The sequence below is a fragment of the Mirounga angustirostris genome, unplaced genomic scaffold (genome assembly GCF_029215605.1).
Source record: "Mirounga angustirostris isolate CCGP_5_RB_7025 unplaced genomic scaffold, mMirAng1.0.hap1 SCAF_15, whole genome shotgun sequence".
NCBI lineage: Eukaryota > Metazoa > Chordata > Mammalia > Carnivora > Phocidae > Mirounga > Mirounga angustirostris.
In genome coordinates, this window is record NW_026991723.1 from 58,572,299 (window position 1) to 58,644,387 (window position 72,089).

Here is a 72,089-nt window from a genome sequence, read left to right on the forward strand (position 1 = left end):
ATAAAATCAGTAATATTTATTTTATTTGTAAAAATGACTTACTGTTAGAAGCAGACCAGCCCACAAACACACACTTGAAAGCAGTGTGTGCTGGTAAACCAACTCTCTGGGGGAAAAAGAAAAGCCCTGAGAGGTAGCATTTGCCCGTTGCGGAGGGGAGGTATAGGTACTCCCACTATGGTCAATTTCCAGCTCCCACTGTGATGTCCCTGAGCGCTGGGAAGACGTGCGCACAACTGCTCTCGGGAGCCCGTGCGAGCCCGCGCGCTAACTCGCTGCTGCTCCCAACACCGCAACCGCTGCGGGCAAGCCCGATGGCATTCCATTCGGGAACCGTCCACCTTAATTTTCCAGCGCATGCTTCAGCATCTTCTACGCTTGCTTCCGATTTGACATCAGTGGATTCCTTTGAACGAGTGACATCTTTATGTTGATCTTTAAGGTTTTTTTGTTTGGTTTGTTTGTTTGTTTGTTGTTTTGTTTTTCTATCCTAAAATTTTTTTATTTTTATTTTTTCAGAGTAAAATATAAAATAATACAACAATCAGTCCCCGAATTGATCAAGTAAATCTTTTTTATTTTTTAAAAGATTTTACTTATTTATTTGAGAGAGAGAGAGAAGGAGAGACAGTGAGAGAGTACAGGCAGGGAAGAGAGGGAGAAGCAGGCTCCCCACTGAGCAGGGAGCCCGACGCGGGGCTCGATCCCAGGACCCTGGGATCATGACCTGAGCAGAAGGCAGACACTTAGGACTGAGCCACCCAGGCGCCCCAAGTAAATCTTTTTTAAACACTTAAGTATAGTTGACATTTTTATATTAGTTTCAGGAGTACAACATAGGGAATCCACAATTGTCTGCATTACAAAATGCACACCACAATGTGTCGTCACCATTGGTCACCACACAGTCATTGCAATATTATTGACTATATTGCCTGTACTGTATTTTTCATCCCTGTGGCTTATTCGTTTTATAACTGGAAGTTTGTACTCTTAATCCCCTTCACCTAGTTTGCCCATCCCCCCACTCAATCGTGAGGTTTTAATTTTCATGGGAGAATACTTTCCCTAGGTTTCTAGATTTCTCAACTTATTTTAATTAGGATTTGGGCTTTGGAAAAACATAACATTTCTGAGAAATGCAGCAATTCTTGCATGGAAACACTAACGAGATGATCAGAGTTAAAAATTCCATTTGCTTGAATGATCACCATTTCACTGGATACATTTTTGTGGGTCCTCATTTTGCCCACTGGTCATTGATCTTATTTTAGGGGATTTTAATTGTGGAGTCCTATACAATTTGATGTCAAGTTTAGTGATTTTCCAGAGAGGCTGGCCACTAGGGTTGGATCAGTAATCACTTGACCTTGTGTCTGATCCTGAGCACATGTCATACAAATTGTTGTCAACACAGCTAGTTGTCCCCCAATCTTAGTGTCCCCCTTCTTCCTTATTATTAGAAAAGTGACAACAACAACACAGCCTCCGTTGGATCTAGGAATGACCAATGGAAGTGGTGTGCAACACCTGGGGAAAGTCTTGAGGTAGAGCGTGGTGTACTTTGCCTTTCCGATTTCCCTCTGGCCAGAGAGTGGCTGTAATGTCTGGAGCTACCCAAGTCACATTAGACCATAAACTGACCTTGGACTGGAACAACAAGGTAGAAGGGGCGTAGGTTTCTGATATTGTGGGGGCACCATACCTCACCCACTTCTAGGCTCGCACACCAAAGGGAAATAAACCATCTTATCTAAACCGCTGTTGAGAATGAGCTTTCTATCACTCACAGCTGAAACAAAGGAAACAGCAGACTCACCCATTTGTTTCCTATGGAAAGCACAGCCCACTAGCAAGAGACTAAGAAAGGTCAGTAATGGAGGGCGGTCGATGAAAGACCTCAGCCTTATTCAGTGACTCAGGGGGCGTCTGCGAGGAGATTGGACCTAAAGGTATGGACGACAGAATTTGTAATATAAGAGACTGTGGTTCCCCGCGGGTGCTTGCTGTGGGTTTATCAAGAAGGTTGATACCTAAGAAAACTTCTGTACTGCTCTGAGCTGGTAGGCCTGGGAAAAGAAGTTTTCAGACTTCTGATTCTTCACAGGATCTGTTCACAAATGTCTATGATCTTAACTTTGTAGCAACTGAAGCCCTGGAAGGCATAGAATGTACTTTATTGCCCTGCCGGCTGGGAGTGTAAGTACGGGCTGAAGAACTAGGGGGTTTAGACCAAGGACGAGATTAGGGGAGGTGGGGATCTGAGATCCGCCTTCACACATCAGAATAAAGAAGGGTTTAGGCGTCTTCTTGGAGACTCCCAGGCCCAAACCAGGACCCTTGGGTAGAGGGTGCCGATTCTGCCCTAAATTACAGGGAAACCTGTCTCAGGGCTGGAAGGAGGTGGTCGAGGGGAGCGCCTCTCCTGGTGGAGGGGATTTAAGCAGAGGCCTTTTCAGGAAAGATTCATCAGTTGAGCAGAATTCCCAAATACCAGTCTCCACATTGGTACCTGTCCGTAAAGCTTTCCAGGTCTCATTTTCCTATTGAGTAAAGAAAAGATTGCATGGCACATTTTTTTATAAAGCTAAATATTTGCAACTTGAAGTACATTTCCTTTATTCTGAGATTATGTTCTTTCTATTTTGGAGGGTGTTAAAATGGTTTATTGTTGTTTTTAGATAGCAGGTGGGATTTGTTATTGTTATTTAACATCCTAAATCAACAAAATGAGATCTTGACAACTCCTTTTAAGTCTCCATAAAAAAACCCACAAAAACCCTTATATGTCTGTGAATCTGGAAATCTGGTAACCACTGGCAAGTTGGACCATAGTTTATGGTGGTCTCTGACTTGACCTTTCAAGGAGATGTAGTTCACACAAGTGGCCACTAGATGACACTCTTGCCTATTTCCATCAGCTGGATAATTACATGGCGCAAATACAGAAATCAGAAATGGAATCCACTTGCTTCAAGGTGGATTAACCTTCATTGATAAAGTATTCACTTTTCCCACACATAACTACTTTGGGATAAACACTAATTTTTTTTATTAGCATTTGAAAACAAAACTAATTTTCAAGGTTCTTTTCTTAAAATTGAAGTGATTACTTTCCTAAATGCTCTCTTTAACTCCCCGGTATTCTCAGAAATTTAGTGTACTTACAACAAACTTTCTCTTGGCCGAGAGCCTTTTGTGAGCATCTCAACCAGCTGCTGTCTTTACTCGTGTGGCAGTATGTTGTGTCCCTTTTTACAGAGCACACAGCATCCAGCACGATGCCACACTGATATAATGATAATATCGTCGTTTGTCTAGTGGTTTGTGCTTTACAGTGCTTGCTCTTCCAATGGGAGCTCAAGTTGCAGAGAATGACCTTTCCTTTGTCCTTCTTTGTCATAAGCTCAAGTGAGTCTAATGCCCATTCTTCATAGTGAAAACCTTCTACCTCATTCATTTATTCAACAAATATTTATTTGAGCATGTTAATGACTGTACTGTGCCTTGTGCTGGGCACTGTGTGTTAGCAATAACCAGAGCCGAGGAAGTGCATTCCCCCATGGAGTGGACAGTCCAGCGGAGAGATAGTCGGTAAACAAACAAATGACGAGATTGTTTGTCGGGGGGTAATGAGTGCTGTAGGGAAGAATAAAGGTGTAGGGGGATGGGAGGGCGTCCGTCTTCGGTAGAAAGATGCCCTTTATGCAGAGACCTGAGTGATGTGAAGGGCAACACAGGGTGATGATGTGGACGAAGCACGTGCCAAGTCTCGTAGCAAAAAGGGACTGGGAAGTTTGTCGGCGAGAAAGGGCCTTGGAAAGATGTCAGCTGGAGGGGAGGTCAAAGGGTGGACAGGACACAGATTGTGTGGGAAGTGGGATTTTATTCCCAAGTGCGACAGGACGCCATTGGAGGGTTTTGAGCTGGGAAGGAACATGCTTTGAAACCTCAGGAATGGCTTGCAGGGAAGCATGTGTACCAACAGAATGGGCTCAATTTCAATATATTTTGAAGGAGACAAATAGGACTCCCTGATGCATTGGATGTAGAGGATGAGGGAGGGAGTAAATGAAGATGATCCATAGGTTCTTGGCCTGAGTAATTAGGTAGGTGGTGGTGTCCCCATTTACTTACTAGATGGGAAAAATGGGGAAGGAACAAATTGGAAGAAGGGCACTGAGAAACTGAGAGTTCTATTTTGGGCTTATTTGATTTGAGGATTTATTATATATCCAAGTAGAGATGTCAAATACGCAGGTGGTTATTCAAGTCTGGGCTTTGGAGGATGGGTTGGGGCTGGCGAAGCTGCTATGAGATCCGTTCTTGTGGACCTCTGCTATTTGGCAGCTTAGGAAACAACAGGGTCTGTTTAACTTACTCTAATGGCACTTAAAAATTTGGCATGACCTCATAATATCTTCCCTGCATTTTAAATGGAATATTTAGTAAATTCTGTATCTACTGAAGCTGTCAGACATGAGACCAATATGTTTCAAAACATACAAAGCATATTTTGGAAAGTTAAAGATTACAGTTTTCTATTAAATTTACTTAATGAAGTTAGAAGTTACTTTGCTTCTGAATGACAGTGTGTCAACTTGAGAGAGCCTTCCTTGAGCTGCTGCTGAGAGCATCATGGTCCAGACACCTGCCAAACCAGCAATCCTCTTCAGGGACTTAGTCCTAAGGAAATAATCAAAGAAGTAGATCAAGTTTTCTCCGCAAAGATGTTCATCTGGTCATTATTTACAAGAAAAATATTGGAAAATAATTGTCCATCAATTAGTGGCATAGTCAAGAACTGTGGTATATTCATAAAATGGAAGATTATTCACACTAAAAGGATGTCAACAGAGGGTTTTTAGTAACATGGTAGGGATAGCTAAGATACAAAATTAAGTGAATCCTAAGATTTAAATGTGCACATACAATATAATCTCAATCACATAAAAGTATTTATGTATAAAAATGAACAGAGGGAAATTATTTCCAACTTTTTAGAGTGGTTAACCATAGAGGATGGAATTCCTTCTTATATTGCTTTGATTTTGTTCAAGCTTCCTACAACGGGCATGTGTTAATTTGTACTCTGAAAAAAAGATCATCATTTGGATTGAAAACAATGAAAAAGAAATGGGAAAATGGAAAGAACTAGCATTGGCCTGGGAATCAGAAGATAAGAATTTGGGTCCAGAGTCCTGGCTTACCCTTTGAGCAGGGAAAAATTTATTTTTTCTTTGAGCCTTAGGTTTCTAACCTGTAAAACGTGGCTAGGAACCCAGCCTGTCTTCCTTTTGGAGTTGATATGAAGATTTAGCGATTATGTCAGTGCAGGGCTTGATCCCAGAAGCAATTCAAAGTTTGAAATGTGAAATGGTTACACCAAGGCTCTAGGGACAATGTCCTGCCTTCCCCACTCATGCAGAGTTAGTGGGAGAAGGTAACTGAAGAGGAAGGAAAAGTCCACAGGCACAGTAACTCCTCTGAGCACCCTGTCCTGGCCCCAAGGAAGTGGGTCTTCCAGTGTTCACTGGATGTGGGACCAATCCTGACTCATTCATGCCTCAGAACTGTGGTGGTAAGATAGGAGAGACCTCAGTGATCATCTGATAATAATACTTATTTTATGGTTGTATTTATTGAAAATTTACAATGTGTCAGGCACTGTGATTGGTGCCTTTTACTAATTTTGTTCATCCGTTGTACCCAGCAAATATTTATTGTGCACGCCTAACTCCATTTTTATGTGGCAGGGTTTCCCCACTCCTTACCCCTTTTGTAGGGCCCATCACATACCCACTCCTCTTTTGGCATGAGTGAGACTCACACCAAGCTGGGTGACAGGAATTTACCTTTTGTGACACAAGTTGAAGCAAAGAAAAAGACTGTGACTTTTGTGGCATAATAATGTATACATGATATACTAAGGGACAACCTGGGCTGTGGTAAAAGCCTGAAGGTCTCATGGGTGCTTGACCTTGAGGCTGTACTTCAGGGCTTTTCCCCTTCATCTCCTTCATGTTCATGCATTTCAAATTATCTCTGGCTCCATCCAAGAGAAAACAAGATGGTACCCAGTGATCAATAACCAGGGCCCAATGCAGGGGATGAGGGAAGGCTCCGGTGGGAGGGAGCAGGGAGGTTGAAGGACCACAGAGCTTGGGGGTTGGCAAAGGGGGAGGAAGTCTCCAGGGAAGAGGCTCCCAGGCAGACTGAGAGAGGGGTACCTACCTGGGCAGCAGCAAGGGTTGAGAACAAAGGTCGCCATGAGCTTTGTGGCACAGAGGAGAGGCAACCTGAATGGGGCAGAGGATCCATTGCTGATCTCTCCTCTACAGTGGATGCTGTGGACATGGCAACGGGTGATTTGAACCCAAGGAAAAGAACTGTGTAAATCCTGAGCAATAACTACTTGACTAATCCTCAGACTGCTGCTTTTGTTCAGTTATGATCTTTGTTGCCTTGCCTTTCTGAAATTCAGGCGTAATGAGTCACAGATGAAGAAATTGAGACTTAAAGAGGCAAAGCACAATGTGAGGATTGTTTAGATCCTTATTCAAAGAAACTAAGAAAAAAAGAAACGAAAGAAAAGATTAGGACATTAGGAGAGGATTGGAAATTCCAAATTTGGAAAGGAGTAGATATGTAACTATATTAAGAAATTACTGATAAAATTTTACACATGGTAATGGTATTGCACATTATGTTAAAAGTGTCATTACCTTTGAGAGATAGACTGTATTTTTTTTATAGGTGTAATGATAACAGTGTCTGGAAAATAAAGAAACTAGCTGACCAACTCCTGTGACAGAATATCAGCAATAATCATTCCCTGGGAGAAGGGACATCATATTTTTAGTATATGTGCTGCTAAAGCGAGCACGGAAGGGACATCATAAAAGAGACGCGGGGCAGGATTTTTAGCAGCAATCTGAAGTAAAACTTTCTTCTCTCTCTTTTTTTTTTAAGATTTTATTTATTTATTTGAGAGAGCGACAGAGCAGAGAGAGAGAGCACAAGTCGTGGGGAGGGGTAGAGGGAGAAACAGACTCCCCGCTGAGCGGGGCTCGATCCCAGGACCCCGGCATCATGACCTGAGCCGAAGGCAGATGCTTAACCGACTGAGCCACCCAGGCGCCCAAAACTTTCCTCTCTTGTTGTTCTTATTGTTTTATATTAAATTAGGGCTGCCAGATAAAACACGGGTTGCCCAGTAAAATTTCAATTTCAGATAATCAATGGAAACTGTTTTTAGTAAAAGTATATGTACTTATACTAAAAAATATACCTTTTAAATGTATGTATTTTATGTGTATATATATATTTATGAAAATATTCATGGTTTATCTGAAATTTGAATTGAATTGGGCATCTGTATATTGATTTGCTAAATTTGGCACCTCCCCAGTAAGGGATGGGGACACATTTGTGAAACAGGACTTTGGACTTGTAGGCCCCTTAGTTTTCTTTCTTGGAAGATGGTTGAATTTTCTTTTTTTTATTCAATCTCCTTGTTCTGTATGTCTGCCTAATATTATAGCATTATATTTTAAATAATCTCTATACCCAATGTGGGGCTTGAACTCACGACCCGGAGATCAACAGTTGCATGTTCTACCGACTGAGCCAGTCAGACGTCCTTTTATGGCATTATATTTAAAAATATTGACCTGCTTTACATACATACTAACTATGAATATAAGAGTATTTATTTCTCTCTGTTCTCATCAACGTCAGATATCATCCGTCTTTTAAGTTTTGCTAATCTTCAGGACAAAAAGTTTGAGAATTGCCAGTCTAGAACACTTTTTAAGTGAGACAAACTTCTTTTGTGATGCCTAGCACCAAGGTTTTGTTTAAAATAATTTTAAATATTGTTCTACACTGTAAAAATTTGTACCATGAAATGCCATGACTTATAACACATTAGCTGCTTTTTAAATTCCACCAGTGGATTTCCTAGCTTTTTCCAACAAAACTGAGCTTTTCTGTGCATACCCAAGTCAACGCTCAAGAATTTCAAATTAGCTTTAGCAAAAGCAAATATTTATATTCAAAAAGAAAATATTTGAACCCAGAACTCATTAAGATAAAAAATTTAATAAACTGAAGATGTCTTGTTTTTTGATGCCCCTAAAGGCCACATCTAGGTCAGATAACTTATACTGATTTCAACAGTATTCCCATTAGCTTCATGTAACCGTATTAGTAATTATTGCAATAAGGGATTAAAAAAAAACTAGTCTCTTTAATCTATGTTTCCACAGAAAGCTGTTGAAAGAACACACATTTCTGCTCAGTTGTTTTTTTCCTTTGCTTAAAAAAATAAAAGTGCCAGGAATCCCACCCCACCATGCTGCTGGGTAACAGTCAATCATTTATTATTCCTGGATCAAACATAAGCCATTCATGCCTATGAAAACATGTGGCAATGAATGGGATCTTGGTCTGTACTAAAAACAAAAAATGGCTAAAAAGAGACTTCAATTTATTTTCAAATTCTATGGCTAAATTCCTATAATTCCTCACCGGTAAAAACATGGGCAAGTCACTACATTTTACTTAGGATTGGATTTACTTCTTTGGTGTCTGCCCACAGGTGCTATTGAGAGCTCTTTGTGGCTAGTTTTTTAAGAGACCAGATGGGCCTCGAATGGAGTGAATCCTGACACTGATGTACAATGCACAAGGAAAGGCTGCAGAGAGAGTTGAATATTTTAATTTCTTTTAAATAACTAAGCAAAACCCATTTTGACTTCAAAGTTTTAATATTTGGCAAACCAAAAAGGTTACTTCTCCAAAATGACCAAACTTATAGCTGAAACCTTTCCTTTTATTTTGTTATTAAAGCAGGAGTTATACATCTTATCAAAATTCTTATCTAATCAATTCAATCAACCTCAAAAATACAATCACCATCGATCCAGACATACTTAGTGGTCTTCCTTTCCTCAAGCCTCATCAGCCCTTCACCTAATTAAGCCTCTAGAAACTAATACATCCCCCCAAAGTAATCACTTCCCCCTCAAAGTGATTGAACCCCTTCTCCCAAGCATTCTTTGTCATCCAGTCAACCACTAACTATGGTCCAGCAATCACCCATGAAGCAAATGTCATTCTGGTAGAGACCAATAATATTTCAAAGTTTATACATTCTGATTATTTTCATCTGGGGGATAGATTCCTATATTGTATGGTACCATAGCAATAATTTTGAGAAAGACTGATGACCTGGGTCAAAGAACAGTTTTCCTCCGTCTTCTGTCATCTTGTTCCTGTTGATGCATCTTGTGCTTTTTGAAAGTATGGGCCAGGAGACAGGTGCCTGACTTGGAAATAGAAGGAATGTGAGTTGGGAGGTCAGGAGTAGAAGTAGCCATTGTTCCTAGAGAAAACAATCTATGTGATTTTTACCTTAACAATTACATTAGGATTAGGTCATCCATAATATAAAATGATAATGGTTGCCATTACTCAGAGGAAAAGCAAGGGGGCAGAGGATGGCCTAACAAGAAGGTGGGCTTGTTCAAAAGTGATTCTCTATACCAGTCTTAGCTCAGTTATCCCGAGGAAATAGAGTTAGCTTAGCAGCATCATTATTATTCCCAAGGTATTTTCAGAGCTATCATACTCTTTCCATTGTTGATGATGCTCTAGACACATTTGGGTAAGGTTGGGTGATTTTGGCATCAGAGGAAAGACTGGGACTGTTTGAGCTGGAGGGGAACTATCTAGAAGAACTATCTTCATATACCAGAAGAAAAGAGATTGGGTGCATTTCATGTAGAGGCACTAAACCCAATTCGGAGTGAAGGTAGAAGTTACTGGAGGATATAGTTTAGCATAATTTGAGGAATTTGCTAGGGCTGAACAAGAAAGCTAGAATCTGGAAGTATTGAATTCTTTGTCACTGGAGGTGTCCCAGCAAGTGCCGATTGATTGGGGTCAGGGACATTGGAGAGGAACTGCATGCTTCCTGTACATAGGGTTGCACAAGAAAACCCCCTGAAGCCTCTTCTAAGGATGGTATTGCATGGCTCCACTAAGTGTCTGAAGTTTGCTTAAATGGCCACTAGATGTCATTTGTGTATTTGCAGTAGCAAGATTATCCCCTACTGGTACAAAGTAGAAATCAGGAACAGGACTAACATAAGGATGTGAAATTATATTAACAAAATATGTATCCTTGTGCAGCTCATTTTTAAAAAAAGATTTTATTTATTTATTTGAGATAGAGAGAGTGAGAGCGCATGAGTGGCGGGGGGCAGAGGGAAAGGGAGAAGCAGACTCCCCACTGAGCAGGGAGCTGGACGTGAGGCTCAATCCCAGGACCCGGGGATCATGACCTGAGCCAAAGGCAGACGCTTAACGGACTGAGCCACCCAGGCGCCCCGCAACTCATTTAAAATAAATATAAGAAACTGTAGATATCATTTGAAGCAAAACCTTCCAACTTCCAAGATCTATTCTCAAAATGGACTCACTTTCTAAATTCTCTTTTTAAATAAGTCTGCCACATTCAAAGAATTTCATAGAACTTGCCATAAAAATGCTTCTATTCATCTGCTAACATCTCTAAATCTCCCATTTACCTTATGTGTCTATTATTCTATGTAGGGACCACGTCTTACTCTGTCCCACATGGCACACAGCACTGTGCAGCATTCATGATAGGACCACAACTAGTATCTAATAGTTCCATTGTGCTTACCATTTATCAAGTACTTTTCTACAATAACTAATTCACGTAAAATCAAGTGGTTAGGTGTAACATATGAAGAAATAGACTGGAAAAGGTTAAGCAACCCACCCAAGGTCATAGGTAAGAAAATGCTTCCCAATTTTTATCCTGCTGAGCTCTGGAGGCTCAGGAAATGGACATCTTTTGGACATTGCAGTGTGTAATTAAAGACTTTGAGAAGTCCTGGAACAAAGAAACGTGTCAGATGTTAGCCCCCAAAGTCTTCAAATATATTTAGCCTCTGTCTGTTTATCTGTCCATCTATCTATATCTCTATCATCTTTCTTTTTTCCAGAATGTGAGTTATTATCTAGCTGAATACTAGCTTTTCTAGTGGGAATTGCTATAAGTGATGAAACTCAAATTCAAACTCTATACTCCTTCTTGCAGTTAACTTACTAGCAGTGTTTCATAATGTGAAGTGCACTGGGAAAAACAGCCTCAATTTTCTCATAGCTAAAAAGAAATTCAGTGCATCAGAATAGATTGTTCCCACCCAAAAGCTCTCTATGTGGAGAACTTGTCTTTGACTCCTCTTCAGGCAAACTGAATCTAATAAAAAAGTCCGAAATGACAATTTCCACTTCCTCCTTGTTCCTGTGACTCTCGTGGGGAATCCAAGAGGGATGGCAACAGTGCTGGGAGTGCCCTCTCCCCTCTGTGTACTGACTGTGTAGCTTAGATACAGGACAGGCCATTCAGCTTGCGCTCATGGTTCCTCTCTCCTCGGTTTTAGCATGTGCTCAGAATGTCTTTGTGTATTCAGTTAGAGATTTATTGTCTGGCGTCTGTCAAAACTCTCAGATATATGGCTAAAACTCAGTAGATACACTCTGAAAAGATAAAACATTCTCTGAAAATGGACTGAAGAGCAAGAGAGCATTCTGGAGAACTAGACTTGTCTTTTGAATGCAGCTATAATGATGGAAAATCTTTCTCCCATAGGGTGAGAACCACAGAGGAGCCCTCCATCACTGGGTGAAGCATTTGTGAGCCATCAGGTTCCTCATAGCAGCCTTTACATCCTTGTTCCTGAGGCTGTAGATGATGGGGTTGAGCATGGGAATCACCACCCCATAGAAGAAGGGGATGAGCTTGTCTGAAATGTCCTCTTTGTCTGCCCCCAGGGAATCCTTAGACTTGGGTTTCCTATACATGAAAAGTAAGGTCCCATAGAAGATGACCACCACAGTGAAGTGGGCAGAGCAGGTGGAGAAGGCCTTCTTCCTCCCCTCAGCCGAGGGGATCCTCAGGATGGTAGCAATGATGAAGACATAAGAGATAGAGATGAACAGAACTGGGACCCCCAGGAAGATCACATTGGTCACCCCCATGCTGATCACATTGATGGAGATGTCAGTACAAGCCAACTTCAGGATAGCCAGGATCTCACACACAAGGTGGTTGATGACGTTCCCACAGAAAGGCAGCTGAATTGTCAAGGATGTGTGTACCACAGAAGCAGTACCACCAATGGCCCAGGAGCTGACAGCCATGGGCACGTAGGCAGCTTTGCTCATGACCACAGGATATCTAAGGGGGTTACAGACGGCCACATAGCGATCAAATGCCATCATGCCCAGAAGCACACACTCTGTCCCTGCCATGGCAAAGGAGAGAAACATTTGCACAGCACAGGCTGAGAAGGAGATTGTTTTCTTGTGAGTGAGGAAGCCATCCAGGACTAGAGGGACTGAGGAGGTTGTGTAGCAGATGTCCAGGAAGGAGAGGTTCCCCAGGAAGAAGTACATGGGCGTGTGCAGGCGGGAGTCAAGGATGGTCACCAGGATGAGGACCCCATTGCCCAGCAGGATCACCAGGTACATCATGAGGATGAGAGCAAAGAATATTTTCTCCAGCCTTGGGTAGGCTGAGAGTCCCAGGATAATGAACTCTGCCACAGGGGAGGACCAGTTGGCTTTTTCCATGTGCTATCCCTTCTGTCATCAGCAAAGTGCAAAAGCAGCACAGGAAGTTTCTTGAGAAGAGTTTCAGGCATCTGGTATACCATCACTCCATGCTACATGATAGGAGAGCATATGTGTATGAGAGATAAATGACTGAAAGAGACAGTAGCTAGGAGTGTGCTTAGCTCTTAGATGAGAGAAGGTCAGGCTGCAACAGAGCTTACAAATATTGCAGCCAGCTGTTTGAGAGGGCTTTTCTCTCATTGCCCATCAAAGCAACTGAGGCCCAAAGAGGGGAAGTGACCTGTCCAAGTCTTCAGAGCAAGGTATTGATAGAGACAAGACCTGAGCCCAGCAGAGCTAATTCCAATCAAGGAGGGCTTTTCCTCTGTTTTATGATGAGCATTGGAAAATGCTGTAAATTATTTCATTTTGATGTAAATGCATTGAAATTTCATTTAATCTGGGCTTTCTCAGATTCTCAGAGAGGAGAATCCCCAAGCTGATCCAATTCTTACAACTACCAAAGTTTCAAGCTTCTTTAAACTTTGATTACATTTGGAAGGAACTTGTTTAAAAGCCTTAATCCACATCCAGACAGAATAAAGCCTAGGTAAAGATTCAGCCATATGAGGGATACTTCCTTAGTCTGCCCACCCTCAGCAACACAGACTTGACTGTTGTCAGAATTGGGATCTGCCTAGTTTAATACATATTAAAGGCAATATGTGGGGGAGGTTCCCACATGGGGAAGAACTTTATGAAGCCCACAGAAGGAGTAATTGGAGTGAGTGAACCCACACTATGGGATGACAGGCATGCAGTTTACTGACCAGTTAACTCAATTCTTAATAACCAGGCTGACTATAGTTATCAGATAGCAGGATACATGACATTAACATCTAATCCCAGCTCATTAGAGTATTGGTGAAATTAGCCAGGGTGACTAAGGAATGTTTTTTCTTTGTTCTTTTATGTTTGTACTTTATTTTGTGTAACATTCTGGCTCTCTGCTTCCATTATTGTGTTCCACACAAGCAGCTAGCTTACAGGAAGACTTGTATGCCTTTGTGTAGAGGATTTTCAGGCTCTCAGCTACAATTGCCCAGACTCTATGTTCAGAATTTTCATTTGTAATGTTTCTATAGCTCTTTCTTAATTGCAGTGGTCTGTGTACATCTGTGTATGTGTGTGCGTGCATGTGTGTGTGTGTTTGTGCGTGTATGTGTGTATAGGAGTGGGTGGGGGGTAGAAGATGAGTGGTTAATATTAATGAGCATCTATTCTGTGCCTTATTCTTTGAAACACTTCATGGAGAAGATATTATCATTCAAGTTGGATAGGTAAAAGTAACCAAAGCCAGAGGAGCCAAAGACTGGTTCTTAAGATTGAATGACGGAGGTGGAGTTGGACCACAGGCTCCAAATCTGAGTTCTTTCCACCAAATAGCAGGCTCACTCTCTTGCACAGATATTTAAGAGAGTCTATCTCTCCAATACCAACTCTGTGTGTCCTCTGATCTGTCTCATTGTCCAGCACGCTCTTGCTTCAGTCATGGTAGGAGTTTATGTCAGATACGTTGTCAGGCAGAGTAGCTCCCCCCCACATTGAACCCAGACTTTGTCAGCCTTGACACCAGTGACATTTGGGGCTGGAGAAGACTTTGTTGTGCGGGGCTGTCCTGTGCATCATAGGATGTTTAGCATCATCCCTGACCTCTGCCCACCTGCTGCCACCTGCACCTGCTCCTTGAGTTGTAACCACCAAAAATGTCTCCAGACGTTGCCAAATGTTTCCGGGAGGAGAAGCGGGTACATGTTGTGCCCAGCAGAGAAGCATTGATCTAAGCCAGGAGAGGCCTCCCCCATTATGCAGCCATTGGTTTCATTGTGTTTTCTGTGCAAGGCCATGACCCTTCCCCCATCCTTCAATTCAGCACATGGGAATGTTCCCATCTGCTCAGTGCAGGCCCACTCTGGATGCTCCACCATTACATTCTGCCCCAACTTATCCCCCATTCCTCCCAGTAGCTCTCCCAGCCCCTCCCTTTTCCCAGAAAAGGCAAAGTAATCATTGCAGTGTCACAAGCAGGATTCAATAGTGACAAAGATATGCTGTGGTTGGAGAGGCCAAGGAGAGTGGCTTATGTTAGAGAAGCCATCCCTGTCCACTCCCATGAGACAGAGCCGTGCACGCAGAAACTTCTTCCCATGAACAGTGTGCTGTGGGCATGAGTGATACACAGGATTTGACCCACGTGAGAGCTGCAGCCGAGGAAGACCTTAGTGCCCGCCATGTCAAAGTTGCTGAATGAAAGCTGGTTCAACTGGAATGAACTGAATGGCTAGGAAGATCTTGGGCACTGAGTCCAGAGCTGTGGGACCTGCCCCTGCCCATGACATGGATATTCTGTGTAGCTTGAGCAAGTCCCCAGGCCTGTTTCCCCATGTGCATCATGAAAAGGCAGAACAGGTGCTTCCCCTGGCATCCCAACTCTGTCGTGGACTGCCCAGCACTGTCCTCACTAGGCAGGAGCAGTCTTGGGTGAAGGTGACTGTGTATCTGTGTGTGTGTGTGTGTGTGTGTGTGTGTGTGTGTGTGTGTGTGTGAATGGGATATGGCCAGCAGGAAATAGTGCTGTGTCAGGCTTTGGAGGAGACTCGGGATGGAAGAAAACATGAGCTCTGGCAACTACAGCCCCTGATGGACAGGAGTCAGCCTGTGAGAGCTAGGAAAGAAGGGAAATTTTTACCTTTGTGGCTGCATCCTACAGGTATGACACCTTGGTCTGGTCACTACTTATCTCTGGAGCCATCAGGCATCTGAGAAAAGGAAGGGAGCCGGGGCACCTGGGGGCTCAGTTGGTTAAGCGTCTGCCTTCAGCTCAGGTCATGATCTCAGGGTCCTGGGATCGAGTCCCACATTGGGCTCCCTGCTCAGCGAGGAGTCTGCTTGTCTCCCTCTGCCCCTCCCCACTGCTCATGCTCTCTCTTTCTCTCAAATAAGTCACTAAAATATTAAGAAAAGAAAGGAAAAGAAAAGGAAGGGAACACAATGCAGTCCAGAGCCCCATGCATTGTCATACATCCTCTCTGGAGAGCAGTTTGTGTAGAAAAACGTAAACCTAAAAAACCCATATAACTTAGCAATTCCACTTCTGGGGAAAAACTCTAAAGGAACAATGAGTGGAGGGCCAGTATCTCTCAATAAAAGCGTTCATCACAGCCATATTTAAAAATGAATATAGGAAACAAAATAACTGTCTACCAATAAATACCTAATGGTTCATTTCATATAATGGAATATTAGACATCAAAGTTACATTTATAATTTTAACACAACTGCATCATTACACTTCAAGAATAAAAGAGAATACAAAATTGTACACACTGTTTTGATCTCAATTAGGTAAATAATATATTTGGATAAGAATGACTGAAAAGAAGTTATAGCAAAATCAATAGGGGAAGAGATTCCTCTTTGTACCTCTTTAATATTGTCAAATTTTCCTTTTTTTTCTTACTTTTTATTTATTTTGAGAGTGAGAGAGCAGTCGTGGGAGCGGGGGAAGGGGCAGTGGAGGGGCAGATGGATTTCAAGCAGACTCCTCACTGACCTCAGAGCCCAAAGCACACTCAGTCTCACAGCCATGAGGTCATGCCCTCAGCTGATATCAAGAGTAGGAAGCTTCACCAACAGAGCCACCTAGATACCCCAAGATTATGAAATTTTCTAATACAATGGGCAGAAATTACTTTGTATTCAGGGGAAAACATTCTCAGAACGATAACTGCCCTCACTAACATTTTGCTTTCCAAAGCTTCAGTTCCTGCCTTGCTCTCACCTCCAACTGTGGTTTGGAGCAGAAGATAGCCTTTCTGACATATGGTCACAAGGTCAAGAGTAGCTTTATGTTGCACCTCAGTGCATAGGTCACTCACCTCTCAGCTCATCGCGTGGCCATTTTGTCATCTATCATTGTCACAGGAAGATGTGGGGGAATCCAGTACAATAAGATACCTTGAGAGACCATGTTCACGTAACTTTATTATGGTATATTGTACCTCTCACTGTGTCAGATATATAAATTAAACTTTATCATAGGTACATGTGTATAGGAAGAAACAGGATACATAGAGTTCAGTACTATCTGTGGTTTCAGGCATCCACTGGGGGCCCTGGGAGGTATCCCCCATGAATAAGGAGTAGAAAGAAAGTAAGGAAAGTAGAAAGAACTAGCCACAGATGGGGAATCACAGACAGAGATGGGTCCCAGCTTGCCTGTCTGCTCATCCTCTGACCCTGAAGAAGGCTCAGTCTTCTGGGAAATCTCAGCAGGATGGGGATGGGGATGGGGCTGCCTTCTTCCCAGGGCTCTGGGCTCCTCCCGGGGAGGATGGAACAGCAATGTCAGGGCAGGGGCTTGGTGACTGGTGAGCTCTGTAGAGCAGGAGGGACTGCCTGGGCTTAGCCTCAGCTGTTCCTCCGTGCTCCAGCATCAGCCGCTCACAGTCGGTTGCAGCTGGAAGGTGCTTGGAGCAGAGGCAGGGTGAGGAGGAAAGTCCATCTTTGGAAAATGCTCTGCAAAAGTCATGGCCACCACCCCTGTCCCCACCACAGCCCAGCGCTCCCCACCTGCATCCTGCTTACAGCCGCTTCTCCGAGTCTCCTGATGCCAGACACAATTCTCAGCTCCTCACTGGGCCCTGGGCCAGACCCTGGGTGCCAGAGAAAGACCCCGGACACTCCCCTGCTGGACTCCCTTCACCTCTGAGACCCTCTTTCTTCTTCTTCCCCATACATCCCTGTGGGAACTTTAGCCTCGGGTGGGGTCTCTCTCACATCCCTCCTCCTAGACGTGCAGGCTGGCTGGGTGTCTCAGCTACAGAGTCTTCATGGAGAGGACCTGTCATCCTGGTCTGAGGCCCAGAATCCCAAGGGTACATTTTCCCCAGCAGGGAAAGGAGTCCTCAAGCAGCAGCTGTGAACTCCTACAGGGACCCTGTTAGTCCCAGAAGCAATTTAAAGTTTGGAATGTCAAATGTGCACAGGGTGCAGGCCCTAGGCATACCTGGGGCCTCCAGGGACCATCTCCCTGTCCCAATTAGAGGTAACGGCTGGGACACGGTCAACTGGAGATGGAGAAGAGTGTATAGCAGATGCTGGCTTCCTCCTGAGCTTTCCCTGGGGTCCCAGAGAAGCCGGTGCTCGATTCAGGGCCAGACTACGTTGTCCCCATGCTGAGTCCTAGACATCCGGAATGGGGAGGCAGGCCAAATGTCTAATAACAGCAGCAGCAGAATTGGCTACATTCAGTGAGGCGCTCCCATGTGCCGGTCACTGTGACAAACACTTCACAAGCACTCATTTTAATATTTTCTCCACTTCCTCATGAGCACACGTTATTTCTTGTCATTTTGCTTCTCAGCATTCTGACTAGTGTGAAGTGGCATCTCATTGTGGGTTTAATTTGCCTTTCCCTGATGAATTGTGATGTTGAGCATCATTTCATGTTTCTGTTAGCCATCTGCAGGTCATCTTCGGAGAAATGTCTATTCAGGTCCTCTGCCCATTTTTTATGTTTTTTAAAAAGATTTTATTTATTTATTTGAGAGGGAGACAATGAGAGAGAGAGCATTAGAACGGGAGGGTCAGAGGGAGAAGCAGACTCCCTGCTAAGCAGGGAGCATGATGCGGGACTCCTTCCTGGGTTCCAGGATCATGACCTGAGCCGAAGGCAGTTGCTTAACCAGCTGAGCCACCCTGATGCCCCCTGCCCATTTTTAATCAAATCATTTGTTTTCTTGGTGTTGAGTTATGCATTCTTAAAATATTTTGGATAGTATCCAAATATATTATCTAATACATTGTTTGCAAATATCTTCTCCCATTCAGTAGGTTGCCTTTTCATTTAGCTGATGGTTTCCTTCACTGTGCAAAAGCTTTTCAGTTCAAAGAAGTCCAGGAGTTGATTTTTGCCTTTGTTTTCCTTGTCTGAGGTCTTGGAGATCTTTAACCAGATTCACCCCTGCATGACGATATTAATATTTAATATGAATATATTAAAATTTTATATTTACACATATGAATATGCATGCTTATATTAAATATATAAATATGTATATTTATATTTCTTGGTATGTTTTCAAATATTTCATAACCTGTTGCTGGAGTATAGAAATGCAATAGCTTTTTTTGTACATTGATTTAGTGTTGAGGAACACTTTTAAATATTTAAAATATATCTCTAAGTTATTTTAGATTTTGTTTATAGTAGGCAATAATAACACCAGTAAATAATGACAACTTTCGTCGTCCTTCAAAATTGATAGACTTGTCTCTTTTCTTGCCCTTCTGCACTGGCTGGGACCTCCAGTTCAATGCTGAAAGGTTTTTGTTTTGTTTTGTTTTGTTTTGTTTTATCATATCATGAATGGGTGTTGTTTCTTCAAATGCTTTTTCCTGCTTCACTTGATATAATCATGTGGTTTTTCTTATTTAGCCTGTTAATATGATAGATTGCATTGACTGATCTTTGGCTATTGAACCAGCCTGTCATTCCTGAATGGAGGAGAGCCTCATTGCTGCTAGAGAGCAGGAGTTTCAGCTCCCCACTAGGGCTCTGCTGATTCCCTCCTGGCTGGCAAGGGCAGGGGTACATTTTTACTACTGCCATGTCCTCTGCTGACATCATGGGAAGAGGGGCCTCACTGTCACAGGCACAAGTCCTGACTCTCCTCTAGACCCTCTCTGATACCACCCAAGTGGGAAGGAGAAGGGGCCCCTCATTACACAAGGGAGGGGGTGAAAGTGCAGGCTTCCCACATGGTCTCCACTGACACCTGGAGTGGGGATTTGTTACTGTCTGGTGGAGATAAAAGTTCCACCTCTCTGTTCAGCCTCCTCTGATGCCACATTAGGTTTAGGATTTTGCATCAGTGTTCATGGACAGTGTAGGCCTGAAAGGAGTTTATTGCTTTTCTTTAATTTGAAAAAGAGCCTGGCATTTGACCAAGACTGGTTTGCAGTTTCTTGTATCTCAACTGAGAATGATCTACCACGTAAGATAAATGTAGAATTGCAGGTGGAGAATGCAGTGGTCAGCAAGAGAGGGAGACCAGATAAAGATGCTTTTACTTTGGCTTTGTCATTTTCAGGATTCCCTAGGCTGCTAGATAGAGAACTTACTCCAACCAGCTTAATCCCACAATGAACTGTAATGTTCATGCAGCTGAGAAGTTCAAGGGTGGATTCAGTCCTAGGCCCAGCTGGATTTAGGGACTCAACATGTCATTAGGCCCTTGGGTCCCTGCATCTGTTTCTTATCTCTATTTGTCTTTTTCTGGCTTCATTTTACACTCTGGTGCACAGACTTCCTCACATGGGAGGGAAGAGAGTTGTCAGCAGCCCGATTCAGGTTCTTCTATTGGAGTCTCAGATGAGAATGAGCCCTGGCCAACACCTAGCCTGCAGCCCTGTGGAGGACTTGGTCGAGCTCCTCTGACTTACAGAAACTGCAAGATTATAAGTGTGTGCTGTTTGAAGCTAATAAGTTGGTGGTGATCTGCTGTGTAGCATCGGAGGCTAATAAGGGACCATTTCTCTGCTTGCTCCAATTGCAAATGTCCCGGGGAATGGCTCTGGTTAGGTTACACGTCTTCCATTAGGCTGATTGCTGTGCCAAGAGTTGGTGTCCTATGATTGGCAGCTGCATGGAATGACAGAAGAGTGAGAGGGAGCAGTTCCCCTCCCCACCAAAATAACAATAGGTGTACTGTGCAGGATATAGCTGACTTCTGTGATGGCATTCTTAGGGAGTCCAGCTGTGACTTTTGAGTTCTCATAGCAGACATTGCATACTGGCAACCTCTAGCCAATTCTGGCTATGGAACAAATTTTGTTTGGCCCTCATAATACTTATCTTGATACCATGAAAGAATCTACAGAGAACAGTCAGCTCAACTCTGCAAGTACCAGAGGTAAACATGGAACCTGCAGCTGGGACAGCTGCTCGCTCTGCATCGCCTCCCCCACTCCTACATCCCTTCCTGGTAGCAGCTGACTGGGGTCCAGGAAGGTTATCTGCTGGAAGAGGCAGTCAGCTCCTGCTTCACACCTGGTCCTTCCCCACAGTCCAGCATCTGAAATGCTCTGATTTAACCTATTAGGGTGATTACATTCTTGACCTGTTGTCTGTGACCATCTGGGATGTTTGATTTGGTCATGTTAGCAAAAACTTTCATTGGAGACTGTAATCTCGAAGATGTTAGGGATCATCCTAACCTGAGATAAATGGTCACTAGTTGTAATGAGGTGGAAAGTAATCAGCACATAAGCAGAGCTCTGAAAGCCCCCATTTGTCAGTGGTCTGTTCTAGACTCTTTGGTTACCTCCAAAAGCGTGGACTGAGTTGAAGGCTTGTTTTCTTTGCTTCTGAGACCTTTAGATCAGGGAGCCTTCATGTTTGCCTCCAAGCCCTGGGCTTGGACCTTCCTTCCCAACTAAGAGGATGGGCCTGCTGTAGGGATGGGAAAGTGGATGGGGCATGGCTCATCCCAACCTATTGGCAAGAGGAAGAAAGGCTTTGAATGAGGGCACCTGGAGGATAGTTAAATGTCCCGAGGCTTACATTCAGGGCTTTCCCTTCTTCAAATGAACATATCTTATTATTTTTCCTGTTACTATATGATCTTGTAAATATATGATATTCATATAGGTCTCTCATACTTCTTAAATATTTTCCGTAGGTATTGTAAAGTTTTTGTGACTGATGTGAATTATATACAACTACTCTAGTGTACTTTCTTACTACTTCTTGTAGTTTTGGCATTCGAGTGAAATTTTTTCTAGTTAAACGACATTTGTGAATAGTTTTCTTTTTTTCCCTTCTTTTCAATATTTATATTCTTTATTTTCTTCATCTCATCTACTTAGCTAGACTGCAAAATGATAGAGACATTGAAAGCTGGTGACCTAATCCAAGTTGTAGGCATGCTGCTTGCTGATGTTCTGATCCTTTCTTTCATGTCAAGGGTAGTTTCCTCTATTGAAGTGTGCTACTTTTAAAAAGGCAGAAATCAATGTTAAATTTTATCAAGTGACTTGTCACCATCTGTTGATGAGATCACTTTTTCTTCTTGAATCTATTAGTAAAATGGTTTCAATAGATCTCCTAATCTTTCCTAATGTTAGAAACCTTGACGCCCCTTAAAAAACTGGGTACTGTGTATCATGTATTTAATATGCAGTGATTTAAATCTACTTAGGTTCAGTAAATGACTTTTTTCATTTGCTCAACTTTCTTTGCTCATTCATCATCCTCTTACTCTTTCAAATTCTTCATCCTAATACTTGTCTGCTGGTATTTTGTCTTAAATTTCCACAAGCATGTATTTTTTTAAAGATTTTATTTATCTGAGAGAGAGTGAGGGGAAGAGAGAGAGAGAGAACAAGCAGGGGAGGGGCTGATGGGGAGGGAGAAGCAGACTTTGAGTTGAGCTGTTGAGCAGGGGGCCTGACACTTCGCTCCATCCCAGGACCATGGGATTATGACCTGAGCCAAGGCAACCATTAAACTGACTGAGCCACCCAGGTGCCCCTCAACAAGCATATTAATACTTTTGTTATTTCAGTATCAATGCATTATACTCATATATTATATTCATAAGATTCCCTTTCCTGCCACATCCTTGGTAAGCTGAGACCTTCAATGGGATGTAACTATACTTCTTTTTCTAAATGTCTCAGCCTAATAAAGTCATCTAGAATTGTAACTGGAGCTACACCCTTGCTTTGTTGTCACTGTTTACCTCGATGCGTTTCCTAATAATTCCTTCATATATTTGTCTTTGCACATTTGATATCAAGCATTCATGAGACTTTATCTATGTCTTTGGACATCTGACCAGTCTCCACTGTGTCTTACATACCATATCTGTCCCAGTCCTTCCATTATTTATTTTTAACTATTTGTTTGGAGAACTTTATAAATAAAATTTCTTTTTGAGAAAGGGATTATAGGGGTATGTACTGTCTGTGTTTACACATGCCAACAATGTGTTTTCAACTCTCATATTAGTGCAATGGTCAGGGTGTGTAGAATTTGGACTCGCAGCCCCTTCCCTCAGAACTCTGTCAACCTTGTTCTGCTGCCATCTACATTTAGGGAGGCAGAGCAGCAGGCCAATGGCAGCCAGATTCTTGTGCCTTGTTGGGAAATATGCTTTTATGCTGTGGAAATGTCTTTAGAATTACTTTGGCATATAGGAGAATTACAACTTATCCTTGGATAGACTGTACATAGGTATGTCTTTTGTTACAATTCTTACCTGGTGACTGATGAACATTTATGAAGAAAATATGCAGAATTTCTGTTCAGTGAAATATTTTTCTCCTCCTTTATTATTTGTCTTTCATCTGTTCTGGTTTCTACTCCTGAATTACATAATGGATTCCCCTGGTCTACCTTTTATGTCTCTCACCTGTTCTCAAATAACCGAATTCTCTCTCTCTCTCTCTTTTTCCCCTCTAAGCTTAGGAGAGAAACTTAAGTTCTTTTTAATTTAAAAATTCATTTTTAAGCATTGTTTTATCTACTTTTAAATACTTTCTACTGGATTTTATTTGATCAATAATGTTGATTTTTTCCCCCAAGACAAGTTTTTATCTCCCAATTACCTTTTCCCCTAGCTTCTCTTTGATAGACTGCTTTTGCTTTATTGATTCAATAGCCTCCAGAATTCCACAGAGAATACCACTGACGCTTTTCTTTACTGTCTGATAATCTTCCTGCAATAACTCTTTTTCAGGAAAGCCTGTTTGTTTGGAGGGTTAGTTTATTTCCTCCCTGTTGGGTTAAAAGTTCATGTCAACTCTCAGAGGCTTTCTATTCCACTCATTCTTTTAACTGGACTTCTAGATTGCTAACTGTTGGGAGCTTGGAATTCCTCACCAGTCATGGGGGTGATTCTTAGATGTCTGCTGGTGAACATCACCTTCTTCTCCCTCTGACTGCCATGTAGGGTTGGGTATTCTTAGGTAAAAAAGCAACTGATGGTCACCACTTGGAGGCATGCTTGGTCAAGCCAGGTCAGGAAGTTAAAAAATTCATTTGATTCCTTTTTTTTTTTTTAAGATTTATTTATTTGACAGAGACAGTGAGAGAGGGAACACAAGCAGGGGGAGTGGGAGAGGGAGAAGCAGGCTTCCGGCTGAGCAGGGAGCCCGATGCGGGGCTCGGGATCATGACCCGAACTGAAGGCAGACGCTCAACGACTGAGCCACCCAGGCGCCCCTCTTTTTTTTTTTTATGTTATGTTAATCACCATACATTACATCATTAGTTTTTGATGTAGTGTTCCAAAATTCATTTGATTCTCCTAAATACATCTCAGTTTCCACATCACTCTGATGACCTATGGGAGGCCTCAGCTATCCAGGGACAGAAGCCAGGGGTGAATAACATCTTCAAAAAGGGGAAAGAAAAAAGGCCTGAGTCTTTGATCCTTGCATTAGTTTTGCCACAACCTACTCACTCTCCTCTCTGCTCCAAAGCTATGAATGATTTTCTGGTGGGGACCATGATTGAGGACAGGAAATGAGGTTAATTATGGAGACTTAGGAAGAGAACAATTCAAGAAACAGTTTTAGGAATGAATGTGAAAATAAGGAGAAAGAAACAATGAGCATAAAGATAAAATATTACTATTATTTAATATGGAGTAGGGCATGTTGAAAGGTAACATGAATCAAGGACCCATCCAAATATGTTCAAAGAAAGAGGCCAAGGTCCAATTGAATTACAGATCTATAGACTAGAGCTTTTTGTAAGTTAAAAATAAAACTTGAAGAGTAATTTTTCTTGGACATCAATTAGTTCAGTAGGCATCCCAAAGATGGGCAACTATAAGGCTTGACCAGTGGTATACACTTTTGTAGAAGTGCTTATAGAATGGGGCAGAAACATCCCATTTAAGGCTTTCTATTCACCTAAAGCCTTCTGTGTAATCAGATTTGCCTATGCACCTTTGAGGAAATTGGCCCCTTATCTTATCGTCTGAGACCCTCAGGTGAGAGAAACTAGGGAATAGAGATCTATCAAGACCCCTTCACCATCGGTGGGCAAAGTGTTTGTGAAATACCAGGTTCTTCACAGCAGCCTTCACATCCTTGTTTCTGAGGCTGTAGATGATGGGGTTGAGCATGGGGGTCACCACCCCATAGAAGAGGGAGGTGAGCTTGTCTGAAACATCCTGCTTGTCTGCCCCCAGGGGGTCCTTGGATTTCGGCTTCCCATACATGAAGAGGATTGTTCCATAGACGATGACCAAGACTGTGAAGTGGGCAGAACAAGTGGAGAAGGCCTTTTCCTCCCCCCTCAGCTGAGGGGATCTTCAGGATGGTAGCAATGATGAACACATAGGAGACGAAAATGAACAGAACTGGAATGCCCAGGAAGATGACATTGGCCACTGCCATACTGATCACACTGATGGAGATGTCAGCACAGGCCAACTTCAGGACAGCCAGGATCTCACAGGTGAAGTGGTTGATGACATTGTCCCCACAGAAGGGCAGTCGCATTGCTAAGGATGTTTGCACCATGGCAGTCATGCTTCCAGCTGCCCAGGAGCTGACAGCCATGGGCACATAGGCAACCTTGCTCATGACCATAGGGTACCTAAGGGAGTTACAGATGGCCACATAGCGATCAAATGCCATCATGCCCAGAAGCACACATTCTGTGGCTCCCATGGCAAAGGAGAGAAACATCTGCACGGCACAGACGGAGAAAGGTATGGTTTTCCTTGGGGTTAGGAAGCTGTTGAGTATGAGGGGGACTGAGGAGGTTGTGTAGCAGATGTCCAGGAAGGAGAGGTTTCCCAGGAAGAAGTACATGGGCGTGTGCAGGCGGGAGTCAAGGATGGTCACCAGGATGAGGACCCCATTGCCCAGCAGGATAATGAGGTACATCAGGAGGATGAGCACAAAGAACATTTTCTCCAGCTTTGGGTGGGCTGAGAGCCCCAGGAGGATGAACCCCACCACAGGAGAAGTCCAATTGGACCTGTCCATGGTATATTTTCCCTGTCACCTGCAGGAACTCAGAAAGTCAACTTCACGATTCTCTGATACCTAAAGTGGCCAGATATCCATTGAGGATACTTTCTTTGCTAAGCAGCTGGAAAACAGCCCTGGCAATCTGGGGGGCTCTTTACATTGCTCTAATTAAATGCAGAGAAATTGGTAAAAATCTACTTTGTGATATTTGGCCACCCATAGAGGTGTTTGACATTTCACAAAATTAGGTTTACTTTTCCTAATCACATTTAAGATTAACATCACACATTTACCTCAGCTTATATCATGCGTGGCTGATTCATTTTAATCAATTTTGTGAGAATTGTTATACTCCATTTGTATGAATATTTTTCTTTTTCTTTTTTTTAAAGATTTTATTCATTTATTAGAGAGAAAGCAGGAGAGGGGGTCAGAGGGAGAAGCAGGCTCCCGGCTGAGCAGGGAGCCCGATGCGGGACTCAATCCCAGGATCCTGGGATCATGACCTGAGCCGAAGGCAGACGCTTAATGACTGAGCCACCCAGGCGCTCCTGAATTTTTTTCTTTGGGGGCATGAGACTGGTGGAAATAACTGATCTTCATTCTCAATTCCTGATCATTCCCCTCTCCAGGTAATTTTGCATATGACTTCCCTCCTCTTTTAGAGTTCTCTCTCACTGTCCACAGACCCTTGGGATATTCATTAATTCGTTCCTTCACTCACCTTCCAAACTCCTTGGAGCATTTACCAAAAGAACTGATTTTCACCAATCATTCAGTGTATGGGGATTATCAAGTCCCTTTTCCTCTCTGGGCTCTCTTTCCCTAATACTCATTTTGGAATGGATTATATTTAGAAATATTCTATCTAGGGACTAGATGATCTCATGAATTTCTCATTCTTGGACTTTCTGTCCTACCACTGAGAAGTCCTTCTCTCTTTCCTTCCAGTTCACCCCATGCCACATAGTCACAAGGAATGGAACCAGGAACTGGGCTGGGCCCACAGAGTTTACATATTCTTTTACAAGTTCTGTCTTACCTTTTCTGTAAATAGAGCAATGAAGAAAACCACTTGTCTGAGGTCTGGGAATAGTCTAGAGGCTGAAATTAGCCAATCTGATCTGAAAGTAGCAGCCAGAGGAATTAGCCCCTAAAATGGATGAGAGCTGAGTTTTTTGGTCTTTGTTCTATGTTTGGGTAAAATCCACAAAGGACCATGCATTGCGTATGACGCCAGTTAAATTCCACCCTGCTATTGGGATTATCCTAGTCCCTGAAGTGATTTAAAGTTTTGAAGGTGAAGTGACGAAGTTTAGAAAATTTAGACATCTGGGATTATGTCCCCGAGATCCAATTATTTTGAAGTCCTTCCAGAAATACTTTATTCCCCCTCCCTCCCTTTATACCCATCCTGTTGAGCTATTGGAAAGATTAGGAGGAAGGGTCATGCTGGTCCTGCCAGAATTAACATAAACCCCAAGTCAATGAGAACTCTCAGTAGAGTCCATGATAGGTCTAGGAGAGTATGCAACTCACTGCACAGGACAAATCCTTATAGCTCAGTATCCCTGGCATTTCCAAATTCAGGATGTTGGGGTTGGAAAGAGGCAAGTGACCTGGAAAGTTCCTTCTTGTCTGTGTCCCACCATATAGATTGTGAGCTCCTACCATAGGCCAGGCCTTTATAAGGCATTGGGAGATTCAGAAATGAATCTGGTTCTAGCTCTTGCCATGAGAGTTCCACAGGCATAGCAGCTGTGGGCTTGAAAAAAGCCAGTTGATTGCAGAACTGATGTCCTGTTGTTTGAAGTCTTTCTCATGCTCATTTGTTTTATCCTTTCCAGAGAATAAACTTTTTGTTGGGATGGCTAAGAGACAGGTGGCCAATGTCATGGGTTGAGGGAGGGGGTGTGGGGACTCTGTTTCTTATACATTTTTTGCCTAATCCTCCTTGTTTTAGCAGCACCCCTTCACCCCTGGACCTAGAAGGACCTGGCACAGTGGCTGCTCAGTGCTGGAGATCTGGTTGTAGCACAGCACTCTCCCCATTTGTGGCTCAGGATTTGGCTCTGTCAGATCTGCCTTAGAAACGACCACTAGTCCATCCACTTTCCAGCCTTCAAAATGTTATCACTCTGATACCCCCCTTCTTCTTAACCTTGTGGTTTGTCATTTAAAAACAAATGAAACAAGGGTGCCTGGGTGGCTCAGTTGGTTAAGCAACTGCCTTCGGCTCAGGTCATGATCCTGGGGTCCTGGGATCGAGTCCCACATCGGGCTCCTGGCTCAGCAGGAAGCCTGCTTCTCCCTCTCCCACTCCACCTGCTTGTGTTCCTGCTCTCGCTGTCTCTGTCTCTGTCAAATAAATAAATAAAATCTTTTAAATAAAAAAAAAAATAAAAAAATAAAAAAATAAATAAAAAAATAAAAACAAATGAAACAAAACAAAAAAAGCTGTAGTTTTTGTGTGTTTCAGGAGGGAGAAAAATTAGGTGCATGGGTTCAGTCCTCCTGTATGCCTCAGTCCTGATTCTGTGCAATTTCTAACATCCTCTGTTATTTTCTTATGTGCATTAGTCATTGTTTCTTGTCTGTTTCCATCTGCTAGAATGCAAGTTTCATAGAGGCAAGGACTTTTTTCTACATTGTTTATAAATGTATCCTAAGTATAAAAACTGGACCTGGTTTGTGGTAGGCACTCAATAAAGAGTTGCTGAATAAATTAACAAATGAATTTGTGACCTACCCTTGTTTTCTTCTTTGCTCCATGGTAGCTCTTCTTTTTATATTTTTACTTTTATCCCATCTTTTTAAATTTTTATTTTTTAAACATTTTATAATGTATATAACATATTGGTACAGTAGAACATTTATGCATTTTATAAATAAATAACCAGATGGTGTAAACTGTAAGGATGCATGGCTTTAAAACCTAGGGGACCATTGACCAGATACATAGCTTCTGGCTATGGCTCCAGCCTTTCAGATATGTAACAAACCTCTCTTTTCTAAGTGGCTCTTAAATACTGGAAACATCTATCTTGAGCAGAACAAGCTTGCAGAACTCAGGACTTTTGGCCCTATTCAAAGAGAATCTGCCATCTTACTTGTCTGCACCAAGTACCTTTCTTTGTTGGAGGCCATCCATGGTGAACAGGGGTGGGTGACTGCTCCTGTTTTGGAAAGTCACCTCTGAGCTTCGAGATGCCTTGAGGGTCTGGTTTGGAGTCTCTGTCTGTCTCTCCCCACCTTGGGTTTCTCCTGCAACTCTTCTACAGCCTGTCACCCCTCAGTATTCCACTCATGGGCTTGGGTCTCTTGTGGAAAGCTCAGGAACAAGTGGGAGAGCCCACACCATTGCCTCGGCTGTTATGATTGGCCCCAATACTGCCAGGTACACAGGAATCGGGACACATATCACAGTGACAGCCTGACTCACTTCTGCTCTTTACAGGAGCTGTGCCCACATTGGCTCTTAGCATCTTATTATGTTGGTGTATCTTTGTTGCCAGGTGGACTGGGGATACCTCGGGCTCCAAGGCCTTGACACAACCCATCCAAAAGATACTGCTGGGGGCTCTTAATCTTTTCATGAGAAAGAATTCAAGGACAGACACAACACAGGAGATGAGCAGTACAAACAGGAGAGTTTATTAAGTCTTATTACTCACTCTCTAGACGTGAGAGCGGGTGAGCTCAAGGGAGTGCTGCACCCACTGGGGTTTGGATTTCTATCTTTAATCGACAGTTGTTAACAAAGGGGTGGAATATTCATTACTCTAAGGTGGAAATTTTCTTCAAAACAGGTGGTCTCTTCCAGGAATGTGGGTTATGTGCCTTTTCTTCCTTAGTTCGTTGGGGATTTGCTGTCATGGCACCCTTAGGGAGGAGAATTTTTAGCCATCTTGGGCCTGTCTGGTTTAATCTGGTTTCCTGTGTTTTTGTTTTGGAGTGCTGCCAGGATAGACCCCTGACTTTAGTTAGCTGTGACTTCCTCTTTGCTAGCTTCCAGGCATCCTGTCAGAACCTAACTAACTGCCTCTAACAACTTTAAGCCCTCTCCAAACTTTCCTGCAATGAGATTATGCATGGGAAGAAATAACCTTGATAATCAGTAGGTTAAGTAAAAATTCTGTAGAAATTGTAGTTATGAATTTTATATATGTATAAATATTTTATATTTACATATATTTCCTCTTTCCACTGAAAGGCCTAGAAACTATGATAAACTCATTAGCACCCTTGGCACCCAGATTGTGGTTTCTAAATACCAGTCCCCACTAAAGGAAAAAAGAACTCCTTAGAGAAAATGATTATTTCCATATCTGGAAAGGAACTGCAAATGTTGAGCCTATAATATCTTGACCTACTATAAAGCAAGGAAGCCATTAAGGATACTAGGGTCCTATTAGAAGATCTCAGGTGCCATGAGTTCATAACCACACTAAAACTTACTAAAACCTCTCAAATATCTAGACCTAATCATCAATTTATAGGAAATACAGGGACAGACACTATAGAACTGTAATCAGTAGATTGTAGTAATGTGATATTGTAACAGATTAAGAGGTATATATTTGTTCATTCAGACGACCAAAATATATTTCTCACATATATTTGGTCTTTGTCAAAGATTCCTGGTTCACAGCTCCCAAAGCCCTTGGAATTTCCTGAACAAGAGCAATGGGAGCACATTTGTTACAATGTCTGGTCTCTTGTCCTCCGTTCCTGAGAAACACTTCAGAGCCATAAAGGTGAAATGGTGTCTTATTATTCATGACAAGCCCCTTTCAACCACACCAGGGTTTATGTTAATGAGATGATTTTTGGAACATAAATAAGAATGGAGGCTGTTTGCCAGGGGGACCAACATTGAATAGAATGTTGGAACTTTCAGTCCCACCACTTCCATCCCCATCCCTAGTTTCCAGGGCAGGGAAAGGAACTGGAGATCGAAACAACCACTAATGGTCAATGATTTAGTCAATTGTGCCTATGTAGTGAATCTTCCAAAAAGACCAAAAAGGTCAGGGTTCAGAGAACCTCTGGGTTGGTGAACAGTGAACATAGGGGAGAGTGGAGAGGGCATGGAAGCTCTGCACCCTCACCAATACCTTGCCCTATGCATCTCTTCCATCTGACTATTCTTGAATTATATCCTTTTATAATAAACCAGTGGTCTAGTAAGTAAAATGTGTCTCTGAGTTCTGGAAGCTGCTGTAGCAAATTAAGAGGAAATTAAGGAGTTGGGCGGGGGGAGGACAGGAAGGGAATGGGAGAGGGGAAAGGGAACTGCAGAATAAAATACACTAATCATAACGTATAGTCTTATTTGGATTTTGACTCAAATAAACAAATTGAAATAATTACAGCATTTATAAGACATTTGGGGAAATATAAAATGCTGGATAATTGATGATTTCAAGGAATTAGTGTGAGTTTTAGGTATGAAATGGTAATTTATATTTTACAAGAGTACTAATCATTTTAAGAGGTAAATACAGAAATATTTAAGGATGATATACTACGAATATCTGGGATTTGTTTCAGAATAATTCAGGAGAGGGAGAAATAATCCTTGGAGTTATAGGTGAACAAGATTGGTCATGAATGGCTCATTGTTGGATCTGGGACATGAATACCTAAGGATTCATTTTATTATTTTCTCTACTTTTCTGTAGATTTAAATCTTTCCATAAAATGAAAGAGAAATTCTCCATGTCTTGGGTCATGTATTGTATGGTTCTCTTGGAGCATTTGATTTATCATTTCTCTGCAGACCAGCTTTCTCTTTCTTGCAAGGCACATGGCCACATTGCCACATTAGTCCTGCATTTATGTGGTCTCTCAGCTCAAGAGCCCTATGCCAACTTACAAGGGTCTCTATATCCACATTCATATTCCTTGGAGAGAAAATATGATTAGCTCTGTTTTGGTCAATAGTCCAATCATCTGTGCCCAGGGGAAGGGGCACTACTGTCCTCTTATCAGGTACTAAGGAGGAAACAGCTTGCCTCTGGCAGAACGTTCTAGTTAGTTTTCTACAGGGTCCAGATATGCCAAGCTTAGAGTCCTCTTAGGGTCATTAAGCAGGACATGTTGTGACCTAATCCCCCAGGTGAATTGCCTTTACCATCTACCTATCCCAGGGTGCCATACAAATCCCATTATTTTCTTTGTGGTTCATGGCAAAAAATGGGAATGGGAAACACTGAACTAAATAGGTGGTAGGCAGATTTCAGAGAAGTTAACTATAATATAAAACAAACTTAAAGATAAGTTGATAAATAGAGGAACTGGAACCTAACCAAGGTCTGGTTTCAAAGCTTCTGATGCTAACACAACTATTGTACATGATTTTTGTGAGGATTGCCAGTGTCCATGGATTCTGAAAAGAGAATATATGCATTATGTGAGCAATGGAGCTTGCATGATGTCACAGTTTGAGTTTGCCAGGAAGCAGACTCTAGTATGGAGATTGCGGGGCATAATATTTATTAGGGAGTGCTCTTGGGATCAACACTGGTGGAAGAGAGGATGAGAAAGCAGGATTGGGCAGAAGGAGGAGTTGCCCCATGATGTAGTCTCAACAAAGGCCGCAGTCAACCCCATGGGGAGCTCTAGCAGTAGGATCACCCTTCAGAAGTATCCTGTGTAGGGGCAAGATGTTTATATCTCTCCATCAGTCAATCACTGGTTATGGGCTGCCCTAAGGAAGGGGGCATGATCTTGGGGGAGTCAGCTCTCTTCAGCTAAGGGCACTCTTTAGCTGATTCATGAAGGAGAGTGACATCTGAAGGCTTTCTGAGGGTAGGACTTTCATCAGCTGAAGGAGTCCTGTTGAGAGTCCTGTAGAAAGATCTGGGTGGAAACTAGTTACGGTTCTCTGAGTCAAAACTAGTAAAATGAAGTTTGTTGAAAAGGAATTCTGCTCTGCAAGTATGTTTCATTTTTAAGTCAATTCTTGACTTATAAAGGATGGAACTGATCCCGAATTGATGTCATCCTCCCTGTAGTGAGCTAAGAAGGACATAGATGGGCTCTGTGCTCAACAGGGAAAGGCAAATTCACACCAGAGTGGGACAGATAATACTGGGTTTGAAATGGTGAGACAGGACTAGCCAGAGAGACTGTTTAAGGGCCCACACAGGCAGTGACCAGCGACCACGTTTCTGCCCAGTGTGGACAGGAGAGTGCTGTAGGGCTGAAGGGGGTGGCTGGCTGCATCTCAGATAGGAGAAGCTCAGGACACCCAGGCAAGGCAAGCAGGGAGCATTTATTTTCATTAGGAAATTTTGATTCTCAGGAAAAAAATAGACATCCAGATACCTCAAGGAAAAAGACATTCAGAGTTCACTCCCTCACAGAATCTTTGTCCCTTTTTGTGTCTCTAGTGACTGAGATCCTCACACATTACACCTCTGGACCCCTTCTCAGGTGCTTGGTGAACTGGTTCTGTCTTTCAGTTTTATCATTCCACTTCTCCTCAGTCAGCCACCTTGCCCCATCTTCTGCTGGTCCCATGGTGCTCCTGCTCTACTCTCCCCCACAGGTCCATCCTCTAACTCTCCAGACTATCGGGCCAGACTGTGTACTTAAATATGTAAGACTTACTGAGGTCAGGAAAATGAAGCTTAAAACCAGATACCAGCTATGAGTGCTCCTGGGCTAGGATCTTCCACATGCATTTGTAGGATCCAGCTTACTTGCCCTCAAAGGAAATACTCCACATGGAATCTACATGATTCCAACTCCTCGGAGTCTCAGGGGAAGGAAAGAGCCAATTTCATTCTCATCTCCTGTCTCAGCCCTGCCACTAAGAAAAACAACATTGAAAGATGTGCCATTTCATCTCCAATGCAGACAATTTTTTGTACTGTTATGTCATGAAGTTTTGCCCCACACTGTCTTCCACACCTTCTTTGCACAGAAGGATCTTAGATCTTTATGTAACTCAAAAAAACGCTAAGCTGTTTTTCCCAAAACAATGAAGCGACTGCTCACAAGGGTGAATTCAGATGTGCCTGGAAGGGAACCAGAAAATTACTACTTGTTTTTTCTTTTTTTTAAGATTTTATTTTATTTATTTGACAGAGAGAGGTAGCGAGAGCAGGAACACAAGCAGGGGGAGTGGGAGAGGGAGAAGCAGGCCTCCTGCCGAGCAGGGAGCCCGATGCGGGACTCGATCCCAGGACCCCGGGATCATGACCTGAGCCGAAGGCAGACGCTTAACAACTGAGCCACCCAGGCGCCCTACTACTTGTTTTTTCAGCAGCACCCATTCCATCCCCTCAAGTCTCATCCCGTCAGGTTTTAGATTTCATCATTTTTAGAACTTGGGTCCAGTAGTTGCTAAAGTTCTCCATTATGTATGTAATTCTATTTTCTGGTAATCATTCTTCACATATCTCTTCTTTGGGGACACATTCTTCTGAGATTCCTGGGTGCGAGAGCCAAGAGCACAGAACTATAGGGACATTTGTCCTCCAGAGATCACTGGGTAAAGCATTTCTGACTTACCAGATTCTTCACAGCAGCCTTCACATCCTTGTTTCTGAGGCTGTAGATGATGGGGTTGAGCATGGGGGTCACCACCCCATAGAAGAGGGAGGTGAGCTTGTCTGAAACATCCTGCTTGTCCGCCCCCAGGGGGTCCTTGGACTTCGGCTTCCCATACATGAAGAGGATTGTTCCATAGATGATGACCAAGACTGTGAAGTGGGCAGAACAAGTGGAGAAGGCCTTTTCCTCCCCCCTCAGCTGAGGGGATCTTCAGGATGGTAGCAGTGATGAACACATAGGAGACGAAAATGAACAGAACTGGAATGCCCAGGAAGATGACATTGGCCACTGCCATACTGATCACATTGATGGAGATGTCAGCACAGGCCAACTTCAGGACAGCCAGGATCTCACAGGTGAAGTGGTTGATGACATTGTCCCCACAGAAGGGCAGTCGCATTGCTAAGGATGTTTGCACCATGGCAGTCATGCTTCCAGCTGCCCAGGAGCTGACAGCCATGGGCACATAGGCAGCCTTGCTCATGACCACAGGATACCTAAGGGGGTTACAGACGGCCACATAGCGATCAAATGCCATCATACCCAGGAGCACACATTCTGTGGCTCCCATGGCAAAGGAAAGAAACATCTGCACGGCACAGGCGGAGAAGGAGATGGTTTTCCTGGGGGTCAGGAAGCTGTCGAGAATGAGGGGGACTGAGGACGTTGTGTAGCAGATGTCCAGGAAGGAGAGGTTCCCCAGGAAGAAGTACATGGGCGTGTGCAGGCGGGAGTCAAGGATGGTCACCAGGATGAGGACCCCATTGCCCAGCAGGATCACTATATACATCAGGAAGATGAGCACAAAGAACGTTTTCTCTAGCTTTGGGTGGTCTGAGAGGCCCAGGAGAATAAACTCTGTCACAGAGATGGTCTGGTTGACACTTTCCATGGTATGTCTTTTTCAACAGAGGAAAACACTCGGAGATCCAAACTCAATATTCTTTGCCTTGCTTAGGTCCAGGGCATCTGGTCTGGAGTTCCAGTTAGGCTGAGTTGTTAGAAAATAGTCTTGATAGTCCACAGTCTCTATTTCTTCCAAGAAAAAGAAGCAATAAAATCAGAAATTACTTTGGGGCATAGGACATCAAATTTATAATATGTAAAATGGTCATTCTGATAATTTAATGCATTTGATCAGAGATAAGACATATAACACATTCTTTTTCTTTTCTTTTTTTTTAGATTATTTATTTATTTATTTGACAGAGAGAAACATAGTGAGAGAGGGAACACAAGCAAGGGGAGTGGGAGAGGGGGAAGCAGGCTTCCCATGGAGCAGGGAGCCCAATGCGGGGCTCGATCCCAGGACCCTGGGATCATGACCTGAGCTGAAGGCAGATGTTTAATGACTGAGCCACCCAGGTGCCCCATAACACATTCATTTTTATGGTTCTATGTCCATATGGCATTTCATCTCATTCGACTTCTATCAGAAAAGTGACTTTAAGTTTGCTTCATGTTCTCCAACTTTGTGCCAGTTACTAGTGAAATGATTAGTTGTGACTGCATACTTTCTTTCTTCTCTCTAGATCATTTTCACAGAAAACATACTCCTGTTGTTCCCAAGATTTCCTTTCTCATAGGCCCCACCTGCTCCAGGGCTTTCCATCCATCTGTATTTCCATCCATCCACCCATCCACCCATCCATTCATCCATTAATGTCTGAACATCCTTCCACTAAAATATTTGTTGATTAACTAGTATGTGGGTATGACAGTTCTTATGAGAAGCAGGGGTGCCCCATAGTCCAGACTTAAATATGCTCACAACTTAGCAGGAAAGGGAAGCAGAAGGATTCAGGAGAGGCTAGAGTATCTGAAAAGGTATCTAGGGTATTGGTGGGAATAGAATTATGGAAGGCTCTTTTGGTGATACAGAATCCAGCTGGGTTTTCAAGGACAAAAAGAGACTGGACATGCAGAGATGGAAAGGGAAGTTGTGCGTGTTTGGTGGTGGTGGTGGTGGGGTCTCCAAAATAACTTCATGAAATGCTGCTAGGTCCCAGATAGTGTGAATCAGATATTCCATGAAGATAGAGGCCTGGATGTAAAAATGAATAGTGGATCACAGCTTCTGGAAATCTAGTTCTCTCAGATAACTAAAGCAGTCCTTTTTTTCTTATTCTACTGAGTCACACTTCCTCTGGATGAGCATCCTTACAGAAATCACTGGACATGAGTAGTCCTTGAGCCTTTTAACTCAGCTGCTAGATATGTCACCCAGACTAATATTCTGTCACTGATTATGCTCCCCAAGTAATCTAGTCCAATCCTCTCTCCCACTCTAGATCATTTTCTGCACTGCACTGATGTATGGCTTTCAGCATCAGTTTGACATATTTTCATAATGAAGAGCTCACTATATTCCCACACAGCATACTGCATTATTTGCAGGCTCTAGAGTATTAGAAAATGTTTCTTCATATTGAACCAAGCAGGCAACTTTCTAAGAGTTCCTTATTCATATGATGGTAGTCAGCTTCCTTCTGGAACTGCAGTGAATCTGTGGAAAGTCATTGGGTCTGTAAGGCAGCGATTTGGACTGTATTCTTCTTAACCTTCTAATCTGCTATGTAGACTTCAGTACTTCCTTCCCTCTCTTACATCCTCAGCTTACCCTATTCTGTATTGGGATTATAAGAGATCAAGGATGTTCAAACTATTTAGGAAAGAGAATTATTATTTTTTAGGAAGGAGAAATTCTGTTTTCTTAAATTTAGAACCCTCAAATATAAAGCAGAGCGGCTCTTGTTGAAGTGGGGAAGGAGGGCTGGGCAAGTCTGGGCTACTCAGCCAGTGAGGCTCCTTCAAGGCATTGCAAACAATTTAAATGGCGCCCTCTGGAGCCTAACTCTGGGACAACTCCAGCCTTTCCATGGCTGTGATGTGAATGACGCTCCCTGGAGTTAAACAAGAAGGGGCTCTGAAACCATGGGCCCATCTCATTTCTGAGGGTGTCTCTAAAGTTAGATGAGTCCATTAAATGAGACTGAAAAGTTTCATAGGTTTCTTGCCATCTAGGTTTTTCTAATCCAGGAAGAAGGGGTTTGTGTTGCCCTCGGTCTTTGTGAGACCACTGAAATTGCTTCATCTCTTCCCTTTTCAAGCCCAACCCCTTTGAAAAATCAAGTCAAAGGCTGGAAATGTTACTGTGCTAACAAAAGGCTGAGGATTACTCTGGTAAGAACTCTCACTTACCTTTATTAGGAACCTACTGAGAAAGGTTCCCTACAGTTTGGGAATAGTGCATGGGCCAGAAATAGCAACACTAGTTTGAAAGGCCCAGGCTGAGATGTCCACCTCTGATTTGAAGAGGGGTGAGAACCAGTTCTTCCCATCTGTCTTGATTGTGTATTGTAGGCAAAATCTCCAAAGGAACAACCAGTACATGCAGAAGGCAACTTGAAATCAGTGTAGTAATTGGGACTGTTGTGTTCCCTGAAGTGATTAAAAGTTTGGAAATGGAATCATACAAAGTAAGAAAACTTTTTATACTTCTGGGACAATGTCCCCAGGATCTAATCATGCTGAAAACACTCTAAGAAGACTTCTTTTTCTCTTTCCTTTGTTCCTGCTAGAACTTTCCACTCTTAGGCCACTGAAGGACATCAAGGGAAGCATTTCCATGTCCTGCTTAAATTTCTACAAACTTCAAATTGCTTAAAATTCTTGAAAAGAGCATCCAGAGAGATATGAATTATTTTAAAACATTCTATGTTCATGGCATCATGGAACCAGCAGCTGTGGGCACAGTGTTTCTAAGCCAAGTGCTCAAGGCATGACTATGGACACTTGGAGGGAACTTCCACCTAGAACCCTGAGGAGATTTCAAGGAGCAGGAAATTTCTGGCCAGGACTTGAACAGTGGGGGAGAATTTACACATGAAGAGATAGGAAAGAGGTGGGGGAAAGGGAAAACTGTCTTCGGGACAGAGCTTGGCAAGTCTTGGGCTTGAGTATTTCTTCCATAGCCTCAACAAGTCATTTGTTTGACAAGCATTGTGGAACAGGAGGTATAGAACAAAGTCCAGGGAAGATATTCTGTGCTGGGGGAATCTGGAATGTGGTGCAGTCTCTAGGATTCCCCTTGCTGATTCTTGCCTGCTGTTATTTATGACCTTGTGTAATTCCCTTGCCTTTAGTGGCTTGCTTCTGACCAAACGGTTACACTGCCTCTCTGGGTTTGATGAAGCAAACTGTCATATTGGAGAGGCCTGAGTGGCAAGGAACTGAGGGAAGTCTCTGGCCGACAGAGAACTGAGGTCCTCAGACCAACTACCAAATCAACTACCCTCAAGTTACATGGCCAACAACCATGTAAATGAACTTGGGAATAAAGCTCATCTCTCATCCCCAGTGAAACCTCCAGAAGAGATCCCAGCTCTAGTCAACATCTTGATTGCAGTCTTGTGAAAGACCCTGAAGCAGAAGACCCAGCTAATCTGTGCTCAGATTTTTGACCTACAGAAACTATGAAACAATACTCATATGCTCTTCTAAGCTACTACGTTTTGAAGTAATTTGTTTTGCAACAATAAATAACTGATTCATGGAGTATGGTTATGAGCTGTGAGGAAGAAGCTAGGAAAAGAAAGAGGTGACACGTTTGGGAAAAAGTTTTTGAGTGAATGGGACCCTTCTACTTTCCCAAAAATCGGTCTCACTGCCAGAGGACATTGGTGATCAGAAGGATTGTCCTCATTCTAGACCACAGCTTGCTTATCTCCCTGCAGCTCTACCTGGGTCCTTGCTTAGCTCTTGGGGGACACACAGGACATGGTTGCTTCCTCTTGTGTATCAGCCTTTCAAAAATAAGACAATAAGTTATTGTAGACATGCTCAGTTACACTGAAGATGTGAGCCTGAACTAAGCACAACATTCCTTCCACAATAATTTCACAAGTAACTAACAGTAACTAAACAGTAACTCAATAAATATATGATGAAATCCTGACTAAGAACCATCCTGGGAAACCAGCTCCTAGCATCAGACCACATGGCAGAAGGAATCTTGGGCCTTCAAATGACCTGCCTTTGAGAGGGACTTTTCACTATGATTTAGAGCAAAGAAACAGTAACAAATACAATAACAAGCTCCCAATAGAATACACCTTCCTCTTGTGTTGAGTCTACTAGGAAGTCCATTAGACAAATTTGTGCCTTGCCAATAGCAGTCATTGTAGCAAGTCCATACATTTAGGCAGACTGATAGGAAGTTGTTTGCTTTTTTTTTTTTTTGATAAAATTTACTTACAGTGAAATATATACATCTTAGGCGGATCATCCAGTGAGTTTTGACAGATGTGCACACCCATGCAACCCAAATCCAGTCAAGTTAGAGAACATTTCCAACACTGCAATGAGCTTCTTATGCCCTTTGCCAGTCGGTCTCCAATACTACCCTGCCCAGAGCAATCTCCATTGTTATGATATTTTTCACCTTTTTAGAAACATCATATTAATAGAAACATGCAGTAAGTATTCTTTTGTCTAAGTCTTTATTCAGAATGATGTTTTTGAGATTCATTCATGTTGTTAAATGATTTAGTGGTTTGTCCTTTTTTATTACTGAGTAATATTCCATTATATGACCATTCCAGTTTGTTTATCCATTCTCCTTGTTGATGAACATCTGGGCCGTTTCCGTTTTGGGCTGTTATGCATAAAGTCATTATTAACATTCTCATATAATGGGGTGCCCTGGGTGACTCAGTCATTTAAGCATCTAACTCTTGATCTCAGCTCAGGTCTTGATCTCAGGGTTGTAAGTTCAAGCCCCACATTGGGCTCCACACTGGAAGTGGAGCCACTTAAAAAAGCAAACAAACAAAAAAACATTCTCATACAAGTCTTTTTTTTTTTTTTTAATTTAAATTCAAGTGAGTTAACACATAGTGTAGTATTGGTTTCAGGAGTAGAATTTAGAGATTCATTGCTTACATATAATACTCAGTGTTCATCCCAACAAGTACCCTCTTAATTTTATTATTTTTTTATTACGTTCAGTTAGCCAACATATAGTACATCATTAGTTTTTGATGTAGTGTTCAACGATTCATTAGTCTCATATAACACCCAGTGCTCATCACAACATGTGCCCTCCTTAATACCCATCACCCAGCTCCCCCAACCCCCCACCCCCTTCCTTCTGTAACCCTCAGTTTGTTTCCCGAAGTCCAGAGTCTCTCATGGTTTGTCTCTCTCTCCGATTTCTTCCCATTCAGTTTTCCCTTCCTTCCCCTATGGTCTTCCACGCTATCTCTTATGTTCCACATATGAATGAAACCATATGATAATTGACTTTCTCTGCTTGACTTATTTCACTTAGCATAATCCCCTCCAGTTCCATCCATGTCGATGCAAATGGTAGGTATTCATCCTTTCTGATGGCTGAGTAATATTCCATTGTATATATGAACCACATCTTCTTTATCCATTCATCTATTGAAGGACATCAAGGCTCTTTCCACAGTGTGGCTATTGTGGACATTGCTGCTATGAAAATTGGGGTGCATGCACCCCTTCTTTCACTACCTCTGTATCTTTGGGATAAATACCTAGTAGTGCAATTGCTGGGTCATAGGGTAGCTCTATTTTTAACATCTTAACAAACCTCCATACTATTTTCCAGAGTGACAAGTGCCCTCTTTAATACCCATCACCCATTTAGCCCATCCCCCCACCCACCTCCCCTCCAGCAACCCTCAGTTTGTTCTCTTAACTATAGAGTCTCTTATGGTTTGCCTCTCTCTCTGTTTTTATCTTATTTTATTTTTCCTTCCCTTCCCCTAAGTTCATCTGTTTTGTTTCTTGAATTCCACTTATGAATGAAATCATATATTTGTCTTTCTCTGACTGACTTATTTTGCTTAGCATAATGCACTCTAGTTCCAACCATGTTGTTGCAAATGGCAAGATTTCATTCTTTTTGATGGCTGAGTAATATTCCATTATATATAATTATATATTATTCATTATATATATACATTATATCCATACATATATACTATACATATATATCCATTATATATATATTTATTTATATATTTTATACACACACACACACACACCCCACATCTTCTTTATCAATTCATCAGTTGATGGACATTTGGGCCCTTTCCATAGTTTAGCTATTGTTGATAGTGCTGCTATGAACATTGGGGTGTATGTGCCCCTTTAAATCAGCACTTTTGTATCCTTTTATACAAGTCTTTTTGTGGACGTGTATTTCAACTTCTCTTAGCTAAATACCTGAGAATGTGATTGCTGGCTCATAACATAGGTATACACATAGTTTTATAAGAAATAGATCCTTTGCCAAAGCACACCATTTTACATTCCTGTCAATAATGTACAAGAGTTCTCATTGGGGGCGCCTGGGTGGCTCAGTCGTTAAGCGTCTGCCTTCGGCTCAGGTCATGATCCCGGGGTCCTGGGATCGAGCCCCGCATCAGGCTCCCTGCTCAGGGGGAAGCCTGCTTCTCCCTCTCCCACTCCCCGTGCTTGTGTTCCTTCTCTCGCTGTGCCTCTCTCTGTCAAATAAAATAAATAAATAATCTTTAAAAAAAAAACAACAGTTCTCATTGCATCACATTCTTGTCAGTGGTGTTTAGCCTACCTGATGGATGTGTAGTGGTCTCATTATGTTTTTTATTTGCATTTTCCTGATAACTAATGATATCAAGCACTTCTTCATGTGCCCATTGGTCATTCATAAATCTTTGTCAATTATCTGTTCAAGTATTTTACCCATTAATACACTTTTTTGTTGTTTTTGAAAATAATAGTTTGTAGGAGTCCTTATGTATTTTAAATACAAGTCCTTTGTCAGATATATGTATTGTGAATATTTTCCCAGTGTGTGTAACTTCCATATTCATTTTCTTAATAGTGTGTTCTGCTGAGCAGATGTTTTAAATTTTTATGAATTTTATCATTTTTTTCTTTTTTAGTTATTACTTTCCATATCCTATCAAAGAAATTTTTGCCTACTCCCAGTCACAAAGATATTTTTTAAAGTTTTATTATAAAAACCTTTATAGTTTTAGCTTTTGTTTAGGCCTATGATCCATAGTGAAATTAATTTTAATTTTTTTGTCTAGTGTTCTATCAATTACTGAGAAAAGGATATGAAAATCTCCCGTTCTAACTGTGGACCTACCTATTCCTTTAATTATGTCGATTTTTTTGTTTCATATTATTTTGAGGCTTTGTTACTGGGTGAACTACATTTATAATCTTTATGTCTTCCTGATTGACACCTTGTCATTATGAAATGTCTCTCTTTATCTCTGGTAATACTCTTTTCTTCAAGTCTACCCTATCTGATATTAATATAACCCTCCAGCTAACTGATTGATACATTTCTCCATTCTTTCACTTTCAACCTGTATGTGTCTTTATATTTAAAATGCTTCTTCTAGACAGAATTGAAAAAAATTCTTTTTTACCCAGTCTGATAGTCTCTGTATTTTTTTCCATTTTTTATTAGTTTCAGAGGTAGAATTTAGTGATTCATCAGTTGCATGTAACACCCAGTGCTCATTACATCAAGTGCCTTCCTTAATGCCCATCACCCAATTATCCCTTCCCCTCACCCACCTCCCCTCCAGCAACCCTCAGTTTGTTTCCTAGAGTTCAGCATCTCTTATGGTTTGCCTCCCTATCAATTTTCATCTTATTTTCTTTTGCCTTCCCTTCCCCTATGTTCATCTGTTTTGTCTCTTAAATTTCACATATGAGTGAAATCATATGGTATTTGTCTTTCTCTGACTGATTTATTTCACTTAGCATAATACCCCCTAGTCCCATCCACATCATTGCAAATGGCTAGACTTCTTTTTTTTGATAGCTGAGTAATATTCTGTTGTATATATCTATATACCACATCTTCCATTCATCTGTTGATGGACATCTGGGCTCTTCCCATATTTTGGCTATTATGGACATGGCTGCTGTAAACACGAGGGTGCATGTGCCCCTTTGAATCACTATGTTTGTATCCTTTGGATAAATACCTAGTAGTGCAATCACTGGGTCATAGGGTAGTTCTATTCTTAACTTTTTGAGGAAGCTCCATACTGTTTTCCACAGTGGCTACGCCAGTTTGCATTCCCACCAACAATGTAAGAGTGTTCCCCTTTCTCTGCATCCTTGCCAACATCTGTTGTTTCCTGAGTTGTTAATTTTAGCCATTCTGACTGGTGTGAGATAGTATCTCATTGTGGTTTTGATTTGTATTTCCCTGATGCCAAGTGGTGTTGAGCAGTTTTTCATGTGTCTGTTGGCCATTTGTATGTCTTGTTTGGAGAAATGTCTGTTTATGTCATTGTCCCATTTCTTGACTGGATTTTTTGTTTTTTGGGTCTTGGGTTTGATAAATTCTTTATAGATTTCAGATATTATCCCTTTATCTGATAAGACATTTGCAAATACCTTCTCCCATTCCTAGGTTGCCTTTTAGTTTTGTTGACTGTTTCCTTTGCTGTGCAAAAGCTTTTTAATTTGATGAAGTCCCAATAGTTCATTTTTGCTTTTGTTTCCCTTGCCTTTGGAGATATCTCTAGCAAGAAGTTGCTGCAGCCGAGGTCAAAGAGGTTGCTGCCTGTGTTCTCCTCTAGGATTTTGATGGATTCTTGTCTCACAGTTAGGTCTCTCATCCATTTTGAGTTTGTTTTTGTTGCCCAGGCTGATAGTCTCTGTATTTTAATTAGCATGTTTAATCTATTTCTATTTAATGTAATCATTGATTAGTTAGGTTTAGATTTACTATTTTCTTATTGTTTTCCACTTATCTCATCTATTTTTTTGTTCTTCTCTTCTTCTTTTCCTGCACTCTCTTGGTTTAACTGAATAGTTCTTAGAACTAATTCCATTTTAATTTATCTAATGGCTTTTTGGCTATATCTCTTTGCCTTATTTTTCTAGTGATTGCTCTAGAGATTACTATATACATCTGAATCTTTTAGCTGTCTCAAAATTATTACTCAAACAACAATATATAAATCAATCAGGAAAACAAATTACTAAATCAATCTCGGTGACAGACTACTTCTGCCAGAATATTCTAGGTACTTGCTATTCAAGGTGTAGTCTAAGAGCAGTAGTGACATCACTTGAGATCGTGTTAGAACTGCAGAATCTCTAGTTCCACTCCAGATTTACTGAACCATAATCTGCATTTTAACAAAATCCCCAGATGATTCATATGCACATTAAAGTTTAGGAAGCACTGTCCTCAGTAATTAATTGACATTCTGTAGTAACACAGTGCAAATATTAGACATACGAGGATCCCTATTTGATTATGTCCATCATTTCTTGTAATCCACCATACCATGATTGTCTTCAGTCAACTTGGGTAGTTTTGTTTGCTCCTATTGTGAGTACTATCCCCAATTGGCCACAACCACACAACCAATCTTCTGTTGTACTATCAGTTGCTTGGCTTTCTGCATTATTCTTAAACCTGATGCTTCCCTAGCCCCCTCTAAATGGAAAATATACAATGCTTTTGCTCCATGCAATGCCACATTTATTTTATTTTTCTGTGAAATGTTGTCTTCTATCTCCACAGCTGTGTTGTGCTTACAATGGAATAACTTCTGGACTGAAATGATAGCTCTCTTGAAAGCAGGACAACCTGATCCTGAATCTCTGAAATATGACCTACAGTTGGATACATAGTAGTCATAGGTTGAGTTTCTCAAGTAATAGACTCTGAGGAATTCAACATATGAATTTTAGTGGGACACAGACATTTAGTACATAGCAGCCCTCGTTGTGTAAAAGCAGCCCTGTCTCCTCCTGATGACTAGGATCAGTTATACATAATTAGGATAGTAACTTCTTCCCTTGCCTCCTGGTCTCTTGGCATAAGAAGTTCAACATGTCTAGGGCATAGCCACAGCTTTAAGTTTAGTAGATATAACAAAATAGAAAGTCCTTACAGAAATAAGTCCTTACATTTATGGTCAGTTGCCTTTCAACAAAGGTGCCAAGGCAATCCAATGGTTGGGGGGGGCAGATAGTCTTTTCAGCAAATTGTCTGAAACAATTGGATATTCATATGTAAAGAACAAATAAGACACTTATTTCACACCATACAAAAAGTTAACTCAAAATGGATCACAGACCTAAATGTAAAACTTAAAACTATCTAACTTCTAGAAGAAAACATGAGAGAAAATCTTTGTGACCTTGGGTTAAGTAAAGATTTCTTAAATAAGACATGAAAATTTATTTTTAAAAATTGATTATTGCACTACAAAATTAAAAACTTTTGTTTTTCAAATGACACCATAAAAATGAAAAGACAAAAAAGATTGAAAATATTTGCAAATTATATATATGATAAAGGACTTATGTCCAGGTTACGTAAAAAACCCATACATATGACTAGAGATGCCTGGGTGGCTCAGTTGGTTAAACGCCCAATCTTGATTTCAGCTCAGGTCATGATCTCAGGGTCCTGGGATTGAGCCCCGTGTCAGGCTCCATGCTAAGTGGGGAGTCTGCTTGAGGATTCTCTCTCCCTCTCCCTCTACCTCTCCCCCCACCCACGCTCTCTCTCTTTCAAGCAAATCTTTAAAAAAATAAAACTCCTACATATGACTCAATAATAAAAAGACAAACAGCACAGTTTAAAATATCTTCACCAAAAAGGTATGTGAATGACTAATAAGCACATGAAAAGATGCTCAACATTAGCAGCCATCAGGGAAATGCAAATTAAAACTACTACACATCCACTACAAGAGCTACATTGAAAAGACTTTTAACACCAAGTGTTGGTAAGGATGTAGAGAAACTGGAGATATCATACAGTGTATGTGGTAATGTAAAATGATACAGCCACTTTGGAAAATAGTTTAGCAGTTTCTTAGAGTTAAACACATTTGTACCATATGACCCACGATTCCAAACAAAGTTGTGTACTTGAATGTTCACAGTAGCATTATTCATGATAGCCTAAAACTGGAAAAATCCAAATGTCCATCGATGAATAGATAAACATGATGTGGTAGATCCATATACTTGTTTGTAACAAAAAGGAGACTATTGAGACGTGTTATAACTGGATGAGTCTCAAAAACATGCTAAATGAAAGATGCCAGACACAAAAGTCTACATATTGTATGGTTCCACTTATCTAAATTTCTAGAGAAGGCAAATCTTTCTAGAAATGGGTTGATTAGTAGGTACCTGGGGCTGGAGTTGGGGATTGACTGCAAATGGGCATGAGAGAACTTTTTGAAATGATATAAATGTTATAAAATTGGTTTGTAGTGATAATTGCACAACTGTATAGATTTATCAAAAAAAATCATTGAACTGTACCTTACAATAAGTCAATGTTATGGATATAAATTATAGCTCAATTAAGTGCTACAAATGTTTAATGAGGCTCTTTCTGTGTCCCCTGGTGGAAGCAACCCTCCTTTAGGAACTAGGATCCATAGACCAGTAAAGCCTAGAGTTACAGTGACTGAAAGCACAAGTTCCCCCGGTAGGTAACTGGAGGTGATGTAACCAGGGCTATTCTTGCTACCATCCTTGATTCCTGGACCATGCATTTTGCCTGTTGGGAACCCAGTACCATAAAACAGTCACTAATTTAGTGTTCATACTGCATTCTGGAGGATGGTCCCCCATTCTTGAAGGGCATTCTCTTTAAGCTGGTGCCTTAGCTGTGCTTTCAAAAGGCCATGACGTCACTCTCTTGGGCAGCTACTTCTGGATGGTGCAGTATATGGAAGGATCAGTGGATCCCATATCATGATCTCACAGCTATATGAACTTTGCTAAGTGAGTCTTGGCCCAAAGAGATATTATGCAAGATCCCTAGTCATTAAATCAAATCCTCTGTGAGTTTTCAGATGGTGAAAACTCCACTCTCTACCAGAGAATGGAACCATAGATCCACGGAAATTCACAGGTGGGCGTCACCCGAAATTTAGTACTCCCACTTCATTGTGTGGAAGAATATACTGGAAATTCTTCAAGAGCAGAGGATACACTCTTGGTCTCTCAGCTCTATGTGGGAGGGCGGGGATTTGAACCTAGACCTTCTGGACATGTTCCAAATTTACAGGTGATAGGATCCACAGAGGGAAAAGCCACTGTAGCAGAAAGGGAGTAATTGATTACAAGAAACATTAGCATTGCATATTGAGCTAACAACTGTTGTTTTAAAACTGAGTTCTATAAGATTTCTGCTATGCATTATAGCCCGGCACTCCTTTTGCACAAGGCACACTATACAGAATATCTACTTTATACAAGTTGGTAATTATATTTGATATAACTTTTGTTGCTCTCCTTCAAAGAAAGTAACTTAATCTAGATTCATGAAAAGTAGAATCTAATATAAAGATAGAGGAGGGTTTTTAGAAGCAAAAGTGCAGGAATATGGGCCAGGCCTAGGGAAAATTGGGAACCAAGAACTGGGGACATATGAGGATGTCCTCATCATCTTTGCTCTTTGGCTGTTTTTTCTTTTCTCTTTGCAGACCTGGTTTCTCTTTACCACCCCAGTACACATGGGCAAACACAATTACCCCAAAATTCCTAAGTTTGTCTGTTATGGATCCAGTGACTCACTCCCTGCCTATTAACAACAATTTCCAAAACCTTGCAGAAAGAATCTGATTGGCTTAGGCAGGGTCAGCGTCACACAGCACAGACATGTGTACCTTACCTATGTGGTTAAGGAAGAGGGGTGACTGGGAAAAATGCCCAAAGAAATGCGATTGTTGGCTCATCAACTAGAAAGCCAAACAAAAAGGTGCTATAATAATGAATTAGAATTGATTCAGTTAAGTGTGGAATTGAACTCTGTCTTCAAATGTCATAAGGCTTCCACAGAGGAGTTATTTAACATAGTTCAATAATAATAATAATAATAATAATGTTCATTTATCAATTTGGAAGATACTCTTTGCTAGCCATTGTGCATTTTATGTGCGTGTGTGTGTGTACACTATTTTAATTTAATCCTCACAACAACTCCATGGGGTTGGCTTAATTATCTCCATTTTGCAAATTAGGAAACTCAGAGTCTACAAGATTAAGTAGCTTTTTTTTTAATGTACCTGAACTTACACAGGCAGAGGCACCTCCACATCAGTCAGGCTCCAAAGTCCATGCTCTTAACCACAAGGGTAATTGCAAGTAGATTTTTAGCAATTGGTGCCAGTGTCCAGTCCCAATCCTGGAGAGAGAGAGGAAACTGAGTTTGACCATTAGGGTCTGGATGGTTGCAAACATGAATTCCAGCGAATAGATGTGCTTTATGTACAGTAAAAGACGATGGAGTTTCCCAAAATTGTTTCTAGGATATTAAGCAGGAAATAATTAAACAGGAAACACTCTGGGCCTTGCAGAGTGAAATGTCTTGGTGTTGGTGATTTTCCCAAATGGTAGGTTGCTTTTCAGTTTGGACACCAATTAAGAAGTGACTGTTCCTCACTGCCACCCTCCGTCCCCATTGCACAGTAGAGCAGAAGACAACATAATGGCACATACAAACTGCAGCTGGTCTGCACATGAACAAGGACAGTATGTTTTTCTTTCAAAGTTTTAATTTTTACTTATTTTTTCATAATAAAAATAAAATTTAATAGTCACCTATCCTCATTTCTAGGTGATTTAGCACAACCCCCTCTTCATTCTAAAGACTTGATGTTCCAAAAATCTCAATGAGATACCACCTCACACCAGTCAGAATGGCTAAAATTAACAAGTCAGGAAACGACAGATGTTGGCGGGGATGCGGAGAAAGGGGAAGCCTCCTACACTGTTGGTGGGAATGCAAGCTGGTGTAGCCACTCTGGAAAACAGTATGGAGGTTCTTCAAAAAGTTGAAAATAGAGCTACCATACGATCCAGCAATTGCACTACTGGGTATTTACCCCAAAGATACAAAAGTAGGGATCTGAAGGGGTACGTGCACCCCGATGTTTATAGCAGCAATGTCCACAATAGCCAAACTGTGGAAAGAGCCAAGATGTCCATCGACAGATGAATGGATAAAGAAGATGTGGTATATATATACAATGGAATATTATGCAGCCATCAAAAGGAATGAGATCTTGCCATTTGCAATGACGTGGATGGAACTGGAGGGTATTATGTTGAGCGAAATAAGTCAAACAGAGAAAGACATGTATCATATGATCTCACTGATATGAGGAATTCTTAATCTCAGGAAACAAACTGAGGGTTGCTGGAGTGGGGGGTGGGGTGGGAGGGATGGGGTGACTGGGTGATAGACACTGGGGAGGGTATGTGCTATGGTGAGCGCTGTGAATTGTGTGAGACTGTTGAATCACAGATCTGTACCTCTGAAACAACTAATGCAATATATGTTAAGAAAAAAAAAGAAGAAGAAGGTAGCGGGAGGGGAAGAATGAAGTGGGGGAAATCGGAGGGGTAGACAAACCATGAGAGACGATGGACTCTGAGAAACAGACTGAGGGTTCTAGAGGGGAGGGGGGTGGGAGGATGGGTTAGCCTGGTGGTGGGTATTGAGGAGGGCACATTCTGCATGGAGCACTGGGTGTTATGCACAAACAATGAATCATGGAACACTTCATCTAAAACTAATGATGTAATGTATGGGGATTAACATAAGAATAAAAAATTTAAAAAAAACAAATAAAGACTTGATGTTCCATTGTCAGTCATTCAGGAAATCCCCATGCTGATATGCATTGTTTGGGCACTTTTGTGATGAAACTGATGTGTAGGACCATTGAACAAATCTATGCTTATCAAGTAGCCATTTCCTAGGGGATCTGTGTGCACAGAACCACAAGATAGGCTGCTTCCTCCTACTCTCACTGGGCAAAGCATTTCTGACTCACCAGGGTCTTCACAGCAGTCTTAACATCCTTGTTTCTGAGGCTGTAGATGATGGGGTTGAGCATGGGAGTCAGTGCTCCATAGAAGAGGGAGGTGAGCTTGTCTGAAACGTCCTGCTTGTCTGTCCCCAAGGGGTCCTTAGATTTGGGCTTCCCATACATGAAAAGAATAGTCCCGTAGAAGATGCCCACTACAGTGAGGTGGGCAGAGCAGGTGGAGAAGGCCTTTTTTCTCCCCTCAGCGGAGGGGATCTTCAGGATGGTGGTGAGGATGAAGATGTAGGACACAAAAATGAACAGAACTGGGACCCCCAGGAAGATCACATTGGCCACCCCCATGCTGATCACATTGATGGAGATGTCAGTACAAGCCAACTTCAGGACAGCCAGGATCTCACAGGTGAAGTGGTTGATGACATTGTCCCCACAGAAGGGTAATTGTACTGCAAGAGAGATCTGCACCAGAGAGTTAACTCCACCAGCCGCCCAGGAGCTGACAGCCATGGGCACGTAGGCAGCCTTGCTCATGACCACAGGATACCTAAGGGGGTTACAGATGGCCACATAGCAATCAAATGCCATCATGCCCAGGAGCACACATTCTGTGGCTCCCATGGCAAAGGAAAGAAACATCTGCATGGCACAGCCTGAGAAGGAGATGGTTTTCCTGGGAGTGAGGAAGCCATCTAGGACTAGAGGGACTGAGGAGGTTGTGTAGCAGATGTCCAGGAAGGAGAGGTTCCCCAGGAAGAAGTACATGGGCGTGTGCAGGCGGAAGTCAAGGATGGTCACCAGGATGAGGACCCCGTTGCCCAGCAGGATCACCAGGTACATGGACAGGATGAGCACCACTAGTTTTGGGTGGGCAGAGAGGCCAAGCAAAACAAATTCTGTCACAGCAGATTGGTTGGATGCTTCCATTTCAAACACTCTCCTTTATCGCTAAAAATACTGAAGGCAGAAATACATGTTGGTTTTTTGATGGCTTGCTTGAGTCAATACATGGGGATCACAATATGATGTCCCTAAAATTGTAAATAAACTTAACCTGTGGGATTCAACTAAAAGACCAAGTTATATAAAGTTAGGCTGTGTATCAGTCAAAAGCATGAAATGCAGAACCTGAAAATCTGAGGAAACTTTATAAAAGACATTTCTGCGTAGTCAATGATATTAATATACCTAAGGCAAAAATTGTATGTCTTCCTATGCTGTGTGTCTTCTGCATTTTACAGGGAAGCAGGGGCCTCTGAGTAACTCAGTCTCTGTCATAACTGGGACCTCAGGCTAGCACAGCTCAGTGACACTGGCCTTTGATGTCATGTGGCCCATTCCTATGGATCTAGTTCCTCCTTTCCCAGCACGTTTCTATTATAACTGGACAGAGAGTCTTATAGGAAGAGAATGTACTGGCGTGAAAACAAAGTCACTTATATCTTTAACAGTTTTATTTCTTATACAGTATCTGGTTTACACTTCAGTATTTTGTGAGTTTAGTGAGTATAAATCAGTTTATCTGATCTTGGCCCTCTTCTCTGAAAAATCTGACCAAATTGAATTTCTGGAGCCTACCACATGGAGCTCCCACCAAAGTCTCCGGAAGCCTGATCAGCAGCGCAGGCCTTATGTGTTGCCTCCTGTAACCACAGCTGATCTGTCTGCACCTCTGCTTCTCTGGAACTCAGGCCCAAGGAATAAAATCATACCTGATGGTCAGGACCCATTCATAATTCACATCCTCGGGGTAGGTTGAGTGGGGCCTTGAGTCACATGCCATCCAGTGCCACTTAGATGCTTTGCAGACATCGTCACATGTAAATCTACTCAGCTTCCCAGAACATCCAACGCCACACTGTAGATCATCACAATTTTACTGCCAACTCTATTAGGAACACCAGGTGTCATCAGAGCCCTGTAGCAGGAGGCCCAAAATAGCATGACTGCCGGTTAAAAATACAGATTGTTGAGTCCTACATTTGTAGATGATCATAGAGATTAGTTTTTTGTTTGCTTGCTTTTTAAAGAAATGCTCCTCCTCATGTACTTCTGATCCACACCAGTCTTGGGAATCATTGACCTCTTAGTTTAAAGGTGGAGGAACTGAAGTCTGGAGAGAGGTTTGTGAATTGCATGTGGCCCCGAAGAAGGGGTACTTTTTTCTAATTGGTAATGATACAAGGCTGAAAAAACCTTCTCTCAGGATATGTGGAATTAAGGGATAGAAATCATTTTTAGAGGGCGCCTGGGTGGCTCAGTTGGTTAAGCGACTGCCTTCGGCTCAGGTCATGATCCTGGAGTCCCGGGATCGAGTCCCACATCGGGCTCCCTGCTCAGCGGGGAGTCTGCTTCTCCCTCTGACCCTCCTCCCTCTCATGCTCTCTGTCTCTCATTCTCTCTCTCGCAAATAAATAAAATCTTAAAAAAAAAAAGAAATCATTTTTAGAGAAAGGCTCCCTTAATACCAGGGAGTACAGAATTTGAGTCTTGGCTGAATCTTCAGATATTAAACCAGTCCAGTCCCCTTCTCTAACCCACCTGTTACAGTGATCCTCTCTTCAGGAAGTGATTTCTCTGCCTCTGCTTCAACATTTGAACAACGTGAGGGCTCACAGCCTCCAATATTGTTGTCAGGGAGCTGGGCTGTTGATATCTGCCCTTTTTCTAACTTCCTCCACTGGCCCTAAGGATTCTCTGGGCTCATGCAAAACAGACCTGCTCCCTGGCCACAGCCATAGCCTTCAAAGCTTTAGAAATAGTTGTCTTGTCCCCCAGCCCAGTCCTCCCACCACACCCCGACCACAACACTCTGCATCCACCTCTCTTCTTCCCTCCCAACTGGTGAAGAGCTGGCCATAGACATCACCTGGCACTTACCCAGCATGGGGTGACATCTAGGCTGGGTCTGTGGCTCACAGGAAGGGAGGCCCCTGGAGTGGGGAGGTTGTGAGCAAGGAGAGCAAGTTGACAGGAGCAAGGAGAAATGACTGTCTCTGGTATCACCTGCCCATCTGGCTGCTACCGAGCCATACGCAAGCAGGCCCTACAGACCTTATCTCTCAGAGCTGCTCCAGCAACATATGAATACACATTCTTAACTTGGGCACATTGTTAACTACTGTCTGACTTCCTGGTGTCTCCAAATGACCCCGGGTACAGAGGGTCCAAAATGCAGCCACAAGTCACAGCCCGTAGAAGCTACAGCTACTCACAGTGCCTTTGCCTGACCTTGGGGCTCAGAGAGACAAGGAGACAAAAGCTGACTCTCAAGGCTGAGACTCAGCCAGGAGCCTCGGCCCAGAGGAGGCCGTACCCCCGATGGGCTGGCAAGCCATGCCTAGCTACTGTGCCCAGCACCCTCTTCTCTGTGCTCCACACTTTCTCCGGAGGGCCCCATGGTGACTCTCTCAGGAATTAAGGCTGGGTACTTTGGGGCCGGGCCTTATCCCAGAAGCAATTTAAAGTCTGGTGAGAGGCTCAGAATTTAGACTTCACTCCCATAGACCCAATTAGACAATGTTGTGAAGTCTACCCAATGCCCCCCTCTCACTACAAGGAAATCTCAGCTTAGAACATCCTCTGGCCAGGTAATCAGAGTTCCCCTGGGTTTTGATCACAATAATGGGTCCAAGATGGCTCTGTCATTGCCCTCAGAGAACCTGGAAGGAAGAAGATCTGGGCCTCAGTGATTCAAGTATTCCCAGGAACTTTGAGCCAGACAGATTCCCTGCCAGCCAGGCACCTCCTCCCCTCCATTCAGTGACCCGGCGTTCATTCTCTCGCTCTCTGTCTCTCATTCTCTCACCAACCTGCCCACCACTCTGAACAACTGCTATGAACATGTCATAGCTTGTGCCAAGTACCAAAGAGTAGAGATGGGGGACATGATGACCAGAAGTGGGTCTTTGTCTTCAGAGAATGCCAGCACTGCAGAAATATCTAGAGAGCAGGCATGACTGAGAGAGCCACAAAGATGTCCAGGAGGCTGTGCACGGGAGGAATATACAGAACTGGCTCCAGGATGAAAATAACAGGGATGGGGGAGATGGGGGCCCAGGGAGACATTCAGGAGGGAGAAATGATAGGATTTAGAGGTAGATCTGGGAGAGATGCTGGAGAGAGAAGAATCAACAGTGGCTAAAATCCCAGATCTTGGGAACCGGCAGGTGACATGGGGGAGGGCCTATCTGGACTGGTAGGGACAGGGTGGCTGCCGCGGTATTTCTGACATTTCGGTATACAGTTTTTGTACCTCTTTGTGCCCAGCTCATTGGTTACTGGTAATGAAGATATGACTAAGAAGTAGTTTCTATGGTTGAGGAGGTTACGGCCTATTGGATTTGTTATATTTGAGATAATGGTGAGACGTTGATATTAATAAGAGTTGCCATTAATTTATAACTGTTTCCTAAATCTTGTCTTACCTAATGCTCCTCAAGATCCCTTGAGGTAAGTATGAGGGATACTTGGATGTGAGCAGGTGGAGGGACCCTCCATCACTGGGCTCCAGCCTTGTATTCATGATGTCTAACACCTTTGACCTCTGCCCTCGAACTGCTGGGAGCCTGTCCCTCCTTCACTCTTGGTTTCCTCAGGCCAAGGGGACGTTATGGGGTTCGTGGGGGCACAGCAGTGCAGCTGGGCCTTGTGGTTGGACAAGCCCTGCAATGTCAATCTGAGGGGCTCTTGCTGGCCCCCCTGTGGCAAAGCTCTGTGTCCCCCACCTCTAGGGCTCTACCACATGGGAGACTCAGCCACTCTGGCCTTACTCCAGCTGAGACTAATTGCCCCCTACTTTCTTCCCTCTGACTCGTCTTCAGCTTACCATGGCTCTGGCTTCTTCTCAGGCCTAACTGCCTGTCTTACCGTGGTTTCTCCTTCCTCCCCTTCCTTCCTTACCCCAGCTGCTGACTACATCCTGGTGTTAGAGTTCAAGCTCCTGAGAGACAGATCTAAAGGGTTTGGTTAGTCATCATCTAGTATAGGCCACCAGAAAGCTCACACGTTAACTTCCCCTAGAACAGGAGTCCACCGGTCTAGTCAGCTGAGTCCTGTGGCCCGAGGGCTTCATGGTATAAAGCATGGAAACAATTTGAGGGGAAGGAGAGCATGCGTATATCCAGTGAGTGAGGCTTGCTGGAATGAAGCAGCGAATCAGGCAAATATTGTTTAGGTAATCCAGCATTCAGACTTCAGAAATTACACACTTGTGTCCCCCCTGCGCGCTTGCTGCCTGAGGGGTTGGCCAATTTCAAGCAACCAACAAAGTCACTGAATGGGCGCTGGGAAGGAATGTACACAGTGGTAAGTGAGCTCCAGCACATGATGGACTTTGGGTCATCTCCCCGGGGAAGTCTGACCTCTGCCTCCCTCTGGGCTCTCCCAAAACCTGGGCATTCTCTCTCCCAGCCTACTGCCCTTCCTCCCTTGGTCATTTCTTTTCATGTTCCTCTCTTGCCACTAGAGGGCGCGATCCAGAAGGCGGAGCCCCTGCTTCCTCCGCACGTCCGCACATCCCCGCCTTAGGTGCAGTACCCACTCTGATTGTTGGTGGAGTAAAGGAACGTACCCATTCTCTGCACCCACCCCTGTTCTTGGCCACATTCTATCACCTAAACCTATGAAAGAGGTTTCAGAGCACATGCACAGAGGACAGGAAGCTGAAAAGACAGTGATTTAAATGAACGCTGGGTGAGGATTGAGGAAGAACGCAGCAGGTTGCTTCAAGGGGCCTAATCCAATGAGTTGAAAATTTAGAGGGAAAGGGTGAGTTTTCCACTCAGCGGGCTCGGTCAGTTAAATGTCTGTCTTTGGCTCGGATCATGATCTCAGGGTCCTGGGACTGAGCCCCACATCAGGGGCTCCCTCCTCAGGGGGAGCCTGCTTCTCCCTCTGCCCCTCCCCACTGCTCACGTGCTCTCCCTCCCTCTCTTTGTCTCTCTCTAATAAAGAAATAAAATCTTTGAAAAAATTCTTCCACTCAGGCTCCTAAAACCACTGCACAAGCGCAGACTTAGGGTGATGGGGCTTGGCCACAGCACAGGAGAAGAGACTTGGGAGTCAGGCTGAGTGCTGGGATCACTGCCCAGGAGGCTGTTGGACTCTCTTAACAGGAGTATGACAGTCAGAGGGAAGAAGGGAGGGAAGAAGGAAGGAGGGATGGGAGGGAGAAAGCAGGCAGGCAGCAAACTTCCTCCAGTGCCTTCAGCATAATTGGATCTTGGGGATGTTATCCCAGAAGGATACAAAGTTTCTAAACTGAGTACCACTTACTTTCCAAACTTTAAATGACTTCAGGGACTAAATTGGTCCCAAAGAACACACTAGAATTTAAATTATCTTCTAAAGGTGATGGCCAGTCCTTTGGAGATTGTGCCCTGAGCACAGGAGGCAGGCGGAGGGAAGAGGACCGGCTGGACCCTTCACCTCCCTCGTCACATGTTCTGAGCCCTCACCCTGGCACTTCAGACCCAGTGTTGCTATTTCTGACATGTGGCCTCTTCCCAACCCTTAGGAAACAAACGGATCGCTTGTGTTCACCATGTTTCTGATCCAGGTAAGTTCAGACTTTGATCATATCAAAATTTTCGTTAACAAGTTACATTTCGGGGCGCCTGGGTGGCTCAGTTGGTTAAGCGACTGCCTTCGGCTCAGGTCATGATCCTGGAGTCCCTGGATCGAGTCCCACATCGGGCTCCCTGCTTGGCAGGGAGTCTGCTTCTCCCTCTGACCCTCCCCCCTCTCATGTGCTCTCTCTCATTCTCTCTCTCTCAAATAAATAAATAAAATCTTTAAAATTAAAAAAAAAGTTACATTTCAGTCATCAGACTTGATTGTAATGGAGTAGAGGCTCAGGAAGGGGAGAAGCCCCTTCATTGGTATGGTGTTATTCTCACGGAGTCATATAGACCCAGCAAACTGCAAATGTCTCTGAGAGAGATCATCTGGCCTCATCCCACCTTGTACAGAAGGGACAGGGCTTGCCCAGGACCACACAGCTCATAGTCATTTGCACACATACAGTTGTCCCTACTTGATTAAAACCGGGGTTGGGGGTGGGAGGCTCTTTCTTTTTTTGTAGTTAAGAATCCAAAGTTCAGTAATAATAATGAGCCGTGTTTCTGGATCTAGTGATGATGGCATAAAGGGAACATTTTCTTCACATGATCCAGGTTCTTGGGAGAGGACTGGCCAACTCAGTTTAGTTAGAGGCCCTTCACAGTGAGCGTTGCACTTCAAAACCTGCCCCCCACCTTCAGGAAGCTGTGTGTATGCTTCTTAGCCTCTCAGTAGCTACCTCCAGATTCTGCAAATGCCTCAGTTGACTCATAGCCTCAAATGCTGGACTTCTCTGAATTCCAGATTCCCAGAATTCCGTGATTCCCAGAATCATGACCCTATGATTCTTTACTGTCTTATAACCTCATCAGTGCTTTATGCAGACGTTTTATGTCATTGTCTAGTTTTTTTAATTGTCATATGCAGGACAGTTAGTCCAATTTAATTCTTCATTCTTACTAGAAGCAGAAGTTAAATATTATTCTCTACTACATTTTTCCTAGAATCCTGTAGAGATGACTAAATTGTCAGAGCTATTCTCCAGTTGCTCAGCAGGGTGGGGATTTTTGCCCTGTTGCCCAGGCCCTTTTGGAGTCACAGAGTGCTGAAATTGATTGCAGAGAGTTCCTGCAGGTGACAGAGCAGATGCACCATGGACAGGTCCAATCAGACCTCCCCTGTGGTGGGGTTCATTCTCCTAGGGCTCTCAGCCCACCCAAAGCTGGAGAAAATGTTCTTTGTGCTCATCCTCCTGATGTACCTCGTTATCCTGCTGGGCAATGGGGTCCTCATCCTGGTGACCATCCTTGACTTCCGCCTGCACATGCCCATGTACTTCTTCCTGGGGAACCTCTCCTTCCTGGACATCTGCTACACAACCTCCTCAGTCCCCCTCATTCTCGACAGCTTCCTGACCCCCAGGAAAACCATCTCCTTCTCCACCTGTGCCGTGCAGATGTTTCTTTCCTTTGCCATGGGAGCCACAGAATGTGTGCTTCTGGGCATGATGGCATTTGATCGCTATGTGGCCGTCTGTAACCCCCTTAGGTATCCTGTGGTCATGAGCAAGGCTGCCTACATGCCCATGGCTGCCAGCTCCTGGGCAGCTGGTATCACCAACTCTGTAGTTCAGACATCCCAGGCTATGAGAGTGCCCTTCTGTGGGGACAATGTCATCAACCACTTCACCTGTGAGATCCTGGCTGTCCTGAAGTTGGCCTGTGCTGACATCTCCATCAATGTGATCAGCATGGTCGTGGCTAATGTGATCTTCCTGGGGGCCCCAGTTTTGTTCATTTTTGTCTCCTATGTGTTCATCATTGCTACCATCCTGAGGATCCCTTCGACTGAGGGGAGGAAAAAGGCCTTTTCCACCTGCTCTGCCCACCTCACAGTGGTGGTCGTCTTCTATGGGACCATCCTTTTCATGTATGGAAAGCCCAAATCCAGGGACCCCCTGGGAGCAGACAAGCAGGACCTTTCAGACAAGCTCACCTCTCTCTTCTATGGGGTGGTGACCCCCATGCTCAACCCCATCATCTACAGCCTCAGGAACAAGGATGTGAAGGCTGCTATGAAGAACCTGGTATGTCAATAACACCTAACTGAGTGACTATTGGTGATTTCCAGGCTGCCAGAATGCAAGACCTCCAAACTCCTCATTGTATTCATGGGGAAATGGTAACCCAAAGTAGGAAGGAAATTTTCTAAGGTCCATGCTGTAGACCATGGGACTAGGACTAAAAAGGAAACTGCTTCTCTATCGATTCACCCACCCATTGTTCCGTAGTTAATGGAAGCTTCTATGACCCTAAGGCAAGAGCCTTCACATCTCTAGAAATGCTGGCTAGTTGTTGGCTTTGTGCACAACCACAGCGACATCATATCATAGCAATTTTATGCTAGTGAAATCTTAGATTCTCTGCCACCAGAAGCTGGTACATGTCCTTGAAGCCTCATCGGTGTGTGCAAAATTAAGAGACAAACACAGAATCTGGTTTTAGTAGAACTGGGCTCTTGGAATATACTGTGAGGCCCCATATAGAACTGCTAATCACTATACAAGCTTCAGGATTTTCCTAGAGGCCTGTGTTCAGAAAAATGTCATCTATATTATCACAGCATATTGGCTGATAGCACCATGGCAAGAATTCACCTCAAGTCTTAGCACCAGGAGAAGAGGGCTCTTACCTTGAGTGTGGAACACTCTGAGGAAGCCCAGAGAGATGTTTGTGCTCTCCTCCCCATACCCCAGCTCCAGTCACGCACTAATACAGCACCGCATGGCTGAAGGCAGCAACTCTCAATCTTTTGTTCCCCGCACAAGCTACATGACTCACAGCATCAAACACTCCCATGTGGGTGCCCAGACAATAAGGAAATCCAGAAAATGTTTTGGGGAAGGCAAAGGGTTATAATAATCCTCAGTTGCACAGCTATCACCAGCCATTAGTAAGAGTTGGTTATGGCACAGGTGTGATGCGTGATGGGCTGGGGGGCCTGCAGGTTTGGACTCTTGGATAGCAGCCATAACAGCTTGGAGGTTGGAGGTCATATTGGGTGAGAGACCTTTGCACAAAAGAGAGAATTCTACTCAACCTGGTTTAAGAATAATATGGATTTATCCAAAAGTAGGGCCAACCTCAGGCAAAGTTAATCAGACTCTAGCTCCTTTGCTCTGAGATTCTCTTGACTCTTCACTCTTCCAAGTGTCAGGTTTGTTCTCAGGCTGACTCTTCTCGTGGTCACAAGATGGCTGCCATTGTCCCAGACGTGCAGTTTCCCCATTCACTTATGGAATAGAAACCACTGGTTCCTGCAACCAGAGAACAAGTGTCCTGAGGTTTGCTCTGACTGGACCCATCAATGCAAACAGCAAACCAATCACAGTGGCAGGTGAGATAAGGGTATGCAGATTGACTTAGACCAGCAGGACCCTTGTCTGAAACAGAAGATGGGGTCAGTCTAACCTAAGTCTACAGCTGCTATCCAGAGGAAAATCTGGAGTTGTGAGTAAGAAAGTGGTAGAGGGGCAATGGACCCCGGAAGGGCAGCCAACAAATGTCTACCATTTTCTGGGCCCTACGTGAGGCTTCCTGCCTCTGGGAAATCCCTAGGAGGGTAAAGTGCCTCTTTTCTTTTTAAGATCTTATTATTTTTTATTAGAGAGAGAGTGCACGACTGGGAGGAGGGGCAGAGGGAAAGGGAGAGGGGAAGCAGACTCCCCGCTGAGCTCAGAGCCCCAGGAGAAGCTGGATCTCACAACCCTTGAGATCACCACCTGAGCCCAAACCAAGAGTTGGATGCTTAACCAACTGAGCCACCTTGGTGCCCCTAGAATGTCTCTTATTGAATATGGAGGCAGAATATTCCCAGCCTGGTCAGAGGCGGCTCAATGCCAGACTTAATTTGATTAAAGATAACAAATACAGAATATTCCTTGTACATCTGAATTTTTGTCCTAGATTCAAACCTGTTCCTGGGTTGTTTGTACCATATCTCAACTCTGCAGCTGAGAAGTCCTCTTGATGGTTTGCCTTCCGAGGTGAATCTTACTCCTCCTTGGCTTTGTAATTTTATAATTTTTCTACTTTTGGGTTTCCTTTGCCCCATTTTCTCACCTATTTTTAACTTTTTGGCCTTGGATGTAGTTTTGGGTTATGTCAATCCTTTGTGGGATGATGCCAGGCATATATTATGAGACCAACAAGTGAACAAAGCAACAAGCAAGGAAACGAATAAACAAACAAAACCCAAATGAACTAATGACAAAACACGGCAGTGGGAGGGGCAGTGGTGGGACTGTTGGAGACGTAGCGCCTCACAGCTCCTTCTCTGGGCCTTGCTGTCTCTCCCCTGCTCTACCTAAGTTTGGGACTGGATGCCCTCGAGGTCCTTTCCAGGCTGACTTTCCAAGGTGGTGATTCTAACCCCAGGCCATAGGCATGAGACTAGGATGGTGAAAATGAGACTTTGTAAAAGTCACCTTCCAGTATCACGGTCCCTAGGGCACCCTTGTCCTGTGCTGCTTCCTCAACTCCCAGTCCCCTCGACTTATTATATGTGTTACATGATACAGGAGATGGTGATTATAATTATTTCCACATCTGTACTTAGATTTACCTGAATACAAGGCTCTATGAGCAGATCTCAGGTCCTTTGTCGTGGATCCCCCCCGAAGGTATGTCCGTGCTATCTGGCAATTGCACTTGAAAGATTCTGCTCGTTCCCAGATTCTGGGTGGTGGTAGAGGTGCCTTTCATGTAGGATTGCATATAAAATACCAAAACTATCTGCAAAGATTAGGACTTCTTGTGGGCTTTCTAGCAGGAGAGAGGAAAGAGTACATCAATCTCTACTGAACTTCTCTTTGGGCCTGGGGACAGTGAGCAGGGGTCAGAACATCCCTCCTTGGAAAGCTGTAAAATGAGGATCCTACTCTTGTTGAATTGACCACAATCCGACCCTCCTCACCAGCAGAGGTGAGCGGGGCTACGGGCAAATAGAGGAAAGTGGGTTACCCCAGGAGAAGTTGGGCAAGGGGACACAGGGAGGGGCTGGGGCTATCTGTTGCTGTCTCTACATTTTCCTTTGTTTCGTTGTGTTAACATCGTGCTTAGAGCAAGTCTTACTAATAGTGAATAAGAGGGGCGGAGTTGAGCTTTATTACAGCCCTTTGCTCCCCCACCCCATTTAAAAAATTTTCTTTAGAGTCTGGAAACACCAGTGTTCTGGCTCCATCAGCCTCAGCTCTACTAAAACTTCTGCTCATGAATTCTAGGTGATTTCCCTAGTCAACTCAAATGAATTCTTAGGGGGAAAAAAAGGAGAAAAAATTTACTTGAGCCTACGCAAGTAAATCTTTGTTCCTCTAACTAAAAGAGCAAAACTAAACAGACTGAGATGAAAGTTCACTGAAGAGTCACTGGCTCACAGCTGGTACTAGCCACAGACTCAGGAACCATTAAGATTCCCAGGGGATCCTCTGAGGACCAGGGCTGGTTCTGCTTGCTCCCAATTAAGACTGATGCTCTGTTCCCCTGGGAGTTAAGTCCAGGAACCTGAGTATTGTGGAAAGTCCATTAGTATTCCAAATTGAATGATTACAACAGCTGCTTCTTGCACTCCCCAAGAAAACAAGAGAGCAGTTCAAAGAGCAACTGGGTAGGGGAGAATGGGGAGGGGGACATGCGGGCTGCTCCAGTCAGCACAGACTGGGGCTGAGCCATCCTGCCACGTCCCTCCAGAAGTACTGTGAGCCCAGGCCAGGGAGCCAGAGACCTACACTTCCAGTAGCTGTTTGCTACTGTTGAGTTTCTTTCCCTCTCTGAGCCTCAACTTCTTTGTCTGTGAAATGGGAGCATATCCCCCCATTCCTGTCAATAAACAATGCATGGGAAGACACCTAGGAGAGCCCAGAAGGGAGAGATTCATGGCTCACACCCCACAACCTGTCACTCATTGATTAGGGGTCCCCTCTGGGTTTCCCCCTCCACAGTTCACGAGCTATGGCTCCAAACTGCTGATGCCACTGGGGGCACAGATTTGAAGGAGCCTCTGGTGGCCGATCTGTGGCCCTGGCTACCCGTGCCTCTGCACACCCGCCACCTGGTGGCCATTTCTGCCAGCCTCGGAGATCCGTCCTTCTTGAATCTCAGTGTGCTCAAGAGTCACCTGGGGATGTTGTGGAAATGTCGATTTGGAGTCAGTGAGTCTGAGATGGGACCCGAGACCCTGCATCTCTGACAAGTTCCTAGGGGATGCCTATGTTGCTGCTCTGCAGGCCGCACTGAGCAGCAAGCCCTAGAAGACTTGGGAGCAGGCCTGAGGGACTGAAGGAAGAGGCAGGGAAGCAACTCCTGCCTGGAAGGCTCCTGCCACGTGCCAGGTCCGTTGGCGTCAGACACCCGGGCTGGTCTCTCCAGTTTCTAGGGCAGCAGTTTGCCCTGTGACCTCACTTCTCTGTGGATCTAAGGACTGTTGATTGATCAGTTCGTTCAGCTTCTTACTTGTCAGTAGAGTGTTGACTACCTAGCTTCTTACATATGAGACCAGAAACTAGCCATTCCCATTTCCAATAGCTCCAAAGTGCAGTCAAGCGCAAATATAATATGCGGTCAGGGGCACCCAGGTGGCTCAGTCGGTTAAGCATCTGCCTTCAGCTCAGGTCATGATCCCAGGGTCCTGGGATCGAGCTCCGCGTCAGGCTCCCTGCTCGGCGGGAAGCCTGCTTCTCCCTCTCCCTTTGCCTCTCCTCCCTGCTCGTGCGCTCTCTCTCTCTCTCTCTCAAATAAGTAAATCTTTTTAAAAAATAAAATGTGGGGGGTGCCTGGGTGGCTCAGTTGTTGAGCGTCTGCCTTCGGCTCGGGTCATGATCCCAGGGTCCTGGGATCAAGCCCCGCATCAGGCTCCCTGTTCGGCGGGAAGCCTGCTTCTCCCTTTCCCACTCCCCCTGCTTGTGTTCCCTCTCTCGCTGTCTCTCTCTCTGTCAAATAAATAAATAAAATCTTTAAAAAAAAATGTGGTCAGGTGCAGAATAAGAGGCATAATTGTAGCAGAGAAAGAAATACATATCAAATTGTGCAGAAAACACAATTATTATAGTTCCAAAAATTAACCAGAAAGCTATTAGCAGTAATATGAGTTCAGAAAAGTTAAGGAGATAGGAATAACTTCTCAAAAATCAATTGTATTCCTACATACCATCAATATACAAAAGGGAAAAAAACATGAATAATATGCTAGTTACAGTGGCAACAAGTAAGTGTTCAATAATTGGAAACAAACTTAATTGCAGGCATGAGAGAGTTAAGAAAAAAAAATTGTAAGAGTGTTTTGGGAGCACAGGGGAAGGCAGAGTGATTGACCAGGAGTCACTCTCAGGAGAAGCAAGGGAGAAGAACAATAAAAATGACCTTAATTTCTAGGGTAGAAGCTCTCAAACTGTATCAAACAGAAGACCTTCTCTAATATGAGCTCTACCTCCAAATATTTCAATTTCCTTATGTCAGAGGTAAGGCCAATAGAAAAGCTGGGCTCAGGGCTCAGAAACATAGTTATTTAGTGTTTTTAAATCCTTCCAAGACTCCACCGAGCTACATAAATTGCTGTGAAGAACAACTGAACAACACAAAGATCTTTTCAAGGGAACAATGTTAGATTCTTCCTACCCGATTTGAACTTACTACAAGGTAGCAATTACTGAACTACATACCATTGCTTTTTAAAGTTTTGTAACATCAGTGGTATCAGACATCAGAAGATTCCAACTATAAGAATTAAATATACATATGTCAGGTCGAAATTCAAAGCATGAGGAAAAACAATCACTTTTTAATAGTGCGCAGCCACAACTTTGAATTGAATGAAGGTTTGCCTGTGATCCACACGTTACACCGTACGTTGCCACACACTACTGAAGGACTGGAATTCAACATAAAATACCATCGTGATGACAAAAAGCTAAAAAAGAACAGAATAACATTTATTCCAGCTGTGGAAGTGGGTGTGATTCATTATTTTGGAAGAGAGAAGGTGTCGGAATTAAAATGGACAAGTTCAAACATACATTGTACAAAACTCCTGAATAATGAAGTCTGATCAAACAAGTATCAAACTACTGCCAAATGGAAGTTTGTCAGACTCCACAAGTATTTCTTTAAAGTATATATATCCCAAATAACTTTTAATAGGTAGTAAAACAATGGACACATGTAAACTTGCGATGTTTTGAGTTTTTTACACACTAGGGGCCCCTAGTGTGTAACGTTAGCATGCGTGCCGTTGAGTTGACTTCCTTTTGCATAGACCTCAGAATAAATCTCTTCCTGTCATCTCTGTGCATTTGTTTTATCTTCTTTAAACGTGTCCTTGATTAGAAAAAGTGTAGTTCTGCACCGATCTTTTCTTTAATCTAGGCTGATGCACATCCGCTCATGTATATATAATTACACCAGGAAGTACACATAAGCACTGTTCTCAATTAAGTGTCGGGCAAGGGTCAGATTTATCTGCTTGGTGCATGTTCTCATCATGGTGTAATAGCCGATTGCACAATAACAAATGAACATATAACTGATCACACAGTAATAATGTCACATTATAAATAGTAACGGAATTAACCATAAATTTGGGGTGTTACTTCTCTGACTACATTTATGATAAGGAATTGAGAAGTTATCCAATCTTATTAGTGAACCACTATTTTTTTCTGATTTTTAATGTCAAACTAGCATTTTTTAAATTAATAAACTTTTTCTTTTAGAGCAGTTTCAAGTTCACAGCGAAACTGGGCAGAAAGTACAGACAGTTCCCATATAGCCCCATTTCCGCACATGTACCATCCCCCTCATTATCGACATCCCCTCCCCCCAGAGTGATTATCTTTGTTAGAACCAATGAACCTACACTGACCGTCATCACCCAGAGTCCATAATTTACATTAGTATTTACTCTTGGTGGTGTACAGTCTGTGGGTTTGGACAAATGTATAATGACTATAGTTTTGTGCAAAATCCCTTCACTGCCCTAAAAAGCCTCCATGCTCTGTTTCTTCATCCCTCCCTCCCCACTAACCCCTGGGAACCCCTCGTCTTTTTACTTTTCCAGAATGTCATATAGTTGGAATCATACAGTATATAACCTTTTCAGATTGGCTTCTTTCACTTAATAACATGCTTTTAAACTTCCTCCATGTCTTTTCATAGCTTGAAAGCTCATTTCTTTGTAGTGCTGAACAATATTCCACAGTCTGGATGTACCACGGCTTATTTATCCACTTATCTACTGAGGGCATCTTGGTTGTTTCCAAGTTTTGGCAATTATGAAGAAAGCTGCTATAAATATCCATGTGTGGATTTTGGTGTGGACATAAATTTTCACAAATCAATACTGAAACAAAAATTTCTCAGTACTTCTTCTTCAAGGTACCATCTTGATTTAAATAAAAAGTAGTTTGAGATTGCAAGGTGAGCTATTTCAGAAACCATGACCCTTTGCAAACTACTCATCTGTACGAATGAGAATTTTCTCTACAGCAGGCAACCAAAACAAAATACCAAAATAAATTGGAGGCTGAAACTGGTGCGAAGGCAGTTATCATCCATAATTCCAGATTTCAAGTTTTTGTGTTCATCAAAATCTCATTATCTTTGAATTCTAGTTCATTATCTTTGAACCAAGTAATTGTTATAAATTTAAACTTGTAAGAGAAATGTAGCAATAAAACACAGCTTTCCCCCTCCTTTTTTACATAGCAGGACTCTACAAGATTTTGTTGGAAAAAAGTTTCCACTGCTAAAAAGTAAAAATAGTATTTTTTAAGTTTGAAAACTACTGAAATACACAGACAAAGAGAGTAGAGAATGGGGCCAATTTCATTCTCACAGTCTCATGTTTTTATTTATTTTTATTTAGATTCTAGTTAATAAACATACAGGGCAATATTGGTTTCAGGTGTAGAATTTAGTGATTCATCACTTACATATAACACCCAGTGCTCATAACAAGTGCCCTCCTTAATACCCATCACCCATCTAGCCCATCCCCCGCCCACCTCCCTCCGGTAACCCTCAGTTTGTTCTCTATTGTGAAGAGTCTCTTATGGTTTGTTTCCCTCTCTCCTTTTTTTCTTTTGCCCCTTCCCATATGCTCATCTGTTTTCTTAAATTCCACATATGAGTGAAATCATACGGTATTTGCCTTCCTCTGATGGACTTATTCACTTAGCATAATACACTCTAGCTCCATCCACGTCATTGCAAACAGCAAGATTTTTTTTTTTTTTGATGGCTGAGTAATATTCACTTATCCATTCATCAGTCGATGGACATTTGGGCTCTCTCCATCATTTGGCAGGCTCATGTCTTTAGAGGACTCATCAGAGGCTGGCAGGTATTCTACCAGCATCACAGATTAAGGGTCACAGTGCTGAATTGTATAATGTGTCGGTACTGGGTGCCTTGGGGTAGGGCTTCTCTTCCTCCTGTGAGATCTCAATGCAGGGGCCGATGGGGAGGGCAGATACACACAGATTCTGCTTTTGGGCACAAGGATCACCTTTGTTTTATGAAGCCATACTCCCAGTTCTTAAACCAGCAGTGAACACGATAACAGGTAGAAAATGTTTTCTCTGGCTGGACCGTTGCTTCTAAGCTAGTTGTCTCTGCAAGTCCCTCTCCTGTTAAGTGACTAAAACTTAATTTCAGTCCATTCAGTGGGATCTCAGCTTTGTGGAGGCCTCTCCTCAAGCCCCTCCCTAGCTTTCAGAGGCCTATAGAGGGCCAAACCCGCCAGCTGGGACTGGAAAAGAAGGCAGGACATCTGGTCCTCAGTTGTCATCATCAATTCCTGTTGACACTTGCACTCTCGCGTGGTATCCGGTTGTAGAGATCATGCAAACAATAGCCACGGCCTCTGCAGGCTCTCAGTGCTCTCTCAACTCCTGCTTGCCCCTCTCAAATGGCATAGCAAACACTCAGCTACTCTTCGGTGGCATTGCAAGCGGAGACCAGGGAACAAGGCACGCGTGCAGCCATTTCTCTTCTACACTCACATCACGCGAGGCAGGGGAATTTTATGACGTATGTCACTTCCCTGAACTCCAGGGGGGCAGGACTGTGTCTCTCAGAGTATTCTTCCACGTCTGTTGTTCATATGCCCTCAGCCTTTGTGGCTAGATTCTGATATCTCAGAAACTTTTACTCTGATGACCACCGTCTCTGCCTGGAATTTCAAAGGTGTATTTTTAAAACCAAAAAGTTAGGAATTGTCTTCTTTGTCTACTGTTCTACTCTAGTAATCATCTCTGAAGAAATGAATGCCTTACCCTCGTGTTTTAGTTCTAATGAAGGAATTATAAGAAATAATATATTTTAGGGGCGCCTGGGTGGCTCAGTCGGTTAAGCGACTGCCTTCGGCTCAGGTCATGATCCTGGAGTCCTGGGATCGAGTCCCGCATCGGGCTCCCTGCTCAGCAAGGAACCCGCTTCTCCCTCTGACCCTCCCCCCTCTCATGTGCTCTCTCTCTCTCGTTCTCTCTGTCTCAAATAAATAAATAAATAAATAAATAAATAAAAGAAATAATATATTTTATATGTAAGAAATATATTAATATTTTAAAAATTGGCCCATTATATACATACGAAGACAGATATCATCAAACCTTTTTTTTTAAGATTTATTTATTTATTTTGGGGGGAAGGGACAGAGGGAGAGAGAGAGAATCTCAAGCAGGCTCCCCCACTAAGCACAAAGCCTGACAAGGGGCTCAATCGCAAAACCCTGAGATCACAACCTGAGCCGAAACCAAGATTCAGATGCCCAACTGACTGAGCCACCCAAGTGCCCCCACATATCATCAAGTCTTAAAGAATTCAAAACGAACCTCTTTCTTTTCAAGATAGATCGATTCATGATAGTAAAATGTGTTTAAGCTACACAAATCCAGAAAAATTATTTTCATTAAAGAGTAACTTCAGAAATTTACTATGCATAAATTCCTGAAAACAAAGTATGGGATCCTAGCTAATTAAAATCAACAAAACCTGCTGTCTTCTTTTTTTTGTTTGTTTGTTTTTTCAAGATTTTATTTATTTATTTGACAGAGAGAAACACAGTGAGAGAGGAACACAAGCAGGGGGAGTGGAAGAGGGAGAGGCAGGCTTCCCGCCGAGTGGGGAGCCCGATGCGGGGCTCGATCCCAGAACGCTGGGATCATGACCTGAGCCGAAGGCAGGCGCTTAACGACTGAGCCACCCAGGCACCCCAAAACCTGCTGTCTTCTTGATCAAAAATTTTCTCTCCTCCAGATACCAGAGAAAAATGTGGATCTATATCAGTGAATGAAGAGCATCCAAAGTGCTTAACATATGGGTAAATATAAAAGACATTATTTCTTGCTTTATAATCCCTGGTTTAAATAACTGGCTATTTAAAGCAAAATAATAATAGTGTGTGGAAGCAAAGTATATGACAACATTAGCACAAAAATAAGAAGGGGGAAAATGGAATATTGTTGTCATGTTCTTACATTTTACATGAAGTGGTAATTATTATTTGAAGATAGGCTGTAATAAGTTAAAATGTTCACTATAAACCCTAGAGCACCTACTGAAAAGTAAAATAAAGAGGTAGAATTACTAAGCCAATAGAGAAGATAAAATGAAATCATAAAAACAACACTCCAAACACTCTATTATTCCAGAAGAATGTAGGAAAAGAGAAAAAATGGGAAAATGGAAAAAAGAACAAATGGAGCAAATAGAAAACAAATAGCAAGATGGTAGATTTAAACTCAGCCATATCAATAATTATATTAAATCTAAATGACCCTCTAGAGGGTATTATGCTAAGCGAAGTAAGTCAGTCAGAAAAAGACAAATACCATATGATTTCATTCATATGTGGAATTTAAGAAACAAAACAGATGAACATGGGGAAGGGAAGGAAAAAGAAAATATAAAAACAGAGAGCAAGGGGGCGCCTGGGTGCCTCAGTTGGTTAAGCGACTGCCTTCAGCTCAGATCATGATCCCAGGGTCCTGGGATCGAGTCCCACATCGGGCTCCCTGCTCGGCGGGAAGCCTGCTTATCCCTCTCCCACTCCCCCTGCTTGTGTTCCCTCTCTCCCTGTGTCTCTCTCTGTCAAATAAATAAAATCTTTAAAAAAAAAAAAAGCAAAAACAGAGAGCAAGGCAAACCATAAGAGACTTTTAACTATAGGAAACAAACTGAGGGTTGCTGGAGGGGAGGGCTGTAGGGGGATGGGGTGATGGACATTAAAGAGGGCACTTGTAGTGAGCACTGGGTGTTACATGCAACTGATGAATTACTAAACTCTACCCCTGAAACGAATAATACACTATATGTTAACTACTACCCCTGAAACGAATAATACCTATATGTTAACTAAATTGAATTTAAATTTAAAAATTTTTAAAAATAAAATAAATTACCCGACTCCTCCAATTAAAAGACAGGTATTGTCAGATAAAATTAAAAAGAAAAAAAGCAACCAACCATATAATTTCTATAAGAAACCTACTTTAAGTATAAAGAAACAGATGAATTAAACATGAAATGATGGTGAAATTATACCACACAAACAGGAATCAAAAGATTTTATGGGTTTTATTTATCTAAAATATAGAAAGATGTTTTGAGCTCAGGACAAAATTATTGGTAACATTTGTTAGAAGATTTTATTTATTTAACACAGAGAGAGAGAGAGAGAACACAAGAAAGGGGAGCGAGCGGCAGGCAGAGGGAGATCAGCGGGGGGCCCAATGCCAGGCTCAGTCCCAGGACCCCAGGATCATGACCTGAGCCAAAGGCAGATGCTTAACTGACTGAGCCACCCAGGCGCCCTATTGGTAACATTTTAAAAGTGCCATACAGATCTCTAAGTGTTAACCTTTCTTTAGAATGAAAGATAATTACAACAGCACCATGGAATAGAACTATGTAAGTCCCAAGTGAACCACATGTGTAATTTTAAGTTTTCTAACAGCCACGTGAAAAAGAGTAAAAAGAATAGTGGTGGATATTCATAAATTTGTCAAAACCCATAGAATGTATAACACCAAGAATCACCCCTCATGTAGACTCTGGACTTGGGGTGACAATAATGAGTCAGTGTAGGTTCATTGATTGTAACAAATGTGCCACTCAGAGCAGGATGTTGATAGCAGAAGAGTCTGTGCCTATGTTGGTGTGGGGGATATATGGGAAATCTCTATACTTGCTGCTCAATTTTGCTGTGAACTGAAAACTGCTCAAAAGAAAAGAAAAAAAGAAAAAGTCTGTTTAAAACAAAACAAAAACCCAACAACAACACAAAAAACCCAAAACAGGTATAAAGAAACAGGTGGAGAGCGCCTGGGTGGCTCAGTCGTTAAGCGTCTGCCTTCGGCTCAGGTCATGATCCCGGGGTCCTGGGATCGAGCCCCGCGTCGGGCTCCCTGCTCGGTGGGAAGCCTGCTTCTCCCTCTCCCACTCCCCCTGCTTGTGTTCCCTCTCTCGTTGTGTCTCTGTCAAATAAATAATTAAAATAAAAAAAAGAGAGAGACGGGTAGAATTAATTTTAATAATTTTAATAATATTTTATGTTCTTATTTTCATACTAAGTCTTTAAAATCTGGTGTCAGCACATTTCAACTTGCTATCTCTCTAGTACTCAAGAGCCACATGCGGCTAGTGGCTACCATATTAGTACAACTCAAGACTTGACTCTTCTCTCCTGGGGAGGAGATGGGAAGTAAGGTGGGAAGTAAATCTAGCCAGTGAGTTCTGTGACCCAGGTTGAAGGTTGTCCATATCTCTCATTACAGTTCTAGAGTGTTTAACATCATTCACTGTCTGTCAAGCACTGTGTTAGACATTTTAAATATAATATCTTCCTTCATCTTCGTAAGAAGTCCAAGATAAACTTTATGTAAAGGAAAAAACTGAGACTCAGAGAAGTTAAATGACTTTGCCCAAGGTCAGACAGTTAGTTAACACAATGAACTACTAATGTAATTAACAGCTAGTTAGTGCAATTTGGACTCCAGTGTATCTTAAGCCCATGCTCTTTACACTACATTACATTGCTGCTTTCTGTCTCATGGGAAACCTAACTGCTTCTGGTGGTCTGATCAAAGGGAAACAGGAAATAAGCTATTAGCTTCATCAAAATACAGTAAGGTAATCCCAAAGTGGATGTGCTGTTTCTTCAAGCGCATTGAACATGCCCGAGACCAGTGTCAGATCCCTTGCCCCCAGTGGGCAATCACCAATAGAGTGTCCAAATCCTATATGCTTCATAGGGTACCCCCACAGGAGGGTTAATGTACCAGAGAGTTGGCCAGAAAATGCTTGGCCAAGAAGGGCCTCAATGTCCCTATTTCTTGACTTC

At 42.8% G+C, this 72,089-nt stretch overlaps 4 protein-coding genes and 1 pseudogene across 4 annotated transcripts; 1 reads left to right on the forward strand and 4 right to left on the reverse strand.

Annotated features, from left to right (window-relative positions):
• Positions 1 to 11,715: 11,715 nt before the first annotated feature.
• On the reverse strand, positions 11,716 to 12,672 carry LOC123849380 (olfactory receptor 2S2). The gene has a single exon (XM_045881982.2). It carries the CDS (start codon positions 12,670 to 12,672, stop codon positions 11,716 to 11,718), a length of 957 nt encoding a protein of 318 aa, XP_045737938.2.
• A 12,086-nt stretch (positions 12,673 to 24,758) lies between these two features.
• On the reverse strand, positions 24,759 to 25,725 carry LOC123849781 (olfactory receptor 13C7-like; annotated as a pseudogene).
• Positions 25,726 to 34,118: 8,393 nt separating this feature from the next.
• Positions 34,119 to 35,167, reverse strand: LOC123849782 (olfactory receptor 13C7-like). Its single transcript, XM_045882676.2, is given in 2 exon segments — positions 34,119 to 34,467; positions 34,469 to 35,167. Coding segments are annotated over 2 exon segments (960 nt in total). The 3' UTR covers positions 34,119 to 34,206.
• Positions 35,168 to 50,117: 14,950 nt separating this feature from the next.
• LOC123849381 (olfactory receptor 13C7-like) lies at positions 50,118 to 51,062 on the reverse strand. Its single transcript, XM_045881983.1, has one exon. It carries the CDS (start codon positions 51,060 to 51,062, stop codon positions 50,118 to 50,120), a length of 945 nt encoding a protein of 314 aa, XP_045737939.1.
• A 6,787-nt stretch (positions 51,063 to 57,849) lies between these two features.
• LOC123849383 (olfactory receptor 13C7-like) lies at positions 57,850 to 58,794 on the forward strand. Its single transcript, XM_045881984.2, has one exon. It carries the CDS (start codon positions 57,850 to 57,852, stop codon positions 58,792 to 58,794), a length of 945 nt encoding a protein of 314 aa, XP_045737940.2.
• Positions 58,795 to 72,089: the final 13,295 nt, after the last annotated feature.

Bases quoted from the DNA above. Each gene is read 5' to 3' on its own strand.
- LOC123849381 (XM_045881983.1), bottom strand. From the start codon at position 51,062: ATGGAAGCATCCAACCAATCTGCTGTGACAGAATTTGTTTTGCTTGGC.
- LOC123849383 (XM_045881984.2), top strand. From the start codon at position 57,850: ATGGACAGGTCCAATCAGACCTCCCCTGTGGTGGGGTTCATTCTCCTA.
- LOC123849380 (XM_045881982.2), bottom strand. From the start codon at position 12,672: ATGGAAAAAGCCAACTGGTCCTCCCCTGTGGCAGAGTTCATTATCCTG.